Source organism: Mustelus asterias, chromosome 25 (assembly GCF_964213995.1).
Source record: "Mustelus asterias chromosome 25, sMusAst1.hap1.1, whole genome shotgun sequence".
Classification (NCBI taxonomy): Eukaryota; Metazoa; Chordata; class Chondrichthyes; order Carcharhiniformes; family Triakidae; genus Mustelus; species Mustelus asterias.
The window spans coordinates 50,866,254-50,938,342 of NC_135825.1; the positions used below are offsets into that span (position 1 = coordinate 50,866,254).

Consider the following 72,089-nt stretch of genomic DNA (forward strand, 5'->3'; position numbering starts at 1 on the left):
GCAAGGGGATAATGCCTCCTGGGTAGGAAGGGGAAGAGTTTCCACTTTCGTCACATTCAATTGTCCTCAGGACTGTGTGCAGTTGCGAATTTTGGCTGAATCATAGAATCCCTACAGTGCAGAAGCAGGACGTCAGCCCATCGAGTCTGCACCAACTCTCCAATGCAGCATCTCACTCGGACTCTATCTCCATAACCCCATATATTTACCCCACTACCCTCCCCTCTAACCTGCACATCATGGGACACTAAAGGGTAATTTAGCATAGCCAATCCACCTAACCTGCACATCTTTGGAGTGTGGGAGGAAACCAGAGCACCCGGAGGAAACCCACGCAGACACAGGGAGAACGTGCAAACGTCACACAGACAGTGAACCTAGGCTGGAATTGACCCCGGGTGCCTAGCGCTGTGAGGCCGCAGTGATAACTACTGTACCAATGAGACCCAGATGAAGAACGATACTTGGGCAAAGTATGGGAGAACTGGCAATCGTGACTGGATCATAATCCTAGAACTTGTTATTCCAAACCACTGGACTCATCCCAAGTTCCATTCACCCTTCCCACCTTTGCCCTATGACCTACATTGACTCCAGACCAACAATTTGCATCCCTGATTTTTAATTCCTTCACATGCTGATAACACCCGAGCAGAAATCACGGCACAGATGTTCAAAAAAAGAGATTCACCAGTGAAGGGAATTCAAAAGGGAATCGAACAAATACATGGAACAGAAAATCAAATTTCAGGGCTATGACGAAAGAACAAGGAGGTGCCCATTTCAGAGGGCAGTTAAGAGCTAACCACATTGCTGTGGGGTTGGAGTCACAGTCGGCCAGGCAGGGTAAGGATGGCAGATTTCCTTCTCTAAAGGACAGTAGTGAACCAGATGGGTTTTTACAACAATTGATGATAGTTTGATGAGGGTCACCATTAATCAGTCGCATGAGGGTCACAATTACTGAGTCTAACTTTCAATTCCCATTTTTATTAATTGAACTTAAATTCCATCACATGGAAGTGGGAATAATCAGGTAACTCTTCCAAAAAGCTGTCACAGGTACGTTCAGCTGAATGGCCTCCTTCTGTGCTCTGTCAGTTTATGATTCACTGGGCTTCATGAATGAAACAACAGTCTTTCAGAATTCCGCCCTCAGCCGAACTATATGCTTAAATAGCTGAACATTTGCTGCATGCATCCTAACTTGCAGCAAGACCCTTTAATCCAATGTCCCTGTGCTCGCTGACCTTCATTGGCTCCCAGTCTAGCGACACCTCAATTTTCATAGAAACCCTACGGTGCAGAGGAGGCCATTCAGCCCATTGAACTGGCGGCATGGTGGCACAGTGGTTAGCATTGCTACCTCACAGCACCAGGGACCCGGGTTCGATTCCCGGTTTGGGTCACTGTCTGTGTGGAGTTTGCATGTTCTCCCCATGTCTGCATGGGTTTCCTCCAGGTGCTCCAGTTTCCTCCCACAGTCAAAGATGTGCGGGTTAGGTGGATTGGCCATGCTGAATTGCCCCTTAGTGTCAAGGAAACTAGCTAGGGTAAATGCATGCGGTTATGGGGGTAAGGTCTGGGTGGGACTGTGGTCGGTGCGGACTCAATGGGCCGAATGGCCTCCTTCAACACTGTAGGATTCTAGGATTCTATCATTCTATGAACCTGCACCGACAACAAATCCACCCAGGCCCTATCCCCATAACCCCACATATTTACTCTGCTAATCCCCTGACATTACGGGTCAATTTAACATGGCCAATCCACCTAACCTGCACATCTTTGGACTGTGGGAAGAAACCGGAGCACCCGGAGGAAACTCACGCAGACACAGGGAGAATTTTAAAATTCTTATCTTTATTTTCCAATTCCTCCACGGTCTTGCCCCTCCCTATCTCTGTAACACGGTTTAACACAGATATCAGAAGGACGTATTTTACACAGAGGGTGGTGGGGGCCTGGAGTGTGCTGCTGGGCAAGGTGGTGGAGGCAGACACACTGGGAATGTTTAAGACTTATCTAGATAGCCACATGAACGGAGTGGGAATGGAGGGATACAAAAGAATGGTCTAGTTGGGACCAGGGAGCGGTGCGGGCTTGGAGGGCCGAAGGGCCTGTTCCTGTGCTGTATTGTTCTTTGTTCTTTGTTCCCACCTCCAGCCCGACATTAGGGTATTAGCCCTCCAGGGCATTAGCCTGGGCTTCTGGATTATAACAACCCTCTTCTAATTCTGGCCCCATCAAACTTCCCATCTTTTCATCACTGCACCATTGGTGGCCACGTTTTCAGCTGCCTAACTCCTAAAACTCCAGAATTCCCTTCCCAATCCTCACTGCCTCTCGACTTCTCTTACTTCCTTCCAACGCTTCTTAAAATCTACCTCATTAACCATGATTTTGTTCACTCACCCATTTATTTTAACTCTTTCTTGAGGGTGTCACGGGCATGGCCAGAATATGCTGCCATCCCTAATTGCCGTGAACTGAGTGGCTTCTCAGGCCATTTTGGAGGGCAGTTAAGAGCTAACCTCGTTGCTGTGGGTATGGAGTCACATGTAGGTCAGACCAAGTAAGGATGGCAGATTTCCTTCCCTAAAGGATATTGGCGAACCAGATGGATTTTTCCGACAATCAGTGGTAGTTTCATGGGGGTTGCTGTTTAGAGTCTTGCTTTCAATTCCCATTTTTATTAAGAACAGTACAGCACAGGAAACAGGCCCTTCGGCCCTCCAAAAATTAATTGAATTTAAGTTCCACAATTTGCCCTGGTGGGATTTGAACCCATGTACCCAGAGCATTAGCCTGGGCCTCTGGATTACGGCGGCACGGTAGCACAGTGGTTAGCACTGCTGCTTCACAGCTCCAGGGACCTGGGTTCGATTCCCGGCTTGGGTCACTGTCTGTGTGGAGTTTGCACATTCTCCTCGTGTCTGTGTGGGTTTCCTCCGGGTGCTCCGGTTTCCTCCCACAGTCCAAAGATGTGCAGGTTAGGTTGATTGGCCATGCTAAAATTGCCCCTTAGTGTCCTAAGATGTGTAGGTTAGAGGGATTAGCGGGTAAATGTGTGGGGATATGGGAGTAGGGCCTGGGTCGGTGCAGACTTGATGGGCCGAGTGGCCTGTTTCTGCATGTAGGGTTTCTATGATGATTTCTATGATTACTAACCCAATGACATCACCACTATACCATCACATCCACCAAGTCTCCTAACATTTCCGTCGTCAGTCTCAACTTTTTTGATAACACTCCTGCGAAGTGCTTTGGCGCACTATATAAATATAAGCTGTTGCTTCTTTCAGATTGAAATATTTAATTCTGTCATCACTCATTGAGCAGTACAATCAATATTCTCCATCCCTTGTACACAGATGACCCCTTGTTCAAACTGACAAATATGCAGAAGACTGTGTTGAACAATAATGGTGTTTTAATTTAGATTCTCTTGTAGAATGAGCGATTGAGCACCTTGATGTACAAATACCACGTTTTGTCTATTTAATCCTTACAGCTCGCAATCCAAGCACAATCAGAACTTTTCTCAACAAATTCATTGCAGATTTATCAGGATTGGAATTAATTTTCGGCTTCCATTTCAGATGTCAAACCGCCATCTAGTGGCAAAATAATGGATTACACTTTCAAATACCCATTCCAAAACAGCTGCTTAAATGGATCATTGAATCATAAAGTCCCTACAGTGCAGAAGGCCATTCAGTTAATCGAGTCTGCACCAACCACAATCCCACCCAGGCCCTACTCCCGTAACTTCACATATTTACCCTGCTAATCCCCCTGACACGAGAGTCCATTTAGCATGACCAATCAACCTAACCACACATCTTTGGACTGTGGGAGGAAACCGGAGCACCCGGAGGAAACCCACGCAGACACAGGGAGGATGTGCAAACTCCACACAGACAGTGACCCGAGGTTGGAATTGAACCCGGGTCCCTGGCGCTGTGCAGCAGCAGTGCTAACCACTGTGCCACTGTGCCGGCCCTAATGCCTTTAATTGGAAGCCCTGACTTTATAAATGGGAATAAATGGCATTGATGTTCTGACTGTTGAGGTTTGGAGCATGTCTGCCCCCACTAACAACGGAAAAAAATCCAACAAAAGAAACTGCAAATGCTGAAAATCTTGAAACAAAAAATAAAAATGTTGGAAATACAGCACGCAAGATATTGAGCAGAGACACTTGATCAGAACCAGGACTGTGTTTTTCTATCGTAGATGTGAGTGAGTTGACGGGACTCTCACGTTGGGCTTGAAAATTGTGATTTCAGCTCCCACTCCAGTGACGTAAGCGCAAAGTCCAGACTGCCACTCCAGTGCAGTACTGAGGGAATGTTCCACTGTCATATTGTCCACTGTCTATTGATGAGATGTCAGACAAGGTTATATCTGTCCTCTCAAGATGTTAAGAGATATAGGCTGGAGTTTTACTGCCCCGCCCACCATGGAATTGGAGCGGGCGAGGGCCGGACGATGGAAATGTCCATTGACCTCGGGTGGGATTTTACGATTTTGGGACGAGCAAGGCTGTAAAATCCCATCATTTCTGGTCATTATCACCTCGCTGTCTGTGGGAGCTTACTGTGCACAAATTGGTTGCCACATTTTTAATGTTACATTTCAAGAAGTGCTTCATAGGCTTTAAAGTGCTTGAATGCCCTGAAGTTGCACACGGTGCTATAGAAATGCAATTTCTTGCCCCTTCCCCCCACACCACCCCAAGTGTTGATTCAGCCCATGTAATCACCAGAGAAGAACAAAGAACAAAACGAATGACAGCACAGGAACAGGCCCTTCGGCCCTCCAAGCCTGCACAGACCATGCTGCCCGAATGAACTAAAACCCCCTACTCTGCCAGGGACCATATCCCTCTCATAAAGAACCAAAGAAAAGCAAGAAAAAAAAACAGGTCTCTATTTTCATTTTCCCTAAGTAATCACACAAAACTAAACTGTCATTCATCCAAATTATATTTAAATCCTTGATTTATTGTACTCATAAGTATTTTAATATGTGGAGACTGTAATATGGCTGTTAATGTCAGATGTTGAAGCTGCCGCAGCATTTTGATGGGATAAATGTCTCTCTTCACTGTTGGGTGCGAGGTTCCTGCAGGGAATTAATTTTAGCTGAGCTTCCTGTGGTGTAATTTGCTCTTAAATTTCACGACTCCATTCTGAAAATCTCTGGGAAAAATTGCATGGAAAATAGCCAGCGAGGTTATTTTAGTGTGAAAAGCAGAAGGATCTTTACCTAAAGTAAAGTTAAAGTTTATTTATTAGTCACAAATAGGCTTACATTAACACTGTAATGAAGTTACTGTGAAAATCCCCTAGTCGCCACACTCCGGTGCCTGTTCGGGTACACTGAGGGAGAATTTAGCATGGCCAATGCACCTAACCAGCACGTCTTTCAGACTGTGGGAGGAAACCAGAGCACCCGGAGGAAACCCAAGCAGATATGGGGAGAATGTGCAGACTCCGCATAGATAGTGACCCAAGCTGGGAATCGAATCCAGGTCCCTGACGCTGTGAGACAGCAGTGCTAACCACTGTGCCCCCTACTGCACCATGCTGTACCTTTGGTGCTACCAGGGCATGAGAGATTTCAGTGCTGACACTGGCAACAGAATCTCCTCCTGACTTCTTCCTGTTGGACATATTTTCAATGGGAGACAGGTGGAAACCCTCTGCCCCATTTAGCCCTTCACACACAATGGCAAAGTCACGATATTTACAATCTCCAACCCAACCAAAACTATCTGATCCCCTGGAAGAGACAAAAATCCAAATAAAAACCCTGGTCAATTCGGGGCAAATCATCACAAAGTGACTTGAATCTCTAGATAGTCAGTAAGTTGATGCAGGCAATCAAGGGGCCTCTTGAAGGAATTCCTCAGCAAAGGCTTCAGAGATGGGGATAGGGTCTGGGGTGGGATTGTTGTTGGTGCAGACTCGATGGACCGAATGGCCTCCTTCTGCACTGTAGGGAGTCTATGACTCTATGATTCTATGGGGAGATGTGTTCCATGACCCAGCACTGGCCATGGCTGTGAGTAAAAATACCAACCCATCAAAGCAAAACGGAAATGTTTTCCCTCCATAAAGCCGCAGATGTGTCAGTCAGATTATTGACCTGATTAGGAAATTGATTGAGCGACAGGAGACAGGGAGGTGCAGAGTAGAGATATTGGGCAGCTACTCTGATTGACAGGGTGTGACTAGTGCAGTCCCACAGGACATTCAGCAATTCGCTGTATCTATTAACAACTTAGATGACGGGATAGAAAACCATGGGAGAAATTCTCCGGCCTCCCAGCCGTGTGTTGCCTGCCGGCGGGAGGTGGCGCATTGCTCCCATCGCTGTCAATGGGAATTCCCACTGATGTCACCCCACGCCACCGGGAAACCCATAGGCGGAGGTGCGCTGCCAGTGGGACTGGAGAATCCTGCCTACGTGAACAGCCAGAGAATTTCGGCCCACATATCCAAATTTGCTGATGACACAAGAATAGGTTCCATTGGAAGCAGCATTGATGGAAACATAAAATTATTTTAAAAGATAATAGATTCAGTGAATGGGCAAAACCGAGGAAAATGGACTGTGATGTATGAAAATACAATTTGGATAATTTTATATCTAAAAAGGACAAATTGGCTACTCTCTAAATGGCGAAAAACTAAAAACAGTGGCAGTCCAGAGAGACCTGGTTAGGGTCTCCTAGGCCTAACCATCTCCAGCTGCTTCATCAATGATCTTTCTTCCATCATCAGGTGAGAAGTGGAGATGTTCACTGATGACTGCACAATGTTCACTGCCATTCGCGGCTCCTTAGATACTGAGGTAGTCCATGTTCAAGTGCAGCATGACCTGGACAATAACATTCCAGACACACAAGTGCCAGGCAATGACCATCTCCAACAAGAGAGGATCTAACCATCTCTAATTGACATTGTCATTGCTGAATCTCCCACTATCAGCATCCTGGGGTTACCTTTGACAAGAAACTGAATTGGACCAGCCATATAAATACAGTGGCTACTAGAACAGGTCAGAGGATGGAAATTCTGCAGAGAGTAACTGATCTCCTGACTCCCCGAGGCTACTGATCCACATCACCCATTTGCCACTCTTACCCGCCTGCCCCCTTCCACCCTAACTACTTACATCACCCACCTACCCATTCACTCATTCACCCATTCATCCATTCACTAACATTCACACTGGATCTTTGAAGCAACTTTCACTAATTTCAGTGGGCATATTAGTGGCAGACACAGGTTTTAATTTTACGCAAACGCTGGGGCAATGTACAATGGCCTTGGGAGGGGCTCTACCACTACCCTGAGCTCTCGAAATTCAACCCAAGCCTAGAATCGCTCTGCCTTCCCAAGAGCTAAAATTGGCACTGCAATTCACAGAGCTAATGTTAGTGCTACTCACAATAATCAGGGAAGAAATTACTATCATCTACTCCATGTAGTCAGACTGGGTAATTTGGTAAGTATTACCAGGGAGATATAAACAGGGGAATGCAGGAGGTTGATGAAATCATAAAATCCCCACAGTGCAGAAGGAGGCCATTGGGCCCATCAAGTCTGCACTGACTCTCTGACAGAATATTTTACCCAGGCCGCATCTCTGTAACCGCATATATTTACCTCACTAATCCCCCTAATCTATACACTGTGGGATACTAAGGGGCAATTTAATATAGCCAATCCACCTAACCTGCACATCTTTGGAATGTAGTAGGAAACCGGAGCACCCAGAGGAAACCCATGCAGACATGGGGAGAACATGCAAACTTCACACAGACAGTGACCTAAGGCTGGAATCGAACCTGGGTCCCGAGCACTGAGAGGCAGCAGTGCTAACCACTGTGCTACTGTGTCACCCAATATATGACCAGTGTCACACAGCACCTCAAATGCCTGCAGAAGGGTGTGATTTCGAGCAGATAACACCAGAAGAGATATTCAAACACTGCCTTCTGTTTGGAATTATGGATTCAAAGTTCATTTTTCCTTTATTCTTTCATGGGATGTGGATGCTGGCATGGTTAGCATTTGTTGTCTATCCCAAATTGCCCTTGAACTGAGTGGTTTGTTCAGCTATTTCAGAGAGCAATTAAGAGCCAACCACATTACTGTGAATCTGGAGTCACGTGTAGGCCAGACTCAGTAATGACAGCAGATTTCCTTTCCGAAAGGGCATTGATGAGCCAGATGTGTTCTTTTCAAGCAATTGGTGATAGTTTCAAGCAATCAATGTCTAGCTTTAAAATTCCAGGTTTATTAACTGGATTTAAATTTCTCCAACTGTTGTGGTGGAATTTGAACCTACGTCACCTGAACATTAGCCTGACCTCTGGACTAATCTAGTGACATTACCACTATGCCACCCCGTCACGTCAAAGAACAACCTAACCTTGATGACGATGGGTGCAATTTGTCACAAGGCTGAAAGTATGCTGGTGCATCGGGGAGTATAAGGGGCAGAATGTGATTGCAGTGCATGAAGCCCAAGGAAACCCCGAAACACAACAGTTCTGGAACTCCAAGGAATAAAATGAGTTCCACAAGAGAATGGGATGGTACGCAACAGGCAACAGCAACTATTTCACAGCAAAATGCCATAGAAAGTAATTGCCTACAGACAGACAGGCAGACAGAAGACATATAGACAGACAGACAGCCAAAATATAGATGAAAAATCAAAAAACAAGTGAGCTCAGTAACACTGGTTGGATAACTCAGACTGTGTTAAACCTAATGTGTATTTAAGAATAGAACTTGGTAAAATTTGGTTAAAAATGGGTTCATGGAGTCTGGCAACTACCTAAGATTTGAAATAGACTCGGGGGCACAATGTAATGAAATTCTACTTCACCCATATTAAAATACAACAAGAAATTTTAAGTTAGCAAAGATGTAACCACCTAAGTCAATGACCATAGCGAATGGTGAGACATGTGTCCCTATCAGAGGATAAGTACACAGTCTGGACCAGTCTGGTGATTTTAAACATATGCTGAACTGTAAGCTAGTTGAAAGCAACACAGTCCAGCCACTGCTGGTCAGGAAAGGAAAGCCTGTCTGAGCATGAACATCACTCGGCATACTGATTATGATTATATGAATAGAACACCATCTACTGGAGAAATAGTTTAGAGAATCAATGGCTATAGCCCACTAATTAGGAACTTAATAGTGAAGGATGCTTGAGTACTCAGTTTACAGTTTGAGTATAGCTTAACCTTTCATTTTAACTTCTCTCTACCGTTTGGCCATTCACACCCTTTATTCTCTCTGTGGACTGCCATTAGCAGTCTTTTCCCCTGGTTTCTGTGGCTATGACTCATCCTTTATTCCCTCACCCTGCAGTATAAATATCTCCTACTTTCTACGCCTTTTAGCTTTGACAAAAGGTCACCTGGACTCAAAACGTCAGCTCTTTTCTCTCCTTACAGATGCTGCCAGACCTGCTGAGATTTTCCAGCATTTTCTCTTTTGGTTTCAGATTCCAGCATCTGCAGTAATTTGCTTTTATCCAGTGTTTAACTCACTGCCACTTCTCTTCCAGGAATGCCTACCCTGAAGAAGTACTGCTCTTCTCTCCGACAGGATTTCCGTATGTCTCTCTCCCCTTACCCACCTTCACTGCTTTCCATTTCTTAGTGTTGGACAAAGTATTTACCAAGACTCATTTCCACAGCCACATTTCCTGCCTCTGTGATTGTGTTCGTCTCCGACTTATCCCACGTGGATTTCAACTCAAATTTCACCCCGTATGTAATCTCCAGGATTACAGGTCCCTCCAGGATATACAACATTCTTTGGACTGCTGTTCTCGCCGCATCCTGAAAGCCGTCAATGCCACGCGCCGCCACATGAAGACATTCGATGTCTCTCTCCAGCAGCACTGTCTTACTCTCTCTCAAAGCTGTCCCTGTCCTCCTGTTTCATTTCATCCTCCGCATCATTCGATGTCTTAACAAAAAACTTTTCCTGTTTCTTACAGATGTAAAGGAACCCAAGTTTCAACAACTCATCAACACCACTGCCCATCCCAGGCCCTCCACAAGTCCTAATCCCTCGAACTCCATCTCTTCTAGCCACAGTCCTTGCCATGTCTTCACCATACCCTCCGACCTTCCCATCTCTGAGGCTGTGCGTGCTGTTCTCAGCAAAGGTCTCAGCTTTGTACCCTTACGTCCCCACCTCAATGAATTCCGGGCTCGACATGATGTTGAACTCTTCTTTCATCGCCTTTGTCTCCGTGCCCTCTTCTTTGGGCAAGAGTCCTCCCCCCGTTCCACTGAACCTTTCACGTGCCTCCAACATTCTGCCTCCATTTGGACACCCCATCGGGGCAATTACCTGCCCTCGGTCTTTTCATTGGGAACTGTCGACGGGAAATTGGCCGTGTCAATTTTTCTGCCCCCCCCCAACCCATTCCAACCTCTCTCCTTCCGAACTTTCCGCCCTTTGCTCCCTCAGGTCCAACCCTGACATTGTCATCAAACCTGCCGACAAAGGGGCTGCTGTTGCCATCTAGAGTACTGACCTCTACCTCGCAGAGGCTGAGCACCAACTCTCAGATACTCCCTCCTATCTCTCTCTGGACTATGACCACAACACTGAACATCAAGCCATTATCTCCAACACTGTCACCGACCTCATTTCCTCCAGATGCCTTCCCCCCACAGCTTCCAACCTCATAGTCTCCCAACCCCGGACAGCCCGCTTCTACCTACTTCCCAAAATCCACAAAAAGGACTGTCCTGGTAGGCCCATTGTGTCCGCATGCTCCTGCCCCACTGAACTTATTTCTTCTTACCTTGACTCTGTCCTCACTCCCCTGGTCCATTCCCTCCCCACCTATATCCGGGATTCCTCTGACGCCCTGTATCATATTGACAGCTTCCAGTTTGCAGGCCCTAACCGCCTCCTATTCACCGTGGATGTGCAATCTCTCTACACCTCCATCCCACACCAGGGTGGCCTGAGAGCTCTTCGCTTCTTCCTTGAAAAGAGGCAGTATAAATATCTCCCACTTTCTATGCCTTTTAGCTTTAGTCATCTGGACTCAAAACGTCAGCTCTTTTCTCTCCTTACAGATGCTGCCAAACCCGCTGAGATTTTCCAGCATTTTCTCTTTTGGTTTCAGATTCCAGCATCCGCAGTAATTTGCTTTTAACTTGAGTACTCAGTGATTGATTAGGGCATGTTGAGGGAGAGCACTGAATCAGGCTCAACAAGGCAGTAGATCTGGTTCAACATGCCCCATGACATGTAGCATTGGCTTTAAGGAATACGCTGAGGAAAACCTTTGATGGTCTGTTCAGACAGGATATCATCACTCCTGTAACAGTGCCAACCTCATGGATCACATCAATCTTGGCGTCTCTTCCTCCCATTAGTTAAATAATTGTCTACTACCATTCCTGAATGACTGCGACAGGACCGTAAAGTTTTGATCTGGTTCATTGGTTCTGGGATTGCTTAGCACTGGCTATAACATGCTTCTTTTGCTATTCAGTATGCACATAGTGTTGTAGCTTCAGCAGGTTGACACCTCATTTTTAAGTATACCTGGTGCTACTCGTGACATGCACTCTTCATTTTACCAGTGTGGCCCCCACTTTAGTAATGATAGAGTTTTTAAATTCATTTCAGAGGACATGAGCATCACTAGCTGGACGGGAATTTATTGCCTATCCCTCACTGCCCTCCATTTTAGAGGGCATTTGGGAGTCAACCACATTACTATGGATCTGCAGTCAAGAATCATATGTAGGCCAAACCAGATCAGGATGGCAGATTTCCTCCCCTAATGGACAATGATGAATCAGGTGGGTGTTTACGACAATCGACAATGGTTTCATGTCATCATTAGATTTTTAATTCCAGATTTTTTTTAAATTGAATTTAAATTTCACCACCTGGCGGGATTTAAACCCAGGTCTAATAATCTTACTCTGGATCTCTAGATTACTAGTCCAGTGACAATACTACTATGCCACTGCCTCTCTGGGAGGGACATGCCAGGCCATGAGGTTACAGATGTGGAAGTGACCACTGGCTGTACCTCTCGTTATTCTGCTTGATTGAAGGATGCTGATAAAAAACAAAGGATATTGTTCAGCTTGAGTGCTCAACATGCTTCCTGCTCTTTTAGGGTATAAATATTAGAACTATACAGCTGTATTTTTAGATTTATGGGACTCATGCCAGCATCTCTCAAGGTAAAGTTAGCTGCTGTAGTGTAGTGATGGTAGTTCTCTTCTTAATTTGGAGAGAGATATCTTGCTAGACTCTGTGGCTTTCTTCTCAGGGATTTAAGATATGTATTACTTTACATATTGAGGGATATCTTAAATATCTCTCCGCAACATTAATAAGAGCTGGATTCTCTTTTAGAAACAAGATTATACTTACTTTTCTTAGAACTGTCAAAGTTGAAATTGAATTACCATCAAAGGTGAATTGTATGTTTGGTTCTTTCATAAACTTTTATATAATTTAGAAAGCATATTGTCTCACACACTCTTCTGTATCCAAACACAAAAAGCCATCTCCTACAATCTTCAGTCGAGAGGTGCATTGTTGAGGAGAGATGTCCAGACGCTTGTAATACCCGGGTTGATATAATTTAGTTACAACTTGTTAAAAAGGCTATCTGAAGCACGGTAATATTATCTGGTGGTTTCTTTGCTTTGGGGAGAGTTAGATCAATTCTTCAGTCCCAATAAGTGTCTGTGAAGCTTGTCTTTCTTAACCTTAAGTGAGAGTGATCATCTGAGGAGTATGCCTGATCCAGAATAGTCCCAAAAAGGGTCTAAGATTGTAATCCATTTCATCCTCAGTATGAAGACAAAAAGTTGGTTTGCAGGTGCAGCAGATAATTAAGAAGGCAAATGGAATTTTGTTCTCCATTTCTAGAGGGACAGAGTTTAAAAACAAGGAGGTTATGTTGCAGCTGCATAAGGTGCTGGTGAGGCCACACCTGGAGTACGGGTTGTGTACAGTTGCATACAGTTTTGGTCTCCTTATTTGGGAAAGGATGTACTGGCACTGGAGGGACTGCAGCGAGATTCACTAGGTTAATTATGGAGTTGAGAGGGTTGGCTTATGAGGAGAGACTAAGTAGACTGGGACTATACTCAGTGGAATTTAGAAGAATGAAGGGAATCTTATAGAAACATATAAAATTATGAAGGGAATAGATAAGATAGAAGCAGGGAGGTTGTTTCCACTGGTGGATGAAACTAGAACTAGGGGGGCATAGCCTCAAAATAAGGGGGAGCAGATTTAGAACTGAGTTGAGGAAGAACTTCTTCACCCAAAGGGTTGTGAATCTGTGGAATTCCCTGCCCAGTGAAGCAGTTGAGGCTACCTTGTTGAATGTTTTTATGGCAAAGATATAGATTTTTGAACAGGAAAGGAATTAAGAGTTATGGTGAGCAGGCTGGTAAGTGGGGCTGAGTCCACGAATAGGTCAGCCATGATCTTATTCAATAGCAGAGCAGGCTCGAGGGGCCAAATGGCCTACTCCTGCTCCTAGTTGTTATATTCTTATGTTCTTAAGATAGGACTTTGCCTCCGCAAGGACTATGTAGTGATCATTCCTATCGATAATGTCGTGGACAGATATATCGGCAATAGATAGACTGATGAAGAGTAGGTCAAGTAGGTTTCCCTCACGCTAGCTGTCTAACCACCTGCACCAGGCCGAGTGTGACAGATACATCCTTCAGGACTTTGCCGGCTCAATCAGTCTTGATGTTACAAAGCTACTCTTGGAGATGGACATCAATGTTTCCCATCTAGAGTACATTCGGTACCCTTGCTACCCTCAAGTATGTCTTCAACATGGAGGATCAGTGATTCATTAGCTGAGGGAGAGTGTAGGCCATGATTAACAAGATGTTGCCTTGCTCATTTTTGACATATTTATTTATTCAACTTCCTTTTGAAAATTATTATTGAATCTGTTTCCATCCTTCATTCAGGAAGTGCGTTCCAGACCATAACATCTTGCTAATAAAAATATTTAATCTCATCTCCCCGTTGGTTCTCTTGGCAATTATCTTAAATAATGATCCTAAGGCAATTGAAGACAAAAGGTTTTTACAATGCTGGAAATTGCAGGCACCCAATTGGCTCAGTATATAAATGTACCCAAACTGAAGAAGTGAGAAGTGCAGATCAGGACATTCCTTAAACATAAGCATTCGAGGCTGTAGTTCAATGTTTCTCACAACATCATTGATATGGACATTAGCTGAGGGCAGAAAAATGCAATTCTGTCACCCATCACAGCTTAGTAGCCATCAATGGTACATGAAACCAGATGAAAGTGCCCATGGAACAATGGGGTTGATTCCTGGGATGGCAGCGATTCTACAATGAGAGGTCGGCACGGTAGCACTGCTGCCTCACAGCGCCAGGGATCCGGTTCGATTCCCAGCTTGGGTCACTATCTGTATGCAGTTTGCACATTCTCCCCATGTCTGCGTGGATTTCCTCTGGGTGCTCTGGTTTCCTCCCACAGTCCAAAAGACTTGCTGGTTAGGTGCATTGGCCATGCTAAATTCTCCCTCAGTGAACCCGAACAGGTGCTGGAGTGTGGCGACTAGAGGATTTTCACAGTAACTTCACTGTGGTGTTAATGTAAGTCTACTTGTGACTAATACTTTAACTTACTTTAAGTTAAGTCGAATGGGCCTCCACTTTCTGGACTTTTAGAAGGATGAGAGGTGATTTCACTGAAACGTGTACATTTCTGAGAGGACTTGACAGGGTAAATGCTGAGAGTCTGAGAATAAAGGCCCCATCATTTAAGACCGAGATGAAAAAGAGCTTCGTCATTCACAGCCTTGTGAATCTTTGTAATTCTCTATCTCCGGATGCTCACTCATTTGGTATATTCAACGGTGGGATTTTTTTCAGACTCTAGTGGAATCAAGGGATGTGGGGACCAAGCAGGAAAGTAGAATTGAGGTCTAAGGTCATCCATAATCTTATTGAATGGTTGAGCAGGCTCGGGAGACTTTAACAGCTAATGCTGTTCTATTTTGAAAGCTGTAATGCTCCCTAATGTCTGTCAGATAGTGAGTTAAGACAAGAGACAGGTACAGAGTTCTGCAATAAAAAGAAAGTGGCTTCTCCACCCCACCTATTAACAAAATGGGTGTAAATGAGGAACTACAGAGAACCACTCAGAGAATCCTACTTAAAGGAAGCACCGAACAGAGGGAGTGATACAACATTGGAATCAAATTCTCTGACCTGCATTCCAGAAAGCACGGTTCCCCACAAAGGGAGCAAATCCTGCAGAAAAACAGCGGAGTAAATTATTTTGGCTCCAATGTCGAACCAACAATACCATCATGCGAATTAAGCAAAGCAAGATTGTGTATGGGAAAGATATGATTCAGGGTATTAAGTAACTGTACAGTCTCAAGCAGACATTAACCATAAAAACAGGGCCTTAATCTGGAATCCATCTGTTCTGATGCACAGCCTAAATCGCCTTCCACATCTGGAGACTGTTTCGAAAGATTACAGAGTTGGACCGAGTATCTCCAGGAACTAATTTCCTTTCTGCATTGCAGGGCACTGAAAAATGTGAAGCGTTCACCAGGAAAGATGTGCCTGTTTGATAAGCAACCAAGTCTGCTGGGAGGTTCGGGTAAATTCTGATATCATGCATAGCTTCTCTGAGGTGAGGTTAACCTTTGCTATCTAAGCTGCTTAGACCGCTTCTGCTGTTAGCTTCTTTTCACTGAAATTTAGGATTATTTGAAATAAACACATGCCAAAGCCAAGCGTTTAAAAGCACAAAAACAGCAGGCCTGTCACAGTTTGCTGTACTGTACAATCTGTACAACTGTGGATCAATTTGCGGGTTCAACTCCCATTCCAGGGATCTTAGCGCAAAATCTACGGTGACATTCCAGTGCGTTATTGAGAGAGTGCCACACTGTCAGAAGTGCTGTCTTTTGGATGGGATCATTAACGGATCTGCCCCAAATCTGCCCTCTCAGGTAGATGTAAAAGATCCCCGGCACGATGACAAAGAATAGTCGGGGAGTTCGCTCCAGTACATGGCCGGTATGTATGCTTCAACCACCATCGCTAAAAAAAAAGGAAATCTGGTCTTTGCCCCGGTGCTGTTTGCAGGAACTCGCTCTGAACATATTATTTGATGTGTTTCTCTAAATTATAACAGTGACTACACTTCAAAATTACTTCAATGGCTTTGAAGTGGTTTGGGATACCCTGAGGTCTGTGAGCACAAAATGCAAGTCTTTCATTACTTCACAGCCGTACCGCTTCAAGTGATCGGAATGGAACTTATGGAATTAAAGAATCACAGGCATAAAATCCATTCCTCTCACTTGAAACAGCACAAGGAGAATTTATGACTTAATTCCATAAGTTCCTTTTCTGGGTCGTCATCAGGGGAAGCAGTGAATGGTTTTTGAACTGGTGTGCATTGCTTATATCATCGGCATTTGGTTATTGGCACAGTACTGAATTCTGCATTGTTATAATTGTAAATTAATATTTTTTGGTGATTTAGCCTACACAGTCTCTGACTGGAGTTTGTCCACCAGTTTTAAATGGAGTCAGTACTGTATACTGCTAAATGCATTTTTCAGTATACTGTAACCAGGGTTATGATGACCCCTGCTGGCCACGCAGCTCTGTACAATCCAATTCAAAAGGAACAAGAACCAATCACAGTCGATATTAGAACATAGAACATAGAAAAGCTACAGCACAAACAGGCCCTTCGGCCCACAAGTTGCGCCGAACAATTTCCTTACCTTCCAGGCTCATCTATAACCCTCTATCTTACTAACCTCCATGAACCTATCCAAAAGTCTCTTAAAAGACTCAATCGAATCCACTTCCACCACCACTACCGGCATAGAACATAGAAAAGCTACAATCTTTTTATAAAACTTCTAAGTGCGAAACGAGCAAGAAAACAGAAGAGTTTTAGACCTTTTTAAGGGCAAGTTTGAAAATGCAATCTAATGACACTGTCATTTTTTTTTGGACAGAAGTGCGATTCTCATCAGTGTGGGGAGTGGAGCCTAAACTTGCTGGTGAAGCAAGCTGACATTTGCTTGGGGCGCCATTGTGCAAGTGCCCGATCTCCCAGTGGACCGTGAAACCTCCTGCCATCCCCTCCATGGACATCGCCCCTCCCACCATGGCAACTTTAGCTGCTGGTATCGGGTCCCTCTCGATGGGTCTTCCGTCACAACACCCTCTACGGCCCACACTGCACAACCCCCCCCCCCCCACCCCCCGACTGCCACCCCACCCTCTCCCCATACCTGTCGCTCCCACCCCTTATCGATCGCTCCTTGTGTCGGTCTCCGCACTCACCGCCAATCACCCTCCCCCTTGCAGAGCTCCCTCAGCCCATGTCTCCTCCCTGTCATAGCCCTACCCCACCCAGGCTCCACCCCCTTGGAACTGTCCCAGCACAGTTATGGTGCCTCCTGTACAATACCAGGGTGCCTGGTATGCAGTTCCAGGGATATTGTAGAACTGTTGCGGGAGAATCAGCTTTTGAAATTACCCAAAGTTTTAACAAGGGCATCTTTCCACAGACCAGAGGGATATTCTGTAGATGCTGCTCCCCTCTCTCCTTGTCACCCCCTGCTAGAGGTTGCCAGACACAACACCAGAATATTCATCTGTCCCATGCAACTTGATGATGCCACAGTTGGCATTCTCTGTCCCATCCTCACAGCACCAGCTGAGGTGGTGGTGTGTGTGGTTTGCAGGTGTTAAATTGCACGCAGTGCTTTCAGTCAAGGAGGTAAAGAAATCCTACTTTTAAAAAATGCCTCTGCCAATATGTTACCTCGTTTCATCACATAATGCATTTCAGGTATTATCCAGGTGGCATTCAGTGGGCACACATAACCCCTAACCTGCCAGGGAGAACAACTTCTTATCCTGTAAGCGCACTCACTCATTGACCATACAAGCATATGAATTGGGAGTAGGAATAGGCCACTCGGCCCCTCCAGCCTGCTCCGCCATCCAACCAAATCATGTCTGACCTGATTATGATTCCATGATTCTATGATTCTATGATTGTAGACTCAGTTCTACATTATGCCTACTCCTGTAACCTTTGACTCGCTTGTTAATCAAGAACCTATCTGAAAAATATTCACTCTCTGGGGAAGGGAGTTCCAAAGATTCACAACCCTCTAAGAGAGAGAATTTCTTCTCACCTCCATCTTAAATGGGAGCCCCCTTGTTTTTAAACTGGGTTTCCCTAGCTCTAGTTGTAGACTTGTAGATTTTGTAACTGATCAGATTCAACTGCATCCTGAAGTGGGGGCATAGTGTGGCAGTTATCTTACCAGAGCTACTAATGTAGAAACCTGGACTAATTGCCCAGAGATTGTTCAAATCCCACCACAGTGGCTAGGGAATATCAATCAGAATCTAGAATAAAAAACTCTTATCAATAATCAAGGAAATGAAATTGTTAGATTGTTGTAAAGTTGGTTTAATAATTGTCTTTAGAGAAGGAGGTCGACCATCTTTGCATGATCTATCTGGCTTATAGATGTGGGGTGAGATTTTACAGCTTCGCTCATCCCAAAATCGTAAAATCCCGCCTAAGGTCAACGGACGTTCCCATGGTCTTCTGCCCCTCGTCCGCTCCGATTGCCGTGGAGGGCGGGCCGTAAAATTCCAGCTAAGATTTCAGACCAACAGCATTGTGGTTGACTTTTAACTGCCCAATGAAATGATCTAGCTGTATTCAAGAAGGTGGACTGCCAGCACCAGCTCAAGGGCAAATAAGGATGTGAAATGAATGTTGATCTTAGTCATGAATTCCACATCCTGTGAGTGAAAAAATTCTAATTCCTGCACTTTTCTTGTCGCAGATCCTGTACCAGATGTGTACTGGTGCATCCAACATGTTAAACCGGTCTGTTACGAAGCAAGTAGAAACAATGAAGAAACTAAGTGGAAATGTAATCAAACACCACTGGATCTATTTCAATGTTGTTGTGCCAAACTCCACACAGACTCCCTCGGGCCTTCTCCAGGACTTGGCAATCCTTTAGGCAAACATCCTGTCAGTGATTTAGCAACGCATGCTGCCAAATTCCTGCCTCCGAAATGGACAAATTGTTTGCCTGACTGTTCAGTCCAAGGCTAACTTAGATTACGATACTGATCTCAAGAACCTTCTTCTGTTTATATTTCAGATTTCCAACATTTACAGCATTATTGGCTTTGCATTAGATTAAAAAGATGTCGAGCGGGATTCTATACCCTCCCCCCCTCTCTCCCGCCCCCCTTAACGGCACGGTGTGTTTCTCGGTAGCAGGAAGTGGCCTGCCATTGGCCGGCGGCGAGATCTTCTGGTCCCACCGCTGTCAATGGGATTTCCCATTAAATCCACTCCCCCCCCCCAGCTGCCATCAGGAAACCTGCAGTAGGAGCGCGCAGGACTGAAAGATCCCGCTGGCAGGAAGGGCGGAAAAATCCTGCCCCCAGATACAAAACAAACAATGAACAAGATATTACACACTAAAATACACTGGATATGCTGGAAATCTGAAAAAAGACAGAAAATCCTGGAAACATCTGTGGAGGGAGAAACAGTCAACATTTCAAGTCAAGGACCTCCTTCAAACTAGTCCCATGGAGTTGAAGTACTGGAAGAAAGCTGCCTTCATGCAACCAATTCTGTTCAGTGAGAAATCACGGCCGAGATTCTCCCAAAACAATTCTAAGTGCCAAATTCGCGTAAAAACGGGAATAAATCCCACTGGTTTTTTAAACGGGATTTTTAAAATTAATCTCCCAGACAATGTGCACTGCAGAGTACCTCAGCGTGAATCACTGGGGCCTATTCCCGCTGGAGAGGCCAGCAACATAGCGCTAAGCGGGCCACTGCGCATGCGCTATCGGAGATTGACGCATGCGCAGTCGTCCCGCATTGCTGGTCAGCCCAATCGCTGGTCAGCCCCACGACCCCACATGGCTGCCCCTCCGACCCCCACGCCCACCGTTCGCTAGCCTCCCGACATCTCCCAATATTCCCCCACCATTGCCACCAGCCCCCCCCCCCCCCACCCCCACCCCAGCCAGCCCCAGTCTCCCTGATGCAACCCCCTAATCCCGGCAGTCCCCACAACCAATGGCATCAACCTGGCAATTAATCAACAACCTGCAGGTCTTTAGAGCAACAAATCAAGCCTCAAATACAGCCATCCTCCTCAGGGCCAAAGAACACAACAGGTGCCTTTGGAAGGGGATCTTCCAACTCAACATTGAGGGATTTTCCCAGGAAAAATCTCATGAACCTGTTTAAGATGCATAACATTAACATCTTCACATTCCAGGAAACACGTTTCCAATAATCAACAGGCTAACCACCACTGTTTGTATCCATGGATACAAACTCATAGTTAGCCACTCTGATTTGAAATATGGCCTCACTATAGATATGAAGAACATATATTAACATCTGTGGGAGGTAGTAGTATAGTGGTGGTGATATTGCCACTGGACTAGCCGTGCCCCAAAGACCCAGGTTCAAATCCCACCAAGGCAGCTGATGGGATTGAAATTCAGCAAAAGAAATCTGGAACTAAAAATCTAATGATGACCACAAACCCACTGTCGATTGTCATAAAACCATTTGGTTCACTAATGTCCTTTAGGGAAGGAAATCTGCCATCCATACCTGGTCTAGCCTACATGTGACTCTAGACCTATAGAAACATGGTTCAGTCTTAAATGCCCTCTGAAATGGTCCAGCAAGTTACTCAGTTATATCAAATTGCTAAATGCCTAAAGAATAGAATGAAGCCAAACAGACCACCCAACATCGACCAAGGAACTGAAAATGACAATGACAAACTCAGCCCTGTTGACCCTCCAACATCCTCCTTACTAATATCAGGGAGCTTGTGCCACAATTGGGAGAGTTGTTTCACAGACTAGTCAAGCCTGACATAGTCATTCTTACAGAATTATGCCTTACAGATAATGTCCCAGATAGCACTATCACCATCCTGGGTATGTCCTGTTCCATGAGCAGGACAGACCCAGCAGAGGTGGTGGCACAATGGTATACAGTCAGCAGGGAGCTGCACAGTGGGCTCTCAACGTCGACTCTGGGTATCATGAAGCCTCATGGCATCAGGTCAAACTTGGGCAAGTAAACCTCCTGCTGGTTACTTTGTACCGCCTATCTCCACCACACCCCCCCCCAAAACCCTCTCACCCCACGTCCCCCAACTCCCCACCCCGCTCATTCCCTCCGCTAATGAATCAGTACTCCTCCTGTTCAACAGCACCTGGGCCAAGTACTGTGGGTGGCAAGGATGCAGATTGGACTGCAGGTGGGAGACTTTAATGTCCATTACCAAGAGTGGCTCATTCACACTCCTACACACTTAGCTGGCCAGGTTCTAAAAGACTGACTCACAGGGTAGTGAGGGAAGCAACAAGAGGAAAGACATACTTGACATCATCCTCACAAACCTGCCTGCCACAGATGCATCTGTTCATGACAGTATCAGTAGGAGAGACAACCATACAGTTATTGTGGAGACAAAGTCCTGTCTCCACATTGAGAATGCCCTCCATCAAGTTATATGGTGCTACCATGGTGCTAAATTGCTGAATGGGACAGATTTCCAACAGATGTATCAATTCAAGGCTGGACACCCATGAGGAGCTGTGGGCCATCAGCAGAATTGTACCCGACCACAATCTGTAACCTCATAGCCTGGCATACCCCCACTCTACCATTACCACCAAGCCAGGGGATCAACCCTGATTCAATGAAGAGAGCAGGAGAGCATGCCAGGAGCAGCACTGGGCATACCTAAACATAAGGTGTTGACCCAGTGAAGCCACAACACAGGTTTACTTGGGTGCCAAACAGCATAAGCAGCAAGTAATTGACACAGCTCAGTAATTCCACAACCAATGTATAAGATCTAAGCTCTGCAGTCCTGCCACATCCATTTGTTGTGGGAAAACCACCGGAGTCAGACTGGAGGTTCAACAATACAGTTTTATTTGACGAAGCTTCGTGGAGAAAAGGCACTGTCACTCCGCAGTACTTTAGGCAGCTACCTTCTCTCAATGATACAATAGGAGTAGTTCATTTTTATACTTTTCAGACAATGGATAGCCCGGACATTAGCCATTTAACACATCGTTATAGCTGAGTAGGATCGATAGTTTGACACATCGTTACAGACATATGAAGACATTAGCTTTTAACATCGCATTGTTTCATAGAATGGATACATTTCCTCTTTCAGTGATTTATCAATGACTTAGTTTCAGTCTATACATACAGTAATTGGTTTTCCTGCATTTATGTATCCCCATTCCCATTTGTGACTAATCTCTTTATCAGACCCTATTGTCCCGGGTCTGTCCTTATCTTAAAAGTGCCTCAAGCCCTGGCTTCCTGCAGTATTTGGTCCCTGCATGTAAATAACTATCTGTCCTGCATGTTTTAATTTCAATTAGCTGTCTGCGCTAAAAGTCAGTGCCTGCTTAACGTCTCTTTCCCTGTTAACTTTTTATGTGCCAGGCAGCCATTTTATGTGTTAGGTATCCATCTTTGTTTTTCCCCACTTCACATTCATGACTGGTGGTGGACAATTAAATAACTCACTGGAGGTGGAGATTTCACAAATATCACCATCCTTAATGATGGGGGAGCCCAACAGATCACTGCAAAAGATGAGCCTTAAAGCATTTGCAATCATCTTCAGCCAGAAGTGCCGAGTGGATGATCTATCTCAGCCTTCTCCGGAGGTCCCCAGCATCACAGATGCCAGTCTTCAGCCAATTCGATTGACTCCACATGATATCAAGATTTAGCTGAAGGCACTGGATACTTCAAAGGCTATGGGCCCTGACAATGTCCCAGCAATAGTACTAAAGAGTTGTGCTCCAGAACTTGCTGTGCCCCGAGCCCAGCTGTTCCTGTGCAGCTACAACATTGCCATCTATGCAATATGGAAAATTGTCCAGGTATGTCCTGTACACAAAAAGCAGGATAAATCCAACCCAGTCAAATACCATCCCATCATTCTACTCTAGATCATCAGTAAAGTGACAGAAGGGGTCATTAACAATGCTATCAAGCAGCACCTACTCAGCAATAGCCTGCTCACTGATGCTCAGTTTGGGGCCATTCAGCTCCTGACCTCATCACAGCCTCGGTTCAAACATGGACAATGGAGCTGAACTCCAGAGGTGAATTGAGAGTGACTCCCCTTGACATCAAGGCAGTGTTTGACTGAGTATGGCATCAAGGAGCCCTCGCAAAACTGGATCAGGAATTCCTCAGAATAGTGTCCTAAGCCCAACTACCTTCAGCCGCTTCATTAATAACCTTTGCTCCATCATAAGGTCAGAAGTGGGGATGTCCAATGATGATTGCATTTGCGATTCCTAAGATACTGAAGCAGTACATGTCGAAATGCAACAAGACCTGGACAATATCCAAGCTTCAGCTGACAAGTGGCAAGTAACATTCAAGCCACACAGTGCCAGACAATAGCCATCTCCAACTAGAGAGAATCTAACTGCCACTTCTTGACTTTCAATGACATTACCATTGCTGCAGCCCCCACGATCAACATCCTGGAGGTTACCGTTGACCAGAAACTGGCTGGACAAGTCCAGTAAATACTGTAGCTTCTCAAGAGCAGACTAGAAGTTAAGAATTCTGTGCTGAGTAACTCATCTCCTGACTCCCCAAAGTCCATCAATCTACAAGGCATAAGTCAGGAATGTGATGGAATAGTCTCCACTTGCCTGGATGGGTGCAGCTCCAACAGCACTCAAAAATCTTGACACCATCCAGGCAAAAGCATTTGGTACCCTTTCAACTAACATTCAAGCCCTCCACCATCCAATGCATAGTGGCAGCAGTGTGTACCATCTACAAGATCGCCTGCAAGAACTCATCGAGCCTCCTCAGGCAGCACTTTCCAAACCCACAACCACTACCATCTAGAAAGACAAGAGCAGCTGATACCTGGGAACACAACCACCTAGAAGTTCCCCTCCAAGCCACTCATCATCCTGACTTGAAAATATATCGCTGTTCCTTCACGACCACTGGGTCACAATTCTGGAACTCCTTCCCTAACAGCACTATGAGTGTTACCTACACCACATGGACTGCAGCGGTTTAAGAAGGTAGCTCAGCACTACCTTCTCAAGGGCTAATAGGGATCGCAATAACTACTGACCCTAGCCGGTGATGCCCAAATCCCAAGAATTAATTTTGAAAAATAATGAAGAAGGCACCTACACCACCACCATCAAACTACCAGAGCTGCACATTATTGGGGCAGCACGGTAGCACAGTGGTTAGCACTGCTGCTTCACAGCTCCAGGGTCCCGGGTTCGATTCCCGGCTCGGGTCACTGTCTGTGTGGAGTTTGCACATTCTCCTCGTGTCTGCGTGGGTTTCCTCCGGGTGCTCCGGTTTCCTCCCACAGTCCAAAGATGTGCGGGTTAGGTTGATTGGCCAGGTTAAAAAATTGCCCCTGAGATGCGTAGGTTAGAGGGATTAGCGGGTAAAATATGTGGGGGTAGGGCCTGGGTGGGATTGTGGTCGGTGCAGACTCGATGGGCCGAATGGCCTCCTTCTGCACTGTAGGGTTTCTATGATTCTTTCTATGATTTCTATGATTATCAACATGTGCAAAGCCCCAAACTGAAAATAGCCAATGCTAGTGTTCTCATGTACATCAATCCCAGCACTAAATGTTGGTGACTTTAACAGTCACCATGATGTGAGACTATGAAGCCAAAAGAGAAAACATCACGCACTGGGTGTCTATTGAAGATCTGGAACTGGTCTTCAATCCCGAACAGTAACTAGCCTTCCAACTCTGCTATCTCGTGAGGGGACTACAATCTAACCAACAGGGCACTGCTATGTGATATATCACTGGAACACTCAAATCAACCACTCACTCCCGGGAAGGGAGCAAGACTGATTTAAATATTAATTACATGTTTCACATGTCATTAACGAGCCAGGACATAATAATCCAGGCTTACTTACTTTAGTCCCTCACCAGACAAGGTCCTCACCGATGATAATCACAGATGGTTTCCACCAACAGGGATCAGATGTGATAGTCCCACCAGTGGGACTGGAGGCCATTGAAGCCCCTGGGGGTAAGGCCGGGCGGTGTCCGTCGGCAGTGCCCACCTGGGCCTAAGGAGTGGGGCCTAATGTGCGCAGGGCCATAGCGGGTGGGAGATGGGGGGAGCTCCATTGCGGGGTGGGAAGGAGAGGCAGTTGACCAGTTGGGTGGCCATCGATTGGAGGGAGCAATCAGCCAGGGCCGCAATTGTGGGGACCATCGACCAGGGCCACGATCGGTGTGGGGGTGCCATCAGCTGCCCATAATCATGGCGGGGTGACAAATAGCCAAGGCGGCAATCAGGTGGGGGGGAAATCGGCCAGGACGGCGATCGGGGCGAGTAGGGGAAATGATAAATCTCCCAGTATACTGCGTACACTGTACACTGTGTACACAATGTACTCGGAGATCGGGGCACCTGCGCAATGGCGCCCCTGCAGCATAGCAGCCAGCCTCAAGGGCATGCTGAGACCCCATTCCTCCCCCTACTAGTGAGATTCACATTATGGCCTCTGTATTGCAGAGTGCCATAAACTACCATTACTTAACTCTCTGAAAAAACAGGTGAGAAAACCTCCCATTTTCTCGCCCGTTTTACATTTAGAATTTTTTTGAGAAAATTCCACCCAAGCATTTTCTTGGGGAAATGCTGCCCAATGTTTCTCTCTCCACAGAACCTGTCAGATCTGCTGAGTTTATCTAGTATTTTCTGTTTTTATTTCACAGCATCTGCAGTATTTTGCTTTTAGTTGTGTAAATTAAATTGGCCTTGCGTTATTTGTCGAGGTCAACTCATTCGAGTGTCAGATGCACAGTGGGAGAGCTCTGTGACCAGGTCACTGAACATAATATCCATCTAATTACTGCTCAGATTTCCAGAAGATACAGAAAGGGTGTCCTTTTTAATTAAAAAGGAACTATCAGCTTCAGTGAAAGCAATGGCTTTGCAATGAAGAAAGTTTTATGGTTGTAATTTAGAATCTAACTTGTGTGACTGGGCTGTTCCCACTGTCCTTACATCTAATGATGTTGTCAACAGTGATGTGACTTAACCACATGAATCCAAAATGCTTGCAGTTTAATTGAATGTCTGTCTTCAAACAACCACAGGGGACCACCAAGATTTGCACTGGGATGGGGAGTTCCAAGGAGTCAGTAGTGAGCTCTATAATTCCCACAAAACAAAGCAGAATCCCATCATTGTTTCCCCATCAGAGCAATGCTCTAGATAATATTTTATAAAAAGAGGCCTGAATTTAATGATCGAAGCACTTCTTCACTGTGGCAGAAATACAGATGTCATGTTGAGACCTTGAGCCTCAGCTACCATCTCATGACTAGCGGAGGGGCTGTGAGGGGTTGCGGGGGTGGGGCCTGGGTGGGACTGTTGTTGGTGCGGGCTCGGTGGGCCGAATGGCCTCCTGCACTGGAGGGATTCTATGATATCCTGAAATACAGAAAGGACGGACTCACAATATCACAGACTGTAGACACTGCCGGAACACACAAAGCCATGAGCAGACAGATGGAGACACTGACCACCCAAATAGCTAGCCTTCATTGGAACTAAGAGCAAGGCAGCAGGGTTGATCCAGTGCAGCAGCAACAACAGAGAGGCATGCAGGAGATGTGGATGACCACATGAATTCACAGCTAGATGAACATATCCTGCAATTGGATCAATCTGCAAAGCTTGTGGAAAGTCAAATTCAACCAGAAACTTGACTGGACTGAACTCTACTGCAAAGGATACTCTCTCTGGACTCGGACTCTGGAAATCACATGAACTAATATTCATTTCCGTGGCTCTTTTTACTGTTGTTGCCCATAGTCTAGGGTGGCACGGGCGGCACAGTGGTTAGCACTGCTGCCTTACAGTGCCAGGGACTCGAGTTCGATTCCCGCTTGGGTGACAGGCTGTGTGGAGTCTGCATGTTCTCCCCGTTTCTGCGTGGGTTCCCTCCGGGTGCTCCGGTTCCCTCCCACAGTCCGAAAGGCGTGCTGATTAGGTGCATTGGCCATGCTAAATTCTCCGTCAGTTTACCCGAACAGTGATGTGACTTAACCACATGAATCCAAAATGCTTGCAGTTTAATTGAATGTCTGTCTTCAAACAACCACAGGGGACCACCAAGATTTGCACTGGGATGGGGAGTTCCGGAGTGCGGCGACTAGGGGATTTTCACAGTAACTTCATTGCAGTGTTAATATAAGCCTACTTGTGACTAATAAATAAACTTTACTTTGAGGGAGGTAGGCTCCCTGTTCTCTTTAGACTCTGGGCTGGGACTCAGCCGTCAAGGGGGAATGAATCGGCAAGTTACCTGTGAATATTTCTCCTGTCATTCGCATGGCCACCACATCCGCTCCAATCCCTACACCCACACAGCCAGTGATGTGATGGAGCTGAGCCTGTGCCTCCACAGCTTCCCATCAAGAATACATACAGGGAAGCCCCCCTTCAGACCGACCATTGTCAGTGGTGACTCAGTCGGTTGCACTCTTGCTTCAGATTCGAAAGGTGTGGGTTCCAGACACACTCCAGAGACTTGAGCACAATATCAAAGGTGGTGCTGAGGGAATGCTGCATTGCTGAAAATGCCAACTTTCTGATGTGGTGTTAAACTGAGGCTCTGGCTTCCCTCTGACTAAAAATACTAATGATGTGGAGATGCCGGCGTTGGACTGGGGTAAACACAGTAAGAAGTTTAACAACACCAAATACAGGGATTAAGGGGATAGGGCCTGGGTGGGATTGTTGTCGGTGTAGGTGCGATGGGGGTGAATGGCCTTTTCCTACACTGCTGGGATTCTCTGATTCTCTGAAGATCACGCAAACAGTAACATTGCAATGATCTGATTTAGTATTTTTAGTAAGAAGTTCAACAACACCAGGTTAAAGTCCAACAGGCTTATTTGGTAGCAAAAGCCACACAAGCTTTCAGAGCCCCAAGCTCCTTCTTCAGGTGAGGCAAAAGCTTGTGTGGCTTTTGCTACCAAATAAACCTGTTGGACTTTAACCTGGTGTTGTTAAACTTCTTACTAAAAATACTAAATTAGATCATTGCAATGTTACTGTTTGCGTGATCTTCAGAGAATCATCGAATCCCAGCAGTGTAGGAAAAGGCCATTCACCCCCATTGCACCTACACCGACAACAATCCCACCCAGGCCCTATCCCTGTATTTACCCTGCTAATTCCCCTGACACTAAGGGCCCGATTTTACTATTTTCATTCTTAGTGCCGAATCTGGACGTGGTACAGATCCGACTTAGAAATCCGCTTTCAGGCGCCCCCATACGCTCTCAGCCATCTCCAGTCTGATTCACGCTGTGGGCGGGGCTTAGCGCTGCTGGAACGATCGGAGCTCTGAACTGCGAATGCGCAGTTAGAAAAAAATTAGAAAAAGCGCGCCCGTGTCGGATCGCTCCGAGCCGCAGAAAGCAGAGAAAGCGGCCCGGGAGTGACAAGCGGGAGCGAGGGTGTATCTCAGGGCGGAGGGGGTGCAGATGGATCTCTGGTGGGGGGGGGAGGCAGATAGATCTGTGGTGGGGGTGCGGGGGAGCGCAGGGGGGTCCACTGCCACTCTGCGGGCGATTGGTGGTAGGGGAGGGGGGGTAGGGGTGGCGATCGGTCTGGGTAGCGGGGGGTGGTGGATAAGGGGGACAGTGATGTGTATGTGTCCCCCTTATTCACCCCCCCACTACCCAGACCAATCGCCACCCCTGCCCCCCTCGCCCCCACCACCGATCACCCGCAGATTGGCAGCAGACCCCCCTACCCCCCCCACCAGAGATCTATCTGCCCCCCCCACCAGAGATCCATCTGCCCCCCCCACCAGAGATCCATCTGCCCCCCCTACCAGAGATCCATCTGCCCCCCCACCAGAGACCCATCTGCCCCCCCCACCAGAGATCCATCTGCCCCCCCCTCCCCGAGATACATCTTACCCGCCTCCCTCCTCCCCCCCTTCCCCCAAGACAATGATCTGGCCACACTCCCTCCCCCACCCCACCCCCAAGACAACGATCTGGCTTCACTGCCCCCCCCACCCCCCCAAGACAACGATCCGGCCTCACTCCCTCCCGTCCCCCAAGACAACAATCTGGCCTCACTCCCTCCCTCCCCCACAGAGAATGGTCTGGCCTCACTCCCCCCCCCTCCCCCCCGTACAACAATCTGGCTCACTCCGCCCCCCCCCCCCCTCCAAGACGACAATCTGGCCTCACTCTCCCCCGCCCAGAGAATGGTCTGGCCTCACTCCCCCTCCCCTCCAGAGGAACATCTGAACAGCCTCCCCCCCCCCACCAGACAACGATCAGCCCTCCCCCCCCACCAGACAACAATCGGCCCTTCCCCACCACCACCACCCGCCTCCCCTCCCCCCCCCTCCCCCCACCAGAGATACATCTGACCGGCCTCCTCCTCCTCCTCCTCCCCCCAACCAGACAATGATCTGACCTCACTCCCCTCCTCTCCCCTCCAACCATAGAATGATCTGACCCGCCTCCACCCCCACCCCCACCACTGATCTGAGTCAGAGAGCCATTGGAAGCTCTGAACACGCTCTTCAGAGGCTGGAGCACCCGACTCAGACTTTTATTTAGCAAATGCAAATGCATTTAAATCATCGTTGCGCCCGATTTGGGCGCGGAACGGATCCCCGCCATTCGCGGGTCTCGATAAATTAGCGATCTGCGCGGACGCGGGTGCAGATCGCGATAAAGGCCTCACACCCAACTTTACCACGATTTCGCACCCGAAAACAGGCGCAAATTGTTGGTAAAATCGGGCCCTAAGGGTCACTTTAGCATGGCCAATCCACCTGCACACCTTTGGGGTGTGGGAGGAAAACGGAGCTCCCGGAGGAAACCCACGCAGACATGGGGAGAACGTATGAGCTCCATACATTCAGTCACCCAAGGTTGGAATTGAGCCTGGATCCCTGGCGGTGTGAGGCAGCAATGCTAACCACTGTGCCACCGGGCTGCCACAAATTGGATGTTGCCATCCGATATGGGAACAGTGACTCTATTTCATTGTAAAATGCTTTGGGCATTTTGAGGTTGTGACTTTTTTCAGCCCTTTCACCTTGGCTTCTTTTGGTGGATCTGAGGTGCATAAACCAGATCAACTCAGCTGGATTAGGGCTTCATAGTGGCCCCCTGTTGGATACAGACCTTGTTAAGTGGACTGAAGCCTTTCTTACCTCTTACCTTTCCCAAGTTATTTTTTTAACCTCCCATACTTCTGTCACTATTCAGAATTGAGATGATGGCCGAGTGCTGTGGTCTATTGATCCCTGATGTTGCCTGTTCAGACTGGCTACTTGAGAGCTGCGACTTGGACCCAATATTGAGGACGCAAATGATTTTCCCATTCACTGTAGGGATATGTTTGTAATTCGCTGAACTCGTCCATGCAGCGTTGCAGTTGAGATAGAAAACTTGCGGCTTGCCTCATGTGAATGCCATGAGCCACCATTCCTTAGTACATTTTACTTTTATACACTATGCCAGCTGGTGCCCACCTTATCCTCACTTTGAAACCCAATAGTAGCCGTTACTGGCATTCGTATATTTTCTATTTAATGCTAATGCTTCTTACCCTCCAGGGCCTATTTAGGCAGCAGAATATTGACTAATGGAAGCAGCTAGTCAGGGAATTGTGCATTAAATTGATGCCAGTACCAATATCCTGATTTCCAAGTTACATTCATCAATTGTCCCTGTGCTCGTTGACCTACATTGACTCTCAGTCTGGCAACATTTCATGTTTAAAATTTGCATCCCTCCATGTTCCAACCTCTCCCCTTTTCTGTGGCCTCCTCGAATCCTACAATCCTGCAAAGTCTCTGCACTCCTCCAATTTTGGTCTGTTAGGCATCTCAGTTTTCTTTTACTCCACCAGTGGTGGCCATGTCATCAGCTGCCTAGGCCCCGAGTTCTGAAATTTCCCTCCTGAAATCTTTCTCTTTTTCCTGCCTTAAGGCACTTCTTAAAACCTCTTTCATCCACCAAAATGCCTCTTTATGTAACTCAATGTCAAATTTTGCTTAATTTGCTGATATTGTGTTCCTGTGAAGCACTTTGAGGCATTTTTATCTCATTAAAGGCACTATATAAATGGAAGTGGTTGTTATAGTGGCTTGCATAATAATTAAAAATATACTCCATAGTCTGGTCTGAAATACTTGCGCAGTTTTTGATGTCTATCGTGATGTTAGATTGAGTATAAGCTCTCTTTCTGCTGTTATCCATTTTTTTTCTGACCCATTAAAACTAACACTGGAGAAAACATATGGAAATAATAAGTGGATGATTGAGAATATTGTGTGGTCCCTCCTGCAATCCTCCCACCCACCCCCCACCCCACCCCCAAGCCCGACCCCTGCCTGTCTGTTGGAGCATTCCAAAGCCATGAGCTGGAACCAGACTCGAGATAGAGCACAAGACACACAGTCCTCTCAGCACTCACACTTCGAATGCTGCACGCTCCCTTTTACAGTCACTGTCTAGGATCATCACAAAAGATGGGGACATTGATCCAGTACCTCGCCGTGGTCTTTGCTGTCGTCCTGACTGTGCAAAGTCAATCCTCATTCACAGAATACATCGAGAGAAGGCTGTCTGCTTTCGAGGTAAGACTTTTAATGCTCGTTCATCGTGCTGTTTCTGATCTGCAAATGAGGAAACAATTAGAATTTTTTTTAAAAATTCGGTTCTTGGTCTCCAAGATGCTGAGTCAGGAGTTTGGATTTAACATTTACTTTCCCCAGCTGTCAATGCTTTTAAGAAAAGGACTGTATTCTCTCTGCTTCTTTGGGTGAACTTTTGCTGTTGTTCTAAGCACTTTGGGATTTAACTTCTGTCATCGCTCTGGGTTTGTGCATTTGCACCCTATTTTAAAACCACTCTTAATCCATTTAAGCAGACAAATGCATGCATTGAAAAGCACAAAATGGAACTTTACATATGAACCAGAGGACTGAGGAAATTAAACTCCCCTAAGTGATTTCGAGTGATTATAAGAATTCCCACTCATTGAATTATGCAGGAGATCTTGAAGGAACTCCAACGGCATCACATGAACCTATTTGGCACAAGCACAGTCATGCAAGTAAATGTGTATAGCAATGGGCCAGATGTAATACACAAGGTATGCTGTATATCAAATGACAAGAAACATAATTTCCATATCAGAATTCAAATACTGTACGGGCCGGTGCAACATGTGTCTTATTTTTTAGAATTTTAGGAGGAACTTAATATGAGTTAAAATGAGGTAAATTATCATTGATAGAAATGATTAATGGGGCAATGTCCTTGTACTAGGGAAGTTTTTTAAGATATTTATTATGCCATAGATTGCATCTGCTGCCCAAGATTTATTATTTTTAAGTTTTAATACAAAAGATGAGTTGTGCAATGGTTGACATGGTAAACACACTGGCTGATGTGATTTGAGCTAAAACAGATGGTGTAGATTCCCAGTTGGCTCCCCAGCTGCGTTGGACTGCTGGTAGTCACCGTACAGTTGGCCTCAAGTCCCCTGGGCTGGGAAGGAGAACACCAGCCAGGATTTCCAATCCTGGCAATTGTTCAGTGAATCCTACCGGATGTGCTTCGAATGAGAACAACATCATTGCTGTGATGCTCTCACAGTTGAATAGCCTCTCACTGACCAGGCTCACACAAAAAGTAGCCACTTGGGCAAAATAATGGACAGCTGCTTATATCTATGGCAACATACCTCAGAGTATAGGTGAGCTCAGAGTCAGTACTGGATTCTCTGATTCTAACCGTGTGAGGGAACTCAGTGGATGCCATCAAAATCCCAGATAATTTTGCTTTCAGCTGTGTACCTGTTAACCCTTCCAGTCTGGGGTTATTTCACTTATTTAAAGTTGTGTAGGTCCAAGGTCTGATGTAGAAGGATAAATGAAAATTGGCTGGGTTATACAATGAGCACTCTACCCACTCCACCAGATCATTGCCCAAGTGGAAAATGCTCTCCCCCATTCAACTCACCATCCCACCACCGTCTCCCCCCCATCCCCCTCCGCCCCCCCCCCCCAACCCCCTCCAAACCCACCCGCACCAAACACATCCCACCACCATCACTGAGACACTCCTCCAACTCTCCAGGTTCATGTTATCAATCTGCACATTCCATAAAACCATAAGATGAAGGAGCAGAATTAGGCCATTCGGCCCATTGAGTCTGCTCTGTCTGGATGAAGGTCACCCGGACCCAAAGTGTTGGCTCTATTCTCTCTTTTCACAGATGCTGTCAGACCTATTGAAATTTTCCAGCATTTTCTGTTTTTGTTTCTGATTCCAACATCAGCAGTATTTTGCCTTTATTGATTAGGCAGGGTTGGAATGGCCCCCCTGGAATGGCCCAGACACTCAAAAAATGAAAATTAATCACCAGGAAACTGCTGTAAGATAGCTGGGAAACAATAAAATTATTACTTTATTCAAATAACTGTTACAAAATTTTTGATATTCGTAAATAAATATATTGAGGATGGGAATGAAGGTTGTTTTGACTGATTATCTAATTGGGTAAAAGAAATCTTTTAACTTGGTAATTGGCTGTGGGAATGTGGGCCTCAGATGGACTAGTGAGACAAGGCCATGGAAGTGAAATACTTGGAGAAATTTGTTCCTCTGGGATCTGAGCTGTCTTCAACAGTTGTGCTCACCTAACTTGATCTGTCTTGTTTTTATATTCATTCCTGGGACATGGGCGTCCCTGGCTGGACAGTATTTATTGCCCATCTCTAATTGCCCTTGAGAAGGTGGTGTTGAGCTGCCTTCTTGAATCACTGCAGTCCATGTACTGTGGGTTGACCCACAATGCCATTAGGGAGGGAATTCCTGGATTTTGACCCAGCAACTGTGAAGGAATGGCGATATATTTCCAAGTCAGGAAGGTGAGTGGCTTGGAGGGGAACTTATAGGTGGTGCTGTTCCCATGTATCTGCTGCCCTTGTCCTTCTAGATGGAAGTGGTCATGGGTTTGTAAGGTGCTGTCTAAGGATCTTTGGTGAATTGCTGCAGTGCATCTTGTAGATAGTGTACACTGCTGCTACTGAGCGTCGGTGGTGGAGGGATTGAATGTTTGTAGATGTGGTGCCAATCAAGCAGGCTGTTTTGTCCTGGATGGTGCCAAGCTTCTTGAGTGTTGTTGGAGCTGCACCCATCCAGGTAAGTGGGGAATATTCCATCACACTCCTGACTTGTGCCTTGCACATAGTGGATAGGCTTTGGGGAGTCAGGAAATTAGTTACTCGCCACAGTATTCCTAGCCTCCGATCTGCTCTTGTAGCCACTGTGTTTATCTGGTGAGTTGAGTTTCTGGTCAATGGTAACCCCAGGGATGTTGACAGTGGGGGATTTAGTGATGGTAACACCATTGAATGTCAAGGGGTGGTGGTTAGAGTGTCTGTTATTGGTGATAATCATTGCCTGACATTTGTGTGGCGCAAATGTTACTTGCCACTTGTCAGCCCAAGCTTGGATATTTGAACATGGGCTGCTTCAGTATCTGAGGAGTCACAGATGGTGCTGAACATTGTGCAATCATCGGCTAACATCCCCACTTCTGACCTTATGACGGAGGGAAGGTCATTGATGAAGCAGCTGAAGATTGTTGGCCTAGGGCTCCTGCAGAGATGTCCTGGAGCTGAGATGGTTGACCCTCCACAACCACAACCATCTTCCTATGTACCAGGTATGACTCCAACCTGCGGAGAGTTTGCCCCCGATATCCATTGATTCCAGTTCCACTAAGGCTCCTTGATGACACACTCGGTCGAATGCGGCCTTGATGTCAAGGGCTGTCACTTTCTCCTCACCTCTGGAATTTAGCTCTTTTGTCCATGTTTGAACCAAGGCTGTAATGAGGTCGGGAGCTGAATGATTCTGGTGAAACCCAAACTGGGATATATAATTTTGTCCCATTTTCACATCTTAACGTAATCTCATTAGAAGACTTGTACTATTTATTAATCCTGCATCTAATACATTAATACATGTGGTGAAAAGCTGATCCCCTGTACGGATCACTGGGCAATAGCTAGGGAACCAAACACTTGGTTAGGGGCAAGAAAGAAAGAAAGTATTGACAGTGCTGAGGTTGTCATGCTTGGCTGACCCTCAATTTGAGGATGCCCTTGCTCAGGGTCACCAGTCTCAGCTATGGATCTTCATGTGACTGAATAAGCCAATGATTGGCCTGCAGCTTTGGGGCACTTGGAGCAGAACACCCCAGCAGGTAGTGAGATCCGGACTGTAAAATTTGCTTCCTTTTTATTCCTCCTCTGCTGCTGTTTTGCCTCATTATTGAGACATTGGGACTGAAAGCATGACGCAGCTTAGAATCATACAATCCCTACAGTGCGGAAGGAATCCATTCGGCCCATTGAGTCTGCACCAACCGCAATCCCACCCAGGCCCGATTCCCGTAACCCCACATATTTACCCTGCAAATCCCCCTGACACTAGGGTCAATTTAGCATGGCCAATCAACCTAACCAGCATGGCCCCAAATGGGCGGCACAGTGGCACAGTGCTTGATGGGCAAGTTCTCGCCATTTTAAATGATTGGTAGCAACCAGTCATTGATGTCAATGCCACTGCAATTCAAGGTGAGCTTCAGAATGTCTTTGAAGCATTTTCCTTGCCCTCCCCTGGAACACTGGCCAACCTCCCAGTACTGAGGTAACCAGCCTGTTTCTCCTTCGGTTCCCTGAGCACTGACTGTCAATGTGAAATGTTCATGATGGGGAGGTATGTAGTTGCAGCGTTGGCAGGTTGGAGCATGGCTCGGCAAATAGTTCTGTCAGGGATGAGATGAATGTGGGACAAGGCAACTAGAGGAGAAAAGGGGGAGGTGTTACCATGCTTGAAGAGAGACCCTAAACCAAAATAACCAAATTTACTGAATGGCCCCCAGATGAAGAAATTACCAACAAGATTCTACATTTTGCAGCTTAACATGAACAGAACCAATGCAAACTACATATGAATTAACAGGCAAATGATACTTTAAATAAAAATGCTAATTTCATCTTTAGTAGTCAATATAATAGAGTTATGGCTTAGGCAACCACAAACATTTACTTCAACCATACAAATGCCGCATTACGTGGCTGCATAGTTTCCCAAAATGCTATTGGGCATATACTGGAAAAGGAACAGAATTACAGTGCGATGCGAAAACCTCAGGGGAGCAGGAGGGTAAATTCTTTATGGGTAATTTAGCACACCAGCTCTCTGGAGGAAATATTTTCAGTGAGATAGCGAGGGGCTGGACAGGAATTGGTTCAGACTGCAGGGTTCGATGAAAGGAGAACTGTTGTTATCTGAACAGCCATCTGCAGTAGAGGCCAGATTATCAGTCCGAATGGGCAAGCCCCAGCTCGTCAATTCATGAAACTGTCCGATAATCAAGAACGACACATCATCCATTGGTCTGGAAATTTTAGCAGGAACTTTCCCACAGTTGAAGTATTGGAAGGAATCTGGTTCAATGCCCATGTGCATCATATGGTATTCAGATGTCAACTTGGGGCCACTTTCATAAAATCATAGAAAATCACAGCGCAGAAGGTTTGGTAACTGTGCTAGCACTTTGAAAGACCTGTCCAATTAATCCCACTCCACTGATGTTATTCTTAGTTCTGTAATTCTTTTCCTTTTCCAGTATGTATACAGTAACTTTTTGAAAGTTCCAGCCAAATTTCCTTCCACCACCCTTTCAAGTTCTCACTGCGCAAGACAAATTCTTCTCATCACTCACTTGATGCTTTTGCTAATTATTGTTAGTCACTGTCCTCGGATCATTGACCCTCCTTTCTATTCAGACAAGGGGACTGGATGCCAAGAAACTAAGGGAGTGACCGAAGGCTTGGGAGGTAGGGTGTGGGGGCGGGTGGGGGTGGAGGTTGGGGGCAGGGGGGGGGAATGGACAGCGGGGGGGTGAAGCAGGGGTGATCGCAGAATTTGAAGTTTATCTTGAATAAGATAATCTTTCACACCCCAACAGGGAAATAGCAACAACCCTTTATCTTTGAAAATACTCTATAAATGCAATCAGGAAAATTATCAAACAAAATTTGACACCAAGGGCAAGATCTAACAGCCCCGTTTGCTGCGGACACAAATCCTGATATGACGCTAAATCTCGCAAGAGGGCCAAAACGGGATTTGCACCGATGAGATGGTGGTTTGAGGTCTTCCTTGCCCCCACTGGTAATGTGATCAAGTTCATGCCCAGAAAGGGCATCAACTTGATTGCCATTAATTGGAACAATTTAAATGTACTTAAACAGCTTCACACCTTAGCATCCACCCACGGTGGAATCTCCCATGCTGGTAGCGTGAATCATTACTGGTTCTCAAAAGCAAAAGCCAGTTGTGATGACCATGCCGAGGGTGCGGAGGTGTCTGGAGGCCTAGGGGGTTGAGGGCCAAGGCTGGGCATTGTCCCTTGGTACTCTGGCAGGACCAAGTGGGCACTGCTGCGGGGGGGCGGGGGGAGGGGGGGTGTAAGCTTCCTCCATTGGGGGTGGGATTCCCTTATGTGTGGTAGAGGGGAGAGGGGAGAGCCCCGATGTCAGCACGGGGTAAGGAGAGGGGGATAGTGCCCCCAGTACTTCCGTGTGAGAGGGAAGTCGCCTCAAAACCTGTGGGGATGATCCTCCATGTTAGGGAGGGGGGGAACGTATTTTAAAGATGGCACCCCGATCTCTGTGGAGCCAGTCTTGCTGACTCAATCAAGCCCCCACCCCACCAGAGTGACAGCACTGAGTGGCAGAAAATCTGGTCTGAAAACTCAGTTGTGATTCTGGAGAGATAACATGCCATTTTTCAGTCCGAACCTGAGAAAAATTCTGCGCCAAGTCACATTTGGAGATAACAGGCCAGATGATCAATGCTTGGTCATAGAGGTTGGTTTCAGAGAGCATTTTGAAAGTGCGGAAAGGGGTAGAGAGGTAGAAGTTTTTAGGGAAAAACTTCCAGAGCTTAGGGCCTAGAAAACTGGCGACAGAGCTGCCATTTATGGAGCGTTAAAAATCAAGGATACAAAGGAGGCTAAAATTGGAGGCGTGCATAGATTTAAGGGCTATAAGGTTACAGAGATGGGGTTACAAATAAGCTTAAAATCTATGGCTTGCAGGATTGGGAGCCAGTGTAGAACACTGAGCACAGGATTGATGGAGGAACAGGAATTGTGTGGCTTAAGAAATGGATGAGAGTTTGAAATGAGCTCAGGTTTACTGAGGGTACAAGGAGCGGGGAACCAGCCAAGCGAACTTTGAAATAGTCAAGTCTAGTGATAACCAAATATTGATCAAAATTCCATCAGCAGATAATCGTGGTGTACTTAAGCATTTGATCAGAATTAAAATATAGATGGCAATTGGTAATAAAGCCCTGTCTATTTCTTGTACAGGATCGGATAGCTGTCTGGTATGATCAGACACAGAGGTACTCCACAGAATACAGAGAATTCAAAAACCAGATTCTTGCTCTTGTGGATAGCTTGGATAAGGAGAGGGAAGAACAAAGGCGCAACCTTGATTTGGCAACTTCGCGTATCGAACGAGTCGAGCGAGAGATGGACTACCTAGAGACCAAAAATCCAGCACCAGCCTGCGTGGAGGTAGAAGACAAGTTCATCGATAAGAATTCTGACAAAACTCTGAGAAAGAAGAAACCTAAGCAAAACAAGTTGGCAGGTAAAAGATAGATGATAATGGATCTTTGAATGTAAGTCACAACAACCACGAACAATCTAATTCTTGCAAATTCACTGCTGAACATCTAGGCTGACCAGCAAATGGTCACTGAAAGCCCTTGATGGTTTCAGAAAGAAATAACTTGCATTTATATTGCGCCTTTCACAATCTCAGAATGTTCCAAAGTGTTTCACAGTTAAGTTTGAATTGTAGTCACCCTCGGGCGGCACAGTGGTTAGTATTGCTGCCTCACAGCGCCAGGGATCTGGGTTTGATTCCCGGCTTCGGTCACTGTGCGGAATCTGCACATTCTCCCCGTGTCTGTGCAGGTTTCCTCCGGGTGCTCCTGTTTCCTCCCACAGTCTGAAAGATGTGCTTGTTAAGTGGATTGGCCATGCTAAATTCTCCCTCAGCATACCCAAACATGCACCGGAATGTGGCGATTAGGGGATTTTCACAATAACGTCATTGCAGTGTTAATGTAAGCCTACTTGTGATTAATAAATAATGTTAGTTGCACATTGTGAAGCTAAACCAGGAATGTTCTAAATGCAACATCTTCCTGGACCCCTTCATCCCACCCCTCACAAGTCCCAGTTGACCTCAATTATTTCAGCCCTACCAAGCCTAGGATGTGTAGCAAATGGACTCAGTTCCCCAGGAAAGAAGGAAGAGAAGAATCAGTCAGAGTTTCTCTCTTATTCTCCATGAAGTTAGCATTATTTGAAAGTGTGTATATGGTACAGGTTACCAGGTGTGTGTATACAGATGTATTCATGTACTTTTTTTAAAAATGTGTTCATGTAATGAGGGCATTGCTGGCTAGGCCACGATTTATTGCCCATCCTAATTGCCCTTAAGAAGGTGGCAATGAGCCTCAGGCTTGAACTGCTGTAGTCCAAATGGTGTAGATACATCCACAGAGCTGTTAGGAGGTTTTTGATCCAGCGACAGGGAACGAATAACAGTATAGTTCCAAGTCAAGATGATGTATGACCCAGAGGGGGACTTGAAGGTGTTGGTGTTCTCCTGCAACTGAAGCCCTTGTCCTTCTAGGTCATGGGTTTAGAAGATGTTGTCAAAGGAGGTTTGGCAACACTCTGCTTTCTTTGGGTATGTGTGGCCATGTGTATATGAGGACACGGTCTATGTGTTTGTGTTTGTTTGTTTGATTGTCTGTGTGTGATTGAACGTCAGGGAAGGATGAAATTGTTCTGGGCTGAGGCCCCCATCTAGTCTCAGATGTGAAGAACCACCATTTGAGTGAAAACATTGGAGCAGATTTGCTGAATCAAACATATCAACATGAGTTAATATGGCTCACATGGTAGGTAAATCAAGCCAATTTAAAAAGAAAACCCATTGTTGTTATTCAACCAGTATTGGAACTATCAGTAAACAATTTCAAAGCGTAGTGACTTGGAATTGAAAGACAAACTCTAATTATTTGTTTTCTGCCACTTTTTGAAACCAAGAGAAACAAAAGAGGCTGCCAAAGAGTTGACATCACTTGCCAAGAGTGACATTGGAAAATATGGATGGGCCTTTTTAACAGGACAGTGAGGCTGTTGATAGGTCCTAAATATACTGAATCTATAACAGGATTTCAGACAGCCCCATGGTAATTACAAAGGATATTAGCTCCCTGTTTGAGAGGCTTAGAAGCTTGAGGCCTACTACCTGACCAACGCCTTTAAGTGCTTGCCTACCCAACCAACCAGCAATTAGCCCTGGTAGCCTGCAGGTGATTGTCCCTGCTTTTTGTAAGTTGCTCCAGGCCCAGGTAAGGATCCCATGCTCAGGATGTAGAAACCATGGCTAACAGCAGTGGAATCAGTGAATTTTCTGTGGTGATGGCCGAAGAACTAAAAACTCAAGGTGGAGGGGGATCCTTTGGGAAGAGGATTTAAGCACACAGGAGGAAGGCAACAGGAAACCACCTCATGAATTATTTTCCCTTGTCGTGTTGCTCATTGAATTGAAATTGGGAGACTCCTAATGCTACAGCCACATGGGGAGGGGTAAAATATGATGCCGCTATTGTACTACCCCAAATCTGACCATAACCGGCTTTCTGAAGGATTCAGAAGGTACTTACTCAAAGTTTTGCTTTACTATTTATCTACTGATTGCAAATAAACGAGTCTGGCAAGCTTTTTTGAGTTTTAAGACAAAAAGGGGTTAATTTTTATTGAATTAAAAATCCTCCTGGTTTTTTTTAAACATAAAAAGATAAACCTGTGCTTCTCAAATTCCTCACCCCACATTCACCCAAACAAACTTGCAAATTTTACAACTTATACTGTACGTAGTTACTTTCTTAGCCAAATTAAAATTTAATGCTGAAAGGTAAAAAAGCTTGAGGGTTCACTGTTTGTGAGTCCTTTGCTGGTCACAGTGCAGAAACAGTTCCAGGTTTGCTTTTAGGTTCCAGGAGTTGGGTTGAAGCCCATGCAACTGCAATTGCCAAAGACAATTTATTTTTTAAAACATAAATGGTCTCTTCCAAAAGTCAACAATTTTTACACTTGAGGTTCCTTTTGATGGAAATTCACTATCTCTATGCTGGATTTTTAAATTAGCAGAGATAAGGCATTTACTTGAGAGAGAAGGGACGAGGAAGAGTATTATTGCTTTGTTGGCAACTTCTCTAGGCCACTCACCACTTCTGTCTTTAGCAGCTTGTATAAAAAAATTTTTAAATGGTTACTTCAGTCACATGACCTCTCTCTCGCCATAATGATTTCAGAAGGCGTTTGTTTATCTAAAGTTTGAACCAACAGTTGCTTTTGTTTCATGGCTGGGTTGATTAGATTCTGTAATATACCAGCCATTAATTTCATGAATGAGTAGTTATCCATCTTTATAGGAAACCATCTTTCATATAACTAATGTCCGAACAGATTTTCTGGCTGGAATTCTACCGCCACACCTATCCCGGAACTGGGGCGGGCGCGGCTCACAGAACGGAATTCTCCTAGGGTGGGATTTGACGAGCCTTGCCTGAGTGAGGTCGCAAAATACCGGCCTCTGTCTCTGCAATTGAGATGGATCGCAAGCCATGATCATAATGAATGGCAAAGCAGGCTCAAATGGTTGAATGGCCTCCTCCTGCTCCTCTTCTCGATGTTGCTATGCTAAGAGGTAGTCTAAGAGGAATATAAATGATGGGCCCGATTTTACCATCAAGTTGCACCCATTTTCAGGCACAAAAACTTGGTAAAGTCGGGCATGAGGTGAGCAGCGTGATCCCCACCCGCCTCCCTGCCGGTTCCCCCTTTACCAAGGCCCGAAAATGGGCACGATCGGGACTGCGCCCGAAACAGGTGCGACAACCATTTAAATGTATTTGAATGCATTTAAATTGAATTAATGGGCTGCACGCCCAACTTTACCAGCAGTTCCCCCTTTACCACCGCGTTCGCCAATCTGGAATCAGCGCGAAACAGACATGCTCCATAAAAGTCCAATTCGAGCGTTCCATCAGTGAGAGTTAGTGAAGCTGCAAGTGTATAGCGTCCGACGGCTCTCTGTTACTCATGGCTGTCCTTTCACTGTGGCCATTTTCGGTCTCGGGTCGGTGGCGGCTCTGCGAGTGTGTGGGGGGGTGGGTGGGGGGCTGTTACTCAGAAGGGTATCCGATGTCTGACTTGCAGCACGGACCCGGGTCTCAGCACTAACCTCAGGTTTTGTGGTGCCGTTGGATCCCAGTGCACTCAGCACTCTTCCAGCTGAAGGATGTGCACAAAGCCCTTGCAAATTGCACTGCTGCAGCCTCTCAACTTTGCAAGGAGCTGTGATTGTGGGGAGCATGTGGCTGGGGGAATTGGGGGGGGGGCGGGGCTGTGATTGTGGGGAGCATGTGGCTGGGGGAATTGGTAGGGCTGTGATTGTGGGGAGCATGTGGCTGGGGGAATTGGGGGGGCTGTGATTGTGGGAGCATGTAGCTGGGGGAATTGGGGGGGTTATAATTGTGGGGAGCATGTGGCTAGGGGAATTGGGGGGCTGTGATTGTGGGGAACGTGTGGCTGGGGGAATTAGGGGGTATGGACAGTGACTGTTGATGGGCTAGGGGCAAGCAGTGTTTCTTAGCCTCTACATGTGTTCCTTTCCATCTCCACAGCCCTCTCTCCCCGCCTCAGAGTGACGAGATGGCTTTTGCGATGCAACCCAATCAATCTTGCTGTGCTTGTGGTTGCTGCTGGAACTGAGGAGGAGGAGCAGGAGGAAGAATTGTGGGCACAGGAGGCTCAGGCCTTACCACTTGCAGGACCAGAGGGACACAACTACCAGAGGCAGGAGGTGGCTGCCATTCACCCAGAGAGGGGGGCATAGGAGAAGGAGGGAGCAGAGATCCCGGCAGTTCCGTGCATGAGTGTCATTTGAACAGATGTCGGACACCGTGTGCCGCTGATACCTCCGCCTCCGCAGACCTGGCACCAAGAGGGGGGCGGGGGTTAGGGCCCACTCTCAATGGCAGTCAAATTGACGGCCGCTCTGAACTTTTATGCGACTGACTCCTTCCAGGCCCCTAGCGGAGATGTCTGTGGCATCTCCCAATCTGCCATGCACACCTGTGTCAAGCAGGTCACAGAAGCCCTGTATGCCCGGGCAGGGCAGTACATCAACTTTAACCTGGGCCAGGCCCATCAGGAAGCCCAGGCTGCAGGGTTCATCGCCATTGCGGGGATGCCTAACGTACAGGGGGCCATTGACTGCACACACGTCGCCCTCAAGGCCTCGCTGTAGAATGCACGAACATTAATCAACAGAAAGGGGTTCCACTCCCTGAATGTTCAACTCGTTCAACCATAACATGAACATTATGTCTGCGCAAGACATCCAGGTAGTGTGCAGACAGTTTCATTGTCAGGAACTCGGACATCCCGGAGGCATCTGAGGAGGAACCCAGGCTGCGGGGGTGGCTCGTGGGTGATATGGGTTACCTGCTTCAGACATGGCTGATGACGTCTGTATGGAGGCCTGAGTCTGAGGCGGAGATGCGCTATAATGAGGCCCATGTAGCCACCCGCACGATAGTGGAGAGGTACATTGGTCTCCTCAAAATGCGATTCTGGTGCCTGGACCGCTCTGGCCGGACCCTCCAATACAGCCCAGTGATCTCTTCCCGCATAGTGGGCGTGTGCTGTGCCTTTGCACAATCTGGCTCTACAGAGAGGTGACCTATTGAAGGAGGAGGACGACGTGGAGGCTGACCAGCCGGGCATCGCTGGGGAGGATGACCAGAAGAAGGAGGAAGAGGAGGAAGATGAGGAAGAACATGCCGAGGAACATCAACCAGGCGCTGGAGGGCTGGCAACCCAAATGGGGCATGCGAGGATGGCTAGGAAGGCCCTGGATCACCAGGCGGTTCACTCGCTAGGTGCTTGTGTCTGTGGGTCCCATCCGCTCTCCTCAAAATTCCTTCTACCTCCTGCAACATTGTCACACCAGAGTGGTGGGCCTGGGGGGAGGTCAGAAGGTGCAGCCACAGCCACAGTCTCCTGGCTGGAAGACCCTGGCAGGGGCTCGAGCCCTTCCTCCTCCCTTGGGGTTCCTGTGGGCCCGAGTCACTCCACGGGACGGTGGTGCTTCTGCAGTGAAGCTCCAGCGTCACTTTGCCCTGCCAATCCTGGAGGACCACCTGCGTCCTACCCATGGTGGTAGAGCCCTCTGCGATGGCCACTTGAGTCGGGGGCCATCTCAATGGCCGCAGCAAGTGCCCTCTAAGACTGGGCCACGTTCTGCAAGCCCTCAGCCATAACCCTCTGAGACTGGGCCACATTCTCAAGGGCTGCTGCCGTAGCCCACTGGGCCAAATTCTCAGCGGGTCTCCTGCATGCTCTCGAGCCTCTCAGCCATGGGCCGCAGAATTTGGAGAAGCCTGTTCAGTCCCTCAGCTGTGGGCTGCTGTGACACGGCCATCGCTTGGAGGCTGCCACTCATGGCGAGGATCCCCTGCCCCAGGCATTCCACTGCAGACGCCAACCTTGCAGTGTTGGCCTGGGAAGCACGCAAGACAGGCAATAGCTGGTCCACCTGAAAGCTTTGGGACTCCTCCCAACAGCCTTGCAGTTGGTCCAGTGTGGCCATCAGCCCCTCCTGCATTCCCTGGCTCTGTTGCTGCATCTCCAGCAGTTGAGGGAGAAATGATCTCAGAGGACCAGCGTGTAACCTGGGGCGAGCTGAGTCCTTGCCTCCGGCAGGCCCCCGCATGCCAGAGGCCTCGGACATTCCCTCCTCCACCCGATGTACATCAGCAGATGTATCGTGCTCAGCAGAGAGTGACCCAGAAGCCTCACCACTAACCGGACCCACCAACGTGTCAGTATCTGGGATGGTGAGTAGTGAGGTGGAAGCTGACACCAAAACTGTGCCACCCTCGGAGGTTCCTTCAGCCATATCCTCCGAGGACTCATCCGAGCTGTCTTGACCAAGATGAGTGGGAGCTGCAGTGGGAGGGGCATGATGTCAGAAGGCCCTGGGGCTTCCGGATCTGTCCCTGCAACACAGGACACAAGGTTAAGTGCAAGGGAGGGAGAGGAATCCGGGATGCCAAACACATGATTCATATTTCTCCATTGAACATAGAACAAAGCACCAAAAAAATTATATCACAGGAACAGGCCCTTCGTCCCTCCGAGCCTGTAGCGATCAGGCTGCCCATCTGAATTGTTACCCCCTACAATTCCGGGGACCATAAGCCTCTATTCTCATCTCATTCACACAGCTGTAGAGATGCCCTTTAAAGGTCACTATCGCATCTGCCTGTGCAAACTCCCCCTGGCAGCGAGTTCCAGGCACCCACTGCCTTCTCTGTGCAAATAAACATGCCTCTTACATCTCCTTCAAACCTTCCCCACGAACCCGAAACTCATGCCCCCGAGACGTTGCGTCAAAGTGAGTGGAGGAATGACAGGTGCTCACATCTTGACGGCAGCCCGGCCATGCTATCACTGCCAGCCCGCACCTCCCCTTCCCTTGACAGCTCCAGCGCCCATTCCTTAAAGGGGGAGGACCCGGAGGTCTGGCTCACCACCCCCTGTCTTCGCCCTCTCACGGATGTTATGGTTGGTCTTCTCCTGTGGAGACAGAAGGAATCATGAAAGAAATGATGGCGTGACTCCTGCAGAGTATCAGGTGGTGGCCCTTAGAGGGCAAGTACAGTGGGGCTCTTGGAGGGATAGGAAGTAGGTGCTTGTGGGTCAGGAGCTGGAAGCATGCAGGGTGCTGGGGATGGGAGGATCTGGGGGAGATTTGGGGGAAGGTGCTACATGGGGTTCAGCACTCACCCTTGCTGCCCGGATGAGGTCATTGACCTTCTTGCGGCACTGCTTCCCGGTTCAGGGGGCCAGTGCCCTGGCACTGACTGAGGTGGCGACTTCCTCCCAGGCTGCATTCCCATCAGCTCCCCTGGGTCTGCGTCCTCCTGGGGAGAAGAGGGTGTCCCACCTCATCTCTACTGCATCCAGTAGCCTCCCCAGGTCGCACTCAGAAAATCAGGACCCGGAGGTGGTGGGGTTGCGGGGGGAAGGGGGGGTAGCGGTTGCTGGTCGTGCGCACACTTTGTGCAGGTATGCCTGCCTGTCTGTCCATTCTTGTGTTTTTGTGGAGCTGCCCCTCATTAGGGCAGATCAGCTGCAGGCAGTTTGGCAGAACATTCCAGCAAGTTCCATGCAGTTTGCTTGTTAGCATTGAGGGGAAGGCAAGTGAGCACTTGCAGATGGGGAGGCGGGGCGGGTGGTGGATCAATGCCTCAATGATTGGGGCAGGGGAGAGAGAGGGAGGTGTCACACAGCCATCGGAGTCCAGAGGAGATGGGCGGGAGGGTTCGGGATGGGAGTGAAGGGGATCACTCTGCCTGATATCTGTAGGGTGGAGGGAGGAGGGTGGATCTCTCTGCCTGTGATCAGTGTGGAGGAAGGAGGGTCTGCTGCCACTCTGCCTGAGATCAATGGGAGAGAAGGGGGGGTCCACTGTCACTTTGCCTGAGATCGGTGGGGGGGGGGGGGGGGGGGAGAGGGGGCAGGGGGCCGTCATCGATCTGGGTAGCGGGGGGGGGTGGGGGAATAAGGGGATCAGTAATGTTGTGGGAGGTGGGGCAGTGTCTGTGGGGGCCAGGGGGAGGCATTATCTGGCCCGGGAGTGAAGTGGCAGGGGAGTGTTATTCTATCATTTTTTTTCTGCACATGCGCAGTTGGAGGCGCCTATCGGAGCTGCAGGATTTCGGGCGCGTTAAGCCCCATCCACAGGCTTCTGCAGCGCAATTTGGACTTGCTGATATTTTTGCCGTCATGATGTGGAGATGCCGGCGTTGGACTGGGGTAAACACAGTAAGAAGTCTCACAACACCAGGTTAAATTCCAACAGGTTTATTTGGTAGCAAAAGCCACTAGTTTTCGGAGCGCTGCTGCTTCGTCAGGTAAGTGGGAGCTCTGAGGTTCTGAACTCCCACTTACCTGACGAAGGAGCAGCGCTCCGAAAGCTAGTGGTTTTTGCGACCAAATAAACCTGTTGGACTTTAACCTGGTGTTGTGAGACTTCTTACAATATTTTTGAAGGCAGAGTGTGTACGGGGGCCCCTGAGAACGGGTCTAAAAGTCAGATCTGAAACACTCCCAGATTCAAGTCAGCCCAGCACTTAGAATCAAAATGGTAAAATAGGGCCTAACATGTCCCGTACACTTGAATCAATCCCCTTTGAAGTCATTCTTAACATCCTGAGGTATGAAATTCCATGAGGAATAATCAACATTGCAACTTTCCAGAAGCTGGCCAACTTGCAATACCAGACATCAGGTGACTTGGGGCAGCCCTCTTAGGTCAGTGTCTTTCCTTGTTTTTAAAATGTTCTTTCTAAACAGTTCAATATATGTTTGGTCAGTTGGCGATATTACAGATTGACATCACTCATGCATAAGTCACATCATCATGACACATGAGAAACTGAAAAGGAAAGCGCAGGGCTGTAAGGGATAGAGAAATGAGCAGATGAGCTGACCTTAGACAAGTTGTTATTACTAAGCCTACCAACAAAAATGCATTCAGACTCATTAAAGATCCAATTATATGCTAATTAGGAGAATCTGAGATTATCTATTATATATTAAATAGGTGAGTGTTCTCATGAATCCATGGGAACAATGCATATTGGTGACACTTTCTATGGAGTGATTTATTTATTACAATGGACAGCGCCGAGTGTTACATGCTAACAACCTATTCAACACTCAGAAATCCCAATCCATTTCCTTCAAAATCAATCACAGTCTTGAGTATCCACAGTATTGAGTGTCAGTGGGCAGGACAAATTGATTTGAAAGAATTTGGCACCGTAAAGGTAATGTAACTGCGAAAGGGAAAGGAAACATCAGTTGATGGAATTCCGGCAGCCAATCAGCCCAAAAACACATACAATGCCACTAAAATAGCATGTAGAATCTTGAAATCATTCTGGAACTGAGTTGTGTTACAACGATGGATCTAAAAAGTGAACTGGAAACCACGATTACACCTACCACAAATGTTCTCATGCAATTTGTGCCACTTTTCACTTGTCTGCTTTGTATTTCATCGGCACTTGATTTCTGAGCTACTTCCTCTCACCCTAAAGTCATTTCCAGTTTTATATCGTCAGGAAATTGGACCATGTGTCAACTGAGTTTCTGAATCCCAGGTCATTTATGTAAATCATAAACATTGGTAGGTCCAACACTGATCTCTCCGGCATCCCACTCAACTCTTCCCTGTGCTCCAACAGAGCTCGAGGGCACAACTCATCCGAATCAGCTCTGACAACCCATGCCAGCGGGAAAACTGGAGCATATCCCACTGGCATTAGCAGCACCTGTCAGGTGGGGTTCACCCACCTGATCGATGCAAATTTATGCATCGTGAGAAACACACTGGCCAGTGTGGCATTTCTGGGACTGGTGCACTATTTTTAAAGGGCATCCAAATCTCAACGTTCAAACACAGGCCCCTTCACCCTCTGTAATGGAAAGATGGAAAGGGTGCCCCTCCCCCCGCCTCCTGCTGGCTAAAGAAGCACCCCCAACACCTCAGCACAGAGGGGAATCCTCACCCCACTGCCAAGAAAATGAGTCATCCCCTTCATACCACAGGCATGAGGGTGATCTGACACCACCTCCCCTTGAGACAAAGACTCCGATAAAGGGTCCCCTCAGCCCCCCCCCCCCCCCCGTCACCCCCCGCCCCTCAGGAGCCCCCCCCAGGTCCCAGGTCCTGCCCCTTGGCAGTGCCAATGGTGCACTGTCCCTGGCACCCTGGCACTGACACCCTGATCTAGTGCATTGAACTCCAAGGGTGGTCAAGGAGGTAAATCCAGTCCCCATGTGCCCCTCTGCCACTGGCAATCTGGGGGATTGGGGAGGCGGTGGGAGGCTCAGTCTGCGGACAAGGGGTTGACCTCAGGACACTCCCCGGGATGGAGGTCTCGTGGCTGGACTGCCCCTTCTAGGCCTGGGAAACCTGAAGATTATTCTTGGCATGGTGAGTTCAGGCAGCTCTATAAGTAACATCTTCATTCAAATTTGATTGAGCTTTTTGAAGGAGTTATCAAGAAGGTAGATGGGGGCAGTGCAGATGATGTTGTCTACATGGACTTTAGCAAGGCCTTTGACAAGGTACTACATGATAGGTTGTTGCATAAGGTTAAATCTCTTGGGATCCAGGGTGAGGTAGCTAAATGGATACAAAATTGGCTTGACGACAGAAGACAGAGGGTGGTTATAGAAGGTTGTTTTTCAAACTGGAGGCCTGTGACCAGCGGTGTGCCTCAGGGATCCACACTGGGTCCACCGTTATTTGTCATTGATATTAATGATTTGGATGAGAATTTAGGAAGCATGATTAGTAAGTTTGCAGCTGACACCAAGATTGGTGGCATAGTGGACAGTGAAAAAGGTTATCTGGGATTGCAACAGGAACTTGATCAATTGGGCCAGTGGGCTGACGAATGGCAGATGGAGTTTAATTAGACACAGGCCCCTTCACCCCCTGCATTGGAACGATGGAAAGGGTGCCCCCCTGCCTCCTGCTGGCTAAAGGCGCACCCCCCAACACCTCAGCACAGAGGGGAATCCTCGCCCCACTGCCAAGAAAATGAGTCATCCCCCTCATACCACAGGCATGAGGGTGACCTGACACCACCTCCCCTTGAGACAAAGACTCCGATAAAGGGTCCCCTCAGGCCCTGCCCCCCGCCCCCCCGCCCCTCAGGAACCCCCCCAGGTCCCAGGTCCTGCCCCTTGGCAGTGCCAATGGTGCACTGTCCCTGGCATCCTGGCACTGACATCCTGATCTGGTGCATTGAACTCCAAGGGTGGTCAAGGAGGTAAATCCAGTCCCCATGTACCCCTCTGCCACTGGCAATGGGGGGGAGATGGTGGGGGGCTCAGTCTGCGGACAAGGGGTTGACCTCAGGACACCCCGGGATGGAGGTCTCGTGGCTGGATTCCCCTTTCTATGCCTCGGAAACCTGAAGATTATTCTTGGCATGGTGAGTTCAGGCAGCTCTTTGAGTAACATCTTCATTCAAATTTGATTGAGCTTTTTGAAGGGGTTATCAAGAAGGTAGATGGGGGCAGTGCAGTTGATGTTGTCTACATGGACTTTAGCAAGGCCTTTGACAAGGTACTACATGATAGGTTGTTGCATAAGGTTAAATCTCTTGGGATCCAGGGTGAGGTAGCTAAATGGATACAAAATTGGCTTGACGACAGAAGACAGAGGGTGGTTATAGAAGGTTGTTTTTCAAACTGGAGGCCTGTGACCAGCAGTGTGCCTCAGGGATCCATGCTGGGTCCACTGTTATTTGTCATTGATATTAATGATTTGGATGAGAATTTAGGAGGCATAGTTAGTAAGTTTGCAGCTGACACCAAGATTGGTGGCATAGTGGACAGTGAGAAAGATTATCTAGGATTGCAACAGGATCTTGATCAATTGGGCGAGTGGGCTGACGAATGGCAGATGGAGTTTAATTTAGATAAATGCGAGGTGATGCATTTTGGTAGATTGAACCAGGGCAGGACTTACTCAGTTAATGGTAAGGTGTTAGGGAGAGTTATAGAACAAAGAGATCTCGGGGTACAAATTCATAGCTCCTTGAAAGTGGAGTCACAGATGCACAAAGTGGTGAAGAAGGCATTCGGCATGCTTGGTTTCATTGGTCAGAACATTGAATACAGGAGTTGGGACGTCTTGTTGAAGTTGTACAACACATTGGTAAGGCCACACTTGGAATACTGTGTACAGTTCTGGTCACCCTATTATAGAAAGGATATTATTCAACTAGAAAGAGTGCAGAAAAGATTTACTAGAATGCTACCGGGACTTGATGGTTTGTGTTATAAGGAGAGGCTGGATAGACTGGAACTCTTTTCCCTGGAGCGTAGGAGACATAGGGGTTTCTTATAGAGGTCTATAAAATAATGAGGGGCATAGATCAGTTAGTCAATATCTTTTCCCAAAGGTAGGGGAGTCTAAAACTAAAGGGCATAGGTTTAAGGTGAGAGGGGAGAGATACAAAAGGGCCCAGAGGGACATTTTTTTCACACACAGGGTGGTGAGCGTCTGGGACAAGCTGCCAGAGGTAGTAGTAGAGGCAGGTACAATATTGTCTTTTAAAAAGCATTTAGTCAGTTACATGGGTAGGATGGGTATAGAGGGACATGGGCCAAATGCGGGCAATTGGGACTAGCTTAGTGGGTATAAAAAAGAGCGGCATGGACATGTTGGGCTGAAGGGCCTGTTTCCATGCTGTAAAACCTCCATGACTCTATGAGCCCAATTTTACCATCAAGTTGTGCCCATTTTTGGGCATGAAAACTTGGTAAAGTCGGGCGTGAGATGAGTAGCGTGATCCGTGCCCGTCTCCGCCCCAGTTCCCCCTTTACCAAGGGCCAAAAATGGCCGCCGTCAGGATTGCGCCCAAAACGGGTGTGACGTCAATTTAAATGCATTTGCATACATTTAAATTGACTTAATGAGCTACATGCCCAAACTTACCGGCACTTCCCCCTTTACCACCGCGTTCGCCCGTCCAGATTCGGCACGAAACAGACATGGTCAGCAAAGGTCCGATTCAGGCACTCCAGCTTCTGAGGAGGTAAGTCCCAAGTGTCCGGCGGCTCTTTGCGTCAGATCGGATGCGGTGGGGGAGGGAAAGGGGTGGGTCAGATGGCTCTCTGACTCAGATCGGTGAGGGGGGAGGGAGGTGGGTCAGACGGTTCCACTCAGATCGGTGTGGGGGGAGGGTGGTCAGGGGGGTGTCCGCTGCCTCTCTGCGTGTGATCGGGGGGGGGACGGGGAGGTCCGCTGCCACTCTGCTTGTGATCGGTGGGGGAGACGGGGAGGTCTGCTGCCACTCTGCTTGTGATCGGTGGGGGGAGACGGGGAGGTCTGCTGCCACTCTGCTTGTGATCGGTGGGGGGAGAAAGGGGCTGTCTGCTGCCACTCTGCGTGTGATCGGTAGGGGAGGAGGGGGGGTAGGGGGCCACGATCAGTCTGGGTAGCGGGGGAGTGAGGGGATAAGGGAGTCGTTAATGCTGTGAGGGTGGGGCAATGTCTGTGGGGCCAGGGGGAGCCATTATCTGGCCTGGGAGCGTTGCGGCAGGGGAGCGTTTTTCCTTTTTTTTAACTGCGCATGCGCAGTTGGTGGCGCCGATCGGAGCTGCAGCGTTTCAGGCGCGTTAAGCCCCGCCCATAGCTTCTGCAGCGCGATTCAGAATCGCTGCTACTTTTTCAGGCAGAGTGCGTATGGGGGCGCCTGAGAATGGGTCTAAAAGTCGGGTCTGAAACACTCCCAGTTTCAAGTCCACCCAGCACTTCGAATCAAAATGGTAAAATAGGGCCCTATGACTCTTGTCTTGTCTGTGTACTGTGAAAACTTTGAAGTGGCCTGCTCAATTTAATCTCCATGCCCGCTGGATACCTGGAAGGCTTCCAAATCCCAGCAGCACTTCATTCTGCAGCAGGGATCCCCCTCTGCCTAATAAGTTGCAGGTGTCAGAAGAAGACTTTGGAGTCTTCTGACACACAGAAATAACTTTCACTGGGGGATTCACTTCCCCAAAGCTGCTCAGTCAGATTCACTCTTGTAACACTGCCAAGTGTTCAAGTCTCTGAATCTTACTAGAAAGTTCAACTCCAGTGCCAGCTTTTTAAGTCTTTTGAAATCCATTGCAGACCTTTGAACATCTTTGTTCTCATTCAATTGCGTGGTCCAATACCTTGAACTAGCCTTTGATTGACAGCGTTTTGGGTTCTTTCACAGCATGCTGGAGGTTTGTTTATTGATTTTTCCCTTCACGGTTGAATGCATCTAAAGTACCTTCCATTGTTTCTAACAGCAATGTTTATAACCATCCTAGTGCAGCTTGACAACTGCAGGCAACCTCAAAGCAGCTAAGTGCTTTTACTTCCTCGTTTCTAATCACAATGTATTTGTAGAAAGCCCTTGGACATAGTTCTGTGCAGCTTTCTGAAAGCGCCTGGTAACACTGTTGTCTGCTGCTAAACATTGGAAATGGATGAGAAAATGGGGGTGGGGGATTCACATGCCCCATTCGCCACTGGCGGCGATCCCTACAGCCCACAGAATCAGTGCCAGGGCTAAAACGGAATTCCCACCAGATGGCAAACCCGTCATCATTTACTGAGCCCACCCCGCTGGCCCTGATCAGGTTCTGCCCAGGCCAGCAGGAACCTGATAATTATGCAAAACTGGTAGATCGTTTAAAAGCAAAACATTGCGGATGCTGGAAATCTTGAAATAAAAACAGAAAACGCTGGCAGAATCTTAGTATCATAGAATCCCTTCAGTGCCGAAGGAGGCCATTTAGCCCATTGAGTCTGTACCAACTCTTTGACAGAGTATTTTACCCTGCACCCCCCTGCCCCCCCCCCCCCCCCCTTATCCCCATAACCCCACACATTTGCCATGCCTAATCCATCTAACCTGCACATCTTTGGACTTTAAAAGGGAACCAGAATACCTGGTGTTTCTCTCTCCACCGATGCAGGTGGTACAGTGGTTAGCACTGCTGCCTCACATTGCCAGGGGGGACCTGGGTTCAATTCTGGCCTTGGATGACTGTGTGGAATTTGCACATTGTCCCTGTGTCTGCGTGGGTTTCCTCCGGGTGCTCTGGTTTCCTCCCACAGTCCAAAGATGTGCATGCTAGGTGGATTAGCCATGCTAAATGCACAAAGTTAATTGAATAGGGCAGAAGACAGGTGGGATGCTCTTTTGGTGAATCGATGCACTCAATGGGCCAAATAGCCTCTTTATTCACTGTAGGGGTTATATGCTTTTATGCTTCTAATGAAGACAAGGATGAGGGTTTCACCAGGAAATGAGTTGAGACAGGGGTGAGGTGGACAATGACCTGAAGCAAGATTTGGGAGTCTTAGTGATGGCATGAATATGGAGTCAGAAGCTGATCTCAGTATCATATGTGACACAAAGATTGTGAACAGACTGGCTTGGCCTCAAACTGTTGCCAGGGACAGGGATGGAGTCGGCAGCTCAGCAACAGAGTTTGGTGTAGGGACTGAAACAGTGCTTCAGTCTTGGGAAAACTGAACTGAATGTTGGATAAGCTGTTCGAGAGCGAGATATAGCTGGGCGTCATCAGAGTACAAATGAGCACTAACGCTGTGTTTTTGGATACTTTCACTGAGGGGCAGCACTTAGGTAACAATTAAGAGAAGGGGCAAGGCTGGAACTTTGGGTAACTTTAGAGGTGACAGTGAGAGGGCAGGAAGAGAAACCACTGCAAGAGATGAAACAGAAAATGCTGGAAAATCTCAGCAGGCCTGACAGCAACTGAGAATAGAGCCAATGTTTCGAGTCTAGACGACCCTTTGTCAGAGCTCAGCCTGCAAGAGATTTTCTGGCTATCATTAGAAGGATAGGAATGGAACCGGGTGAGAGCAATTGACCAGATAATCTATTTAGTGATAGAGATTAAAGAATAAATATTGGTCAGGGAAATTGGGAAACTCCCTGTTCTTCTGCAAGTAGTGTCATGGGATCGTTTACATTCACCTGAGATGGTGGATCAATATCTTACCGAAAGAAAGCACTTCTGAAGGTGCATCTTCCCACCGGTGCTACACTGGACTGTCAGCCTAGATTATGGGAACAAGTGCCCAGGACTTGAATTCACAATCTACTTGCTCAGAAGCTACTCAGTGCACAGAGCTGTTCAGGTGAAGTTAGTCTATGCCAGTGGCATGAAAGGAACTCATGACAAATTGGCAGTCCACTTTACATCATAGGAACACAAAAAATAGAAGTGGGCGTAGGCCATTTGGCCCCTCAAAAACATTCTCCACTATTCAGTAAGATAATGGTTGATCTGACTGTGGCCTTAACTCCACTTTACTACCTGCCCTGCATATTCCCTCACTCCCCTAAAGTTCAAGAGTCTAACTCAGCCTTGAGTATTTTCAATTACCCAGCCTCCACTACTCTCTGTAGTCTCTCTCCATTTAAATAAAATTCTTCTTTCCTATGCTTCGCACCAAAATGGACAACCTCACATTTTCCCACATCACACTCCATCTGTCAAATTCTTTGCCCACTTACTTAACCTGTGTTTATCCCTTTGCAGACTCTTGGGCTGAATAATCTGGGGGGTGGGGGCTGACGGTGCCTCTCCACCCCCCCCCCCCCCCCCCCCCCCATTCCACCTTCCCACCCTGGATTCAACATTGGTATGGAGCCAACAAGGGATGGTCCCTTCATCCAAGTTATCAATATAGATAATAAATAGCTAAGGCTCCAGTACTGATCCCTGTGGCACTTCACTCAATACAGTTTGCCAACCTGAAAATGACCCATTTATCCCGACTTCCCAATCTTTTTTCCATGCTAATGTATTACCCCCAAAGCCATGAGCTCTTGCCGTAATAAATGTTTAAGTGGCACTTTATTGAATACCTTTTGGAAATGAAATAATGGTTCCCCTTAATATATTCTGTTTTTCATGAGGTGGAGATGCCGGCATTGGACTGAGGTGGGCACGGTAAGAAGTCTCACAGCACCAGGTTAAAGTCCAACAGGTTTATTTGGAATCACCAGCGTCGGAGCACTGCTCCTTCATCAGATGAGTCACCTGATGAAGAAGCAGCGCTCTGAAAGCTCGTGATTCCAAATAAACCTGTTGGACTTTAACCTGGTGTTCTGAGACTTCTTACTATTCTGTTGTTGCATCCTTAAAGAACTCTAATAAATTGGTCAAACAAGAATTATGCCCAGTTATATTTTATCCATTGAAGTTAATGGAGGGAAACTATTTTCTGTTACTATATTACTGTTCAACAAAATTTCGTTTCAGCCTTTAAGTTTTTGCTTTTATTCTTTCCAGATTGCAGAGAAATGATTGCCAGCATTAAAGCAATGAAAATAGTTAAGAAGTTGGAGACTACTTCTGGCCTGTGGACAAGGGACCTCATGTCGGACTCTGAGAAGGTATATCTCTTTGACGGCACAGGTAACGACACAATCTATGAATTTGCCAGGTTAAGGGACCTCACCGACTTCTCTGGCTTGATGAAAGCAAAGAAAATCAGACTGCCTTACCCATGGGCTGGCACAGGCCACCTGGTGTACAAAGGCTTCCTGTATTACATTAGAGACAAGCCCGAGTTCCAACTGATCAAATTTGACCTGAAGAACCAGACGGTGATAGACAGTGCCATGTTCCCTGCCGAGCAGCAGATCCCAGTGTACAGCCTCTCACCGTTCAACTACATTGACCTGGCAGCCGACGAGCAAGGGTTGTGGGCCATGTATGCCACCCAAGAGAACGAGAAGAACATCTGCCTCGCTAGGTTGGATCCCAAGACGCTGGATATCGAGCAGATGTGGGATACGCCGTGCCCCATAGAGAATGCTGAGAACGCCTTTGTCATCTGCGGTACACTTTACGTGGTGTACAACAGCAAGCTCCGCAGCCGCTCACGGATCCAGTGTGTGTACGACGTCAATGGCATAGTGACCAATGAGCTAGCGCCTTTGGTGTACTTCCCCAAACGATATGGGACGCACTCCAGTATCAAATACAGCCCAAGAGAGAATTATCTCTATGCCTGGGACGATGGGTACCAAATAATATATAGGTTGGCAATGAAGCAGAAATCCGAACTGTAAACTCTGCATCTAAATACATTTTGTTACTAGGATCAGGAGCCTGCACAACTTTCCACAAAAGCAGTAGAAATCAGGGCAGGATGGAAAAGCATGATAATGCTATAAAATAAGTGGTTAGTTAATGTACCCTGGCTCAATTAAAGTACTTAGTACCATGATAATAAATCAAGTATATAATTAATTCAGACATTTATAATTAGCTGTATGTTAACATGCCTGATAATGTTATGTGTAATTCACAAAATCACAGAATACTGCAGTGCAAAAGAGGCCCTTCGGCCCATCAAGTCCACACTGACGCATGAAAGGCCCTGACCTGCCCACATAATCCCACTTGCCAGCACTTGGCCCATAGCCTTGAATGTTATGCCACGTACTCATCCAGCTACTTTTTAAAGGATGTGAGGCAACCCGCCTCTACCACCCTCCCAGGCAGCACATTCCAAAACGTCACCACCCTGTGGGTAAAAAAGGTTTTTCCTCATATCCCCCCTAAAGCTCCCACCCCTCACTTTTAACTTGTGTCCCCTCATAACTGACCCTTCAACTAAAGGTGAACAGCTGCTCCCTCTCCACCCTGTCCATGCCCCTCATAATCTTGAACACCTCAATCAGGTCGCCCCTCAGTCTTCTCTGCTCCAGAGAAAACAAGCCAAGCCGATCCAACTTCTCTTTATAACTTAAATGTTCCATCCCAGGCAACATCCTGGTAAATCTCCTCTGCACCCCTTCCAGTGCGATCACATCCTTCCTATAATGTGGTGACCAGAACTGCACACAGTACTCCAGCTGTGGCCTCACAAAGTTCTATACAACTCCATCATGACCTCTCTGCTTTTGTAACCTATACCCTGATTGATAAAGGCGAGTGTGCCATAATGCCTTTTTCAGCACCCTATTAACCTGCCTTTCCGCCTTCAGAGATTTATGGACAAACACGCCAAGATCCCTTTGTTCTTCGGAACTTCCCACAACATTATTTCTTCCAAAGTGTATCACCTCACACTTTTCAGGGTTAAATTCCATCTGCCACTTATCCACCCATTTGACCAACTCATCTATACCTTCCTGTAAACCAAGACACTCCAGCACACTGTTAATCTTTGTGTCATCGACAAACTTACTGATCCTACCCCCCACATAGACATCTGTGTCATTTATATAAATGATGAACAATAGAGGGCGCAGCAGGGATCCCTGTGGTACATCACTGGTCACTGGCCTCCAGTCACTGAAGCAGCTGTCTGTCATCACCCTCTGTCTCCTACCGCTAAGCCAATTATGAATCCACCTTGTCAGATCACCCTGTACCCCATGTGCATTTGCCTTCTTAATAAGTCTGCCACGTGAAACTTTGTCAAAGGCTTTGCTGAAATCCCTGTAAACTACATCAACCGCACTACCCTCATCTACACACTTGGTTACATACTCAAAAAATTCAATCAAATTTGTTAGGCATGACCTCCCTCTGATAAAACCATGCTGACTAAACCCTCTGACAAAACCTTGCCAATCCAAATGGAGATAGATTCTATCCTTCAGAATCTTCTCCAGCAGTTTCCCAACCATAGACATGAGACTCACTGCTCTGTAGTTCCCTGGCTTGTCTCTAAAACCTCTCTTAAATAGTGGGACCACATTAGCTGTTCTTCAGCCCTCTGGCACCTCCCAGGTGGCCAGAGAGGAATTAAAAATTTGGGTCAGAGCCCATGCAATTTCCTCCCTCACCTCCCACAACAGCCTGGGACACAATTCATCCACACCTGGAGATCTGTCCACTTTTAAGCCCGCCAAAACCTCTAATACCTTGTCACTCCCTATGACAATTTGCTCTCGGACCTCACAGTCTCTCTCCCCGAGTTCCATAACTACCGCCTCATTCTCGTGGGTGAAGACACATGTTAAATATTCGTTTAACACCCCACCAATGTCCTCTGCCTCCACCCACAGATTTCCCCGTTGGTCCTTAATGGGCCCTAGTCTTTTCCTGGTTATCCTCTTCCCATTGATATACTTATAGAATATCTTAGGATTTTCCCTACTTTTATCAACCAGAGCTTTCTCATATCCCCTTTTTGCTCTCCTAATTGATTTCTTAAGCTCATCTTGCACTTTCTGTACTCCACTAATGCCTCCACAGACTTGCTCCCCTTATACTTGTTAAAAGCCTCTTTTCCTTTTCATTGTATCCTGAATGTCTCTGGTTATCCAGGGTTCTCTGGAACATGTTGGACCTGTACCCTCCCCATTTCATCTTTGAATACCCCCACTGCTCTTCTGTAGATTTCTCCACAAGTAACTTGTTCTAGTCCACCTTGGCCAGATCCTGCCTTATTTTGTTCAAATCTGTTTCTCTATTTCTTTGTCCATAACAAATTTGAATTGAACCATGTTGTGTTCACTATTACCAAAATACTCCCCACCAACACATCAACCACCTGTCCGGCTTCATTCCCCAGAATTAGGTCCAGCACCACGCCATCCCTTGTTGGATCCTCCACAGAATTGCATTAGGGTTTTCCAATGTGTTGCAAACAGCAGTAGCCAACCTGAGGAGTTAGTCAAAAAGGATAAGGAGTGCTGGGGAAAACAACTGTATTAAACACATTCACATAAAACTTCGCACCATCATTAAAATTTTCACACAAATGTGTTGATGCATTCAGATGTCAACAAGTGTCCCTGACGAAAGCACATTCCCACAGTGCAGCACAGACAACGAAGGTACCAAATAATATATAGGTTGACAATGAAGCAGAAATCCGAACTGTAAACTTTGCATCTAAATACATATTGTTTTTCGGGCGGCACAGTGGCACATTGGTTAGCACTGTTGCCTCACAGTGCCAGGGACCTGGGTTCAATTCCCGGCACAGGTCACTGTCTATGTGGAGTTTGCATGTTCCCCCTGTGTCTGCATGGGTTTCCTCTGGGTGCTCCGGTTTCCTCCCACAGTCTGAAGAACGTGCTGGTTAGGTGCATTGGCCATGCTAAATTCTCCCTCAGTGTACCCGAACAGGCGCTGGAGCGTGGCGACTAGGGGATTTTGACAGTACCTTCATTGCCGTGTCTACTTGTGACATTAATAAATAAACTTAAAACTTTAAACATCTGAAATGTAGTCACTGTTGTAAGATACATGGCAGACAAATTGCACAGCCAACACCCACAAAAATCAAATAAATAAACAGATAATTTGTACTCGGTGTTTGTTGATGGGTAAGTATTGGCCACAAGTATTGGAGCACAACTTCAGTCTCCTTTAAAGGGTGGAACTGGATTTTACAACAGCAAATTAGGCAGGTCCCCTCTCCCCACACCGATGTCAAATATACCATCAGTCAGCAATCCAACATCACCCTGCCACTCCCTGATTCCCCGATAAGACAGAAGGCGAGCGGGTCCCACAATCAGAAGCCCCACCCTCACCTTCATGAAAATCAACGAATGACGTATTAAGCTTGTTAAAAACCTGATAGGCTGCAGTTTTTTATGATCCACTCCATTTTAAGGGAAGTGGATGGGAAATCATTGGGAGTGAGTTATGCCAGTTATGCGGGAGAGTTGGGGGGGGGGAGTTGGGTGTCACAAGGGCGCATGAAAAGGCCTGCGAATGGGGCCATACATGCATGTAGCTGCAGAGTGGGAAGGTGACAGCCTTTAGCTGTTAGTGTGTTTAATTTGTTCAGGCCCTGCAGGTTGATAGAACAATTGAGGTGAGCATGAGTGGGCAGGGAGCCTTCAAATGGCCAGGGCTGACTTCCAGTTCACAGCCTAACCCCCCCTCCCGCTGGATATCCCCCTTGATTTGCCGTGGAAGCCCCCCCGACCCCCGCACCGCCCGACCCCCGCACCACTCTATATGGCTGACATTCACACCGGCCAGCCGTTATATGGACACAAGGTAATGGCAGACCACAGACTTCCCCTTCCACTTCCTTTGCCTCACCATTAACTGTAAAATCCAGCCCATGGTGTGATATAATTTGCATCCCCCAGAGAGAGCAGACAGGGGTTTGGGTTAACATTTTATCCAGCAGACAGCACCACCAGCAGTGAAGCACTCCTTCACTAGTGTCATCAATCAGACATCCCCCCCAAATACTGTCACTGACTAGATTTCTCTCCCAAACACTGCCATCAATTAGACCTCTGTCTCAGGCAGCATCATTGACTGGACTTCGCTCCCACACACATAGGTAGCTGAGGTGCTGGGTTAGACATCTCTTGATGTTGGGATACTTGCTAGCCATGCATGGGGCACATGAACTTATGGTAGGGGACTTGTAATCTTTCAGATCCATTTAGAAACAAGTTTTTCACTCCACCCAGAGTCAAGGATCCAGTACCTATCTGGCAAACTGTACTGCTTGTAGTTAAGAATAGAATTTGGCATTGTACCATATATATATATAATATAGCAAAGGATTTGCCTTAGCCATGGTAATACACTGGGCTCACCCATATTACCCTGGTACAGGATTTTTCCCTGACTACCCTGGCACTGGGCTTGTTCCTGAAACCATGGCATAAACCCTTTTGACCCTTAACAAATCCACAGATAATTCAATGAGACATCAGTCCCTGTTGCTGTTGAGTCTGGTTCCATGTTGTTGTAACACCAACTATTTTGCAACTTATTGCTTGATTGTACTGGCTTATAACTGATCTATTATCCTATATGTAATCACCATGTATATTTTTATAATTTTCATGATCTGTATTAATAATGTAATACAGTAAGTGTGAGACGAGGTGATGTAAGTGATTAAAATGCTCTGCATTCCATTCCATTTACAGACTTGAAGATTAAAATTATTTCTGATGGTTGTGAGTCTATAGAACCATGGTGGTGTTTAGCACAGAACAAGACTACTTGGTCCACCTGGGCTGCCTGCCTTGGTTTTTTTCAAAGCGCTCCATGATGGGGCTCTTTGCCCATAGCAAATCAATTCTTTCCTTCTTCAAGGTATATCCATTTCCCCTTTGAAAGTTACTATTGTCTGCTTCCTGTATTGCATCCTTTCAGGATGTGCACTCCAGAACATAGGAATGTAACAGCAGAAGTAGGACATTCAGCCCACTGCGCCTGCGCCATGGTTGATCATGGCTGATCATCCACCTCAATGCCGCTTTTCCAATGTCCCCACATTTCTTTACGTCATTGGCATTTAAAAATCTGTCAATTTCTACTTTGAACATACTCAAATATTGAGCTTCCACAGTCCTCTTGGGTAGAGACTTCCAAAGATTAACAGCCCTCTGTATTGTAAGCGGACACAAATTTCTGTGATTCCTTAGATTAAATATTTCTTAGAATAAAATCAAATAAATGAAACAGGACAAACCAGCACTCAGGCACAAAAGTGTGAACAGACAAGCAGGTCTTTTAAAACGCAGAAACAAGGCTGACAAAGGGACTCAGGAACTCACATTAGCATAACCTTCCATTTAATTAAATTGGCTCCAAGGATATCAGGAAGCCCTTATCAAACAGAAGGTCTCCTAGACATGAAAGACTTCCTGATAAAACACCTATTGTATAAGAAACTCCGGAGATCTCAGACAATTATCACCTCCCTAGACTGGGCAATCACCAGACTTAACACATCAACTCCGCACCTAAAAACCCATTAAACAGGATGACCATATCAGAAAACCATAAACAAAACATTAACATTTGAATCATACAACGTGTCAAAGTTCGAGTATAACTGTAGCCCATTGCGGCAGGCTTTCAGAGTGCTTTCGGGACAGTGCTGTTTGTATGTCCTGATTGCACCTCCGTCGACGTTAATAAAGCTGAACCGCTGTTGAATCTGACTCTGAGTCCGAAGTGGTCGTGTTCGCCCACTCACGCTAACAGTATAAAGAAGTTTCTCCTCATCTTCGTCCAAAGTGGCTTCCCCCTTATTTTGAAATGGGGCCCCTGATTCTAGACATCCCAACCAGGGGAAACATCTAACCTGCATCTACCCTGTCTATTCCGTTAAGTATTTTGTAGGTTTCAATCGGATCACCTCTCATTCTTCAAAACTCTAGCGAATACAGGTCCTGTTGCCCCAATCTTTCTTCATTGGACAATCCTGCCAGCCCAGGGACAAGTCAGGTGAGCCCTCGCTGCACACCCTCTATGGCAATAATCTCCTTCCTGAGGTTAAGGGACCGCAACTGCACATATTATTCCAGGCGTGCTCTAATCAAGGTTCTATACAACTGAAAAAAAAATCCTCTCCACATTCACCCTGCCAAGATCTCAGGATCTTAAATGTTTCAATCGCCTCTTACTCTTCTAAACTCCAGTGGATACACGCTTGGCCTATCCACCCTTTCTTCATAAGACAATCTGCCAATTCAAAGTATTAGTCTGGTTAACCTTCTCTGAACTGTTTGCAACGTATTTACATCCTTAAATAAGGAAACCAATATTGTACACAGTACTGCAGATGTGGTCTCACTAATGTTCTGTATAACTGCAGTATAACCTCCCTACTTTCGAATTCAATTCCCCATGCAATAAATGATAACATCCTATTAGCTTTCCTAATTACTTGGTGTACTTGCACAATAATCTTTTGTGATTCATGTACAAAGATACCTAGATCCCTCTGGATCGCTGAGCTCTGCAATCTCTCACCATTTAGATAATATGTTTTTTTATTCTTCCTGCCAAAATGGTCAATGTCACATTTTCCCATATTATACTTATCTTTTTGTTCTCTTCATAAGTTACTTTCCTATCTATTTTTCAGTCTTCGGCAAATTTGGCAACCATGCCATCCATCCCATCATCCAAGTCATTTAAATAAATTGTAAACAGTTGAGGTCCCAGCACTGATCTCTGTGGCAGACCACTCGTTACATCTTGCCAACCTGAAAAGGACCTATTTATGCCTACTCTCTGCTTCCTGTTAGCCAGTCAATCTCCTGTCCATGGCAATATGTTACTCCTATACCATGAGCTTTTATTTTCCACACTAACCTTTGATGTGGCACTTTATCAACCGCCTTCTGGAAATCTAAGTACAGTACATCCACCAGTTCTCCTTTATCCACATCACATGTTACTTCTTCAAAGAACTCCACTATGTTGGTTCAAGATGATTTTCCTTTCACAAAACCATGTTGGCTCTGCTTGATTACCTTGAACTTATCCAAGTGCCCTGCTATACCTTCTTTAAATACAGCTTGTAACATTTTCCCTATGACAGATGTTAAGCTGACTGGGCTGTAGTTTCCTGCTTTCTGTCTTCCTCCCTTTTGAATAATGGAGTTACATTTTCTATCTTACAAATTAATGGAACCTTCCCAGAATCAAATTAGTTGTAGAAAATTAAAGCCAATTCATCCACTATCTCACTAGCTACTTCTTTTAAGAGCCTAGGATAAAGTACCCGGGCACCAACAATTTACTCAGTACCACCTCTCTGATGATTGTAATTTTCCTGACTTCCTCCCTCCTTTCCATTTCCTGGTTCACAGCTGCTTCTGGGATGTTACTTGTATCCTCTATAGCAGTGGTTCCCAAACTTTTTTCACTGGGTCGCACTTTCGGAATAAAAATTTGCTCGCGCCACACCAAATTTTTTATTGATAAAAAATACATTCAGAAACAAAAAAAAAAACTCCTAGCAGTGCTTGATTCATAACATAGAACACAACTGCTTTATAATATGATCATGGGACATCGTCCTCAGCATCATTTGATGCTCTTGCTCTCACTTTGGAAAAATATCTATCCATGTTTAAATGTTTCTTTGATTGTCCTTGAATCTTCCTGCCACACTTGCCATCCTCTCTCGCCGCACCAGTATGGCACGCCACTCCCTTTGGGAACCACTGCTCTATAGTGAAGACTGATGCAAATTACCTGTTTAATTCATCTGCCATTGCCTTGCTTTCCATTATAATTCTCCAGACTCACTTTGTATAGGAACAAAGTTCACTTTGTTAACTTGTTTCCTTTTAAAATATCTATAGAAACTCTTACTATCTGTTTTTATATGACTGGCTAACTTTCTCTTGCACTCTAATTTTTCCCTCCTTACTAACTTTTTAGCCATCTTTTTTTATATTCTGTCCAATCTTCTGACCATCCAGATGTCTTTGCACAATTATATGTTTTTTCTTTAAGTTTGATACTATCTTTAACCTTTCTGGTTAACCATGGGTGGCTAGCACGAGGGGACATAGCTTTAAATTGAGGGGTGATAGATATAGGACAGATGTCAGAGGTAGGTTCTTTACTCAGAGAGTAGTAAGGGCGTGGAATGCCCTGCCTGCAGCAGTAGTGGACTCATCAACATTAAGGGCATTTAAAGGGTCATTGGATAAACATATGGATGATGTTGGAATAGTGTAGGTTAGATAGGCTTTAGATTGGTTTCACAGGTCGACGCAACATTGAGGGCCAAAGGGCCTGTACTGCGCTGTTATGTTCTATGTTCTATGGATGGTGCATCCATCCCTGGGACATATTCCTACAATTTGGAATGTATTGGCTGTTAATACACAAGATGGTCTTTAGCTTTACAAGAGCACTTTCCACACATGAACCACATCACTTGATTAGCCTTTGCCTTTCATATCCTATTAGTTAACGGTGCAGCCATGTCACCGTGGCAACAGGCCTGTGCCAAAACCCACCAACCTGAGGAACATCCTATGTGCTTGATTGTTGTTTGATGGGCCCAGTCCACATTCAGCTTGAGTGTTCTCTGCTTCCTCTGGTTTCTCTGGATGATGAAAGAGGTAGCGAGTAAGATGAAGCAGAATAGAGTTCCTTTCACAGCCGTCAGGTTGATCATACAAATGAGAACCAGATTGAATATAAAATAATCAGAGGGGAAGTCAAAAATAAATAAGTAAGAGCAGCAACGAAAACAATGAGAAGACTAGCACTAACATAAAGGGAATCTTAAAGTCTTCCAGAGGCATATAAATAATAAAAGGGCAATAAAAGGAGTACGGCAATTTGAAACTAAAAAGGAGATTTACACATGGAAGAAGAGTTCATATAGTTAAGGTATGAAATTACAACTTTACATCTGTCTTTACCAAGGGAGAAGATATGCCTGACTAGTTCCCTGAGTGGCCAGCTAAGCCATTTCAGAGAACAATTAGGAGTCAGCCGCATTGGTTCACTCTGATGGCCTGCTGAAGTAGGAGGCCACACATGGAGAATGGTCACTGTACAAGTTACTGGGTGAATGCTGACACCTACCATCTGCTATCTTCAAGAGGAGGAAGAAAAGTAATGAAGAAGTGGTAACCATAACCATATTGTTACTCGTGACCTTGTGAAAAATAGAACCAATACAAAACTGTAAAGTGTTCAATTTAAAAGTTTATTGACAGGAATGGGAGGCAACAGCCACTGAAGTATACTGGTGAGATTGGCTGATTGATTGATTGATTGATTCTGGCACAGTGGTTAATATTGCTGGGACCCAGGTGACTGTCTGTGAAGTTTGCACGTTCTCCCCACATCTGCATGGGTTTCCTCCAGTTTCCTCCCACAGTCCAAAGTTGTGCAGATTAGGTGGATTGGCCATGCTAAATTGCCCCTTAATGTTCAAAGGTGCGTGACAAATCGCAGGGTTACTGGGATACGACAGGGGGTGGAGCTGGGCAAGATGCTCTTTTGGAGAGTTGGTGCAGAATCAATGGATCAAATGGCCCCCTTCTGCACTGAAGGGATTCTATGATTCTATGATCAGCAGTATGGCTCTATGCACCACTGTCCTGGTCGGACTCCAAATCTTGCATCCCCAAAAAGTGAAGCTCATTCAAAACTATGCTGGGTATTCTAAGTCACATCAAGCCCCATCTCCCCTGTGTTTGCTGATCGACTTCAGTCCAACACCCTGATGCCAATCAATGTCAAATTAGTGTTGCATTTGGAGGACAATAGTCTTGGTGAATGAAGATATTTAAATAAATATCCCAGTTAGACAATTATGCAAGTGCTGGGTTGACTTAATGCAAAAGAGGCCAGAATCAGGGAATGCAGTGCTCATAGGTTTGTGCGGGATGGGGAGAGGGAGATAGTCTGTGTAGGGCTAGAGGGATACCCTTAAAAATGAATTTCAAGTGCTTACATACAAAACAATAAACACAGGGTCACATATCTGAAACCAAATGTTGATAATACTGTTGAGAAGCCAAGCTGTAGAATGGCATGTTTCTGTCCTGGGGCTATCAGCATAGCTCACGGTGGAATGGATGACCCAACTCTGGCTCGTCTGTGTTTTGAAGCTATGCTTAAAAGGTTCCAGAGAAGGTTGCTCTATAAATAAGAATTACTAAAGAAGCTGAAAATGGCTGCACCAGGTGACAGAATTGGGGAAATGTATCCTTCCTGCACTTATCATTATTGTTATTTAATATGGAATCTATTCTTTAACAGCACAAAGAATATTGGTGCCAAATTAAATCTCAGAAACATGCGGTCTGCTCTGGTAACGTCTCTTCTTTGTCAAGAAAAACAGTCACAATTCTTTCTGAGCTTGAGGAAGTAAGGCCCAGGTTAATCTACAATTCAGACATGGCCATTCAGCCAGATCTATTCCACCGTGCAATTAGATCACGGTTGATCTCTATCTTAACTCATTTTGCTCCACATTATAATATTGATCCATATTGATGCCCTTAACTCGCAAAAATCTATCAATCTGATTAAAAGCTTACATTGTGTGAGAACGGTATTTTACATGGGCTTTGTAATTTGAAGCGTAGGCATGGAAACCATTCGCTCACTAATTCTGAAGAGAAAAAGACAAACATTAAAAGGTGCTGGGAGAGATCTGAGTATTACAGAGAAAAGGTGGGGGGAGGGGGGTGGAGGGGGGGGGGGGGCGGTATTTGGGGACATTCCCATCAGAAACATTTGGAATTTAAACCTCATCTTGTTAATTTTAGGCACTTTTATATTTTCTGGACATTTTGATCAAAACAGGAAAATCAAACCAACTAATTGGATTCTGAAGAGAGCATTCAAACCATCTGTGTCCCTTTGCCACGTCCATATTTCACACCCCAGTTCAGGTTGGTACTCTAGGTCCACTATAGGGCAAACTCAAGACCCCTCATTTCTAAAGACCTTTTCTTCTTCAACCCTCCAAGGGAGCCCATACTGTTGTCTCTCTCTCTCTCCATTTAACTTAACCTTGAAATTTATGTCCTCTCAAACCTGTTCAAGCTGGTACTATTCTTGCCTCACCTGTCCGATGTTGGCACTATTTATCTCTCTCAACATCTTCTGGCAAGGCGGCACAGTGGCACAGTGGTTAACACTGCTGCCTCACAGTACCAGGGACCCAGGTTCGATTCCTGGCTTGGATCACCCTCTATGTGGAGTCTGTATGTTCTTCCATGTCTGTGTGGGTTTCCTCCGGGTGCTCCAGTTTCCCCCCACAGTCCGAAAGATGTGCTGCTTAGGTTCATTGGCCATGCTAAATTCTCCCTCAGTGTATCCGAACAGGTGCCAGAGTGTGGCAAAGTAACTTCATTGCAGTGTTAATGTAAGCCTACTTGCAATACTAATAAAGATTAAACACTCCTTTCCCCCATATCTCCTACCCTCCTCCTCCTTAGTCAATACTGGCAACTTCTTCCTACCCATCCCAAAGCACCATTTCCAATTACTGTCTCCTTGCATCTTCCCTTCATTTCTTACATTCTTCTGCCCACTCTCTTCAAAGCTGCTCAATGCTGGATAATGCTGCTAACTACACAGCCAGAAGGAACTCCTGTTCTGCAAAGAATTCCCACCCACAGTAAACCACAGTAAACAGCAGATAGTGTTGACAAGACAACCATGCTGCACTAAAGACCCATTATTGGGAAGTGCCAATGGGTGGCAAGTGTTGGCGTGCTGCCAGGAAACCTTTTAAAAGAGTTTGAACAGATTAACCTAGACCTATATGACTAACACGCTCTGGGCAGGATTTTCTGTGGCATGTTTTGTGGTGGCAGAGATGGCCTGTCATTGGCCGGTGGATGGATCTTCTGGTCCCGCCGCTGCCAATGAGTTTTCCCATTGTTTGCACCTTCTGCTGCTGAGGAACTTGTGATTGGTGGGGAGGGTTGGGGTGGGGGGGGGGGGGGGGGGGAGGGCGGGGTGCGTTGCCATTGGCGGGACCGGAAGATCACGCCGACAGGAACAACTGCAAAATTTCGGCCAGACATCAGATTGCTAATCTCACTCGGATTATCCAAAAAATGGCCCACTTGGAATATATGAAAATGTTGCACTGGTAAAATAGGGAAGGGATTGTTGCTCTGCAGAGATGGGGAATAACACAATAATGAGGGAGGGTGGAGAGGGTTCCACTGGACTTTGGCATTTTGCACCTGAAATGGCAAGTATTTTGTTCACCAAAACATTGGCATCTCTCAGTTGGCGAGTGCAAATTCACACAAAAGAGGATTAAAAAGGCAGTGTGGATACTGTTTCAAATAGGCAGCACTCTATTCATAAGTCAAAGCTAGGTTGAAAAACAACTTGCTCGATCCAAAAGTCTTGATTTTGGCTGATGTGCTGCTAATTTCCCTGCTTCACCTCTTGGATTCTACCACAACCATCACTGGCAGGAGATGTGCCCAGTGTACTCAAAGCAGGCAATACATCCAATCTCTCAGCTTTGGCATTGAGAATTACAATCCAAGAGCCAAGTCTGGCAGGATCCTGGCAGCAGTACCAGCAAACCTTTGGCCAACTAAAGCAAGAACAGGCACTTTGTAAATCATATTTTATTTGTCTGGCATAAAGGGAGTCCCAACTGTTAATTGCTTTATAGGTTTACCCTGGAGCTTGGCTCAACTTTCCATCACAGAGACTATAATTCAGGGAAATTTCAACTAAATTTGGAAAGTGATGATTGAATGTTTTAAGAATGTTTTGTTTTTAAGATTATAAGCCCCCATTTTAACAGCCGGTCTGACAGGAACATTCTGGGGTTGGTCGGAGGGTTAGCGACAGGCGGGTGGAAGGTACTAGAATGGTGGTGAGGCAGAAGCCACTGTGTTCAAACCCCCTGCCATTTAACTGACAGGATTCTGGCAGTGTGCAAGTCACCTGCCTGGGGCCTAATTATAAGGACAATGCCGTCAGTGTTTGCAACATGATTTAACTTTAAAACTATGGGAAGCCCACACTGCGCCAAGGCCACCAGTGAAATCGAGTGGTTTCACTTGATTTGATTTATTATCGTCACATGTAGTGAGATACAGTGAAAAGTATTGGGCCCTATTTTACCTTTGCCTCACGCCCGTTTTCGGGCGCGAAAACGTGGTAAAGTCGGGTGAGAGGCCATTATCGCGATCCACACCCGCGTCCGCAGATGGCCACTTTACTGAAAGCTGGGAATGGCAGCGATTCGATTCGCACCTAAAACGGGCGCAACAACGATTTAAATGCATTTGCACGCATTTAAATTGAATTAATGAACTGCCCGCCCAACTTTATCAGCATTTCCCCCTTTACCACGTTTGCCAATCCGGAACCGCGCCGTAATGGACCTGCTAAATAAAAGTCTGAAACGGATGCTCCAGCTGCTGAAGGGCACGTTCAGTGTTTCCAACGGCTCTCTGACTCAGATCAGTAGTGAGGGAGAGGAGGGAGGCGGGTCAGATCATTCTCTGGTTGGGGGGGGAGGAGGGGAGTGAGGTCAGATCGTTGTCTGGTTGTGGGGGGAGGAAGAGGAGGCGGGTCAGATGCATCTCTGGTGGGAAGGAGGGGCGTGGGGAGAGGGCCGACCGTTGTCTGGTGGTGGGGGGGGAGGGCTGATCATTATCTGGTGGTGGGGGGAAGGGCTGATCGTTGTCTGGTGGGGAGGGAGGAGGAGGTGGGTCAGATGTTCCTCTGGAGGGGAGAGGGAGTGAGGCCAGACCATTCTCTGAGGGATGGGGAGTGAAGCCAGTTCGTCGTCGGGGGCGTGGGGGGGAGGGGGAGTGAGGCCAGATCGTTGTATGGGGGGGGAGGAGGGAGGCAGGTAAGATGTATCTCGTGGGGGGGCGGGGGGGGAGGCCCAATCGCTCACTGGTGGGGGGGGCAGATGGATCTCTGGTGGTGGGGGGGGGAAGATGGATCTCTGGTGGGGGGGCAGGGGGGTCCGCTGCCACTCTGCAGGCGATCGGTGGGGAGAGGCGGGGGCAGGGGTGGCAATCGGTCTGGGTAGTGGGGGGTGGATAAGGGGGACAGTGATGTGTGTGGGTGGGGGGGGTGGATAAGGGGGACAGTGATGTGTGTGGGTAGGGGGGGTGGATAAGGGGGACAGTGGTGTGTGTGGGTAGTGGGAGGGTGGATAAGGGGGACAATGATGTGTGTGGGTAGGGGGGGTGGATAAGCGGGACAGTGATGTGTGTGGGTAGTGGGGGGGTGGATAAGCGGGACAGTGATGTGTGTGGGTAGCGGGGGGGGTGGATAAGCGGGACAGTGGTGTGTGTGGGTAGTGGGGGGGAGGATAAGGGGGACAGTGATGTGTGTGGGTAGTGGGGGGGTGGATAAGGGGGACAGTGGTGTGTGTGGGTAGTGGGGGGTGGATAGGGGGGACAGTGGTGTGTGTGGGTAGTGGGGGGGTGGATAAGGGGGACAGTGGTGTGTGTGGGTAGTGGGGGGTTGATAAGGGGGACAGCGATGTGTGTGGGTAGGGGGGGTGGATAAGGGGGACAGTGGTGTGTGTGGGTAGGGGGGGTGGATAAGGGGGACAGTGGTGTGTGTGGGTAGTGGGGGGTGGATAGGGGGGACAGTGGTGTGTGTGGGTAGTGGGGGGGTGGATAAGGGGGACAGCGATGTGTGTGGGTAGGGAGGTGGATAAGGGGGACAGCGATGTGTGTGGGTAGGGGGGTGGATAAGGGGGACAGTTATGTGTGTGGGTAGTGGGGGGGGTGGATAAGGGGGACAGTGATGTGTGTGGGT

At 46.9% G+C, this 72,089-nt stretch overlaps 1 protein-coding gene across 1 annotated transcript; it reads left to right on the forward strand.

Moving 5' to 3' along the window:
• The first annotated feature begins 31,668 nt into the window (after positions 1-31,668).
• Positions 31,669-58,600, forward strand: LOC144479167 (olfactomedin-like protein 3). The gene is made up of 3 exons (XM_078197765.1): positions 31,669-31,872; positions 38,700-38,985; positions 56,385-58,600. Exons 1-3 carry the CDS (start codon positions 31,717-31,719, stop codon positions 57,167-57,169), a joined length of 1,227 nt encoding a protein of 408 aa, XP_078053891.1. The 5' UTR covers positions 31,669-31,716; the 3' UTR covers positions 57,170-58,600.
• Positions 58,601-72,089: the final 13,489 nt, after the last annotated feature.

Excerpts from the sequence above, each read along its gene's own strand:
- LOC144479167 (XM_078197765.1), top strand. The coding sequence starts at position 31,717 with ATGCTGCACGCTCCCTTTTACAGTCACTGTCTAGGATCATCACAAAAG. Across the intron at positions 31,873-38,699 it reads GAAGGCTGTCTGCTTTCGAG|GATCGGATAGCTGTCTGGTA; the intron begins GTAAGACTTTTA and ends TTTCTTGTACAG. Across the intron at positions 38,986-56,384 it reads TAAGCAAAACAAGTTGGCAG|ATTGCAGAGAAATGATTGCC; the intron begins GTAAAAGATAGA and ends TATTCTTTCCAG.